Source organism: Crocodylus siamensis, chromosome 4 (genome assembly GCF_052110815.1).
Source record: "Crocodylus siamensis isolate JL-2025a chromosome 4, ASM5211081v1, whole genome shotgun sequence".
In the NCBI taxonomy this organism is placed as follows: domain Eukaryota; kingdom Metazoa; phylum Chordata; order Crocodylia; family Crocodylidae; genus Crocodylus; species Crocodylus siamensis.
In genome coordinates, this window is record NC_143398.1 from 146,717,005 (window position 1) to 146,789,093 (window position 72,089).

The window sequence follows — 72,089 nt, forward strand, 5'->3', positions numbered from 1 at the left end:
ACGTACCACAGTGTTCTCTGAAAACCCATAACACGAGATAAGGACAGTGACCAGCTGCAGAGCCCCTGGGATTTCTGGTTTTGTTGAATGAAGCAAAATAGGAGTTTGGGCATGCCCAAACTAAGGTACTAGTAAATGACAAAATTAAGATGTATGTATGTGATATGGTTGAGAAACAAATGGATATGCTAACAGAATAGAATGTGGACCGTATAATGACCACAGGGAAACCAATCAGTGGTACCTGGAAATAAAGAGTCATCAGTAGAAAAAGAATACCGAAGTGGGGATCCCAGGAGGGGGATCCCAAGGCTACCATGGGTAGAGGGTACACCACTGGCCCATCTCACCCACCCAGTTGTGGTGGGGAGGGGCAGGGGGAGGTGGTGGGCATCAACTCTTACCTCCAGGCTGCTGACATCTGACATTCAAGCCGAGCACACTGCTCTCTTTGTGAACCCCCTGGGATGGGGAATAATTGATATTGTATTCTGTAATCATCTTGCTTGCATTACTTTTATTTTCTATCACTGTGTATCAATAAAATTTGCCTATTATTAAATGGAAGAAGTCGCTGTCTGCCTGAGGGTTTGGGTCCTCCCAGAAGGCATCAGGAATGGGTCATAAATCAAGGCCAACACATGACAGCTTACAAAAGAGAACAAAAAAGCTTGTAAAACAAATAAGCAAGAAAAAAGCAGATATAAAATTTCTTCTTCTTGTTGTTTCATAAACTAGATGTTTTTTCAGAATCATGCAGAAGCGATGGCTCTTTCTGTTGCTGCAATGAGGTCCTCCTTTGTACAGGTCTCACCAAGGAGTTAGCAAAGGAGCAGGTGCTCCATGGTCTGCACTTCACTGTGCTTGCATATATTTGTATCATTAGAGTTACCTCACTTGATCATGCTTGTTTTTGATTTTCCAGGTTGCATGTGCAGGCAATTCAGGTATCACTATGTTGGCCAGTCTAGGTTAACCAATCTGGGAAGGTTCTTCTAGGGTTCCAGGTCCATTTCAGAGAACCTGACTGTGGATAATCTTTCCTTCCATAATCTAAGTTGAATATCAGCCATTGTGTCCAGCAGTGAAACACTGGTCACACAACTCTTTTGTGCTTTAAGCCATTTAATTACTTCTGTGTGACCACAGAGTGGATGCCAGGGGTCTTCTACTGCCATGACCTTTCTTTTTGGCTCACTACCTTTCTCCTGATATCAGGTGGTGCAATGCCAGCCAGTAACTACAGACTATCCTTTTGGTGTTGGCCATAGACATTCTGTTATTTCACAGCTGTTATTTAGAACTAGCTCTAGTTTCTTGGCATGAACTGATCATTCCCATACTGGACATGCATACTCTGGAGTAATACAAGGCAACAGCAGAGGTTCTTAATGTAGATGGGTTCACTCCCCACTGAGGTGACCAATTTTTGAAGTATGTTGTTGTGGGTGTTGACTTTCTGTTTCATCTTCTCTACATGTGCTTTGAAGAAAACTTGTAAAAACCTAAAATTCTAAAGTATGTAGTATAGAAACCTAAAATACTAGATAAGTAAAATAAGTTACTATATTTACTTGAATCCAAGGTGAGGTTTTCCCCCTTGGCCAACATGGGGGAGATGGAGGGGGAGGGAACCCTTGTCTTAGACTTGAGTACTGCCCCAGGGCAGGCGATAGCTCAGTTCCAGCTTTGGCCCTGGGCAACATGGACACCATTGATGACCCCAATGCATTTTGGAGCGCCTATGCAGGTGAATCCAGTTATTACCTCCTGTGGCTTGAAGAGATAGAGGAAGGATAGTGCTATCACTTTCTGGATGGTTTGGCACATCTGGACTGAGAATCCAGCTGCAAACTTGACCATGTTGAAGTGGTTGACCACAGACTGGAGGTTGTTATAAACTGTCAGCTTCCAGATTGACTTCCATCTCCTTCTCAATGGACACAGGTACTTTTATGCTGGTGTCTTGCTGCTGGAACAATGGGGCCTGCTCAACACAAATCCCCATGAAGGTGAGCCTGCCCCTCTTGAAGCCCTGTTGCCACTGTCTGTCTTTCTAGGTCCCCATGGCTAAACTACGAGTCATGGCTCATCTCCTGGCCCAGAAGCACATGGTTTGTAGGTGGTCTCAGCAAAGACTGTAGTCTATGGCATCCCAGGTCTTTTCATCCTCAGGCATGTTGCAGCTGGATATGCAGGGCATGATTTGAGGAAGTGCCTTTTGTGTGCCTGGGTCATGGTGTGGTAAGCTGCCATGCTGTATGTAACCCAGTGCTGCCCAACCTTTTTCCTCCATGGGATGAATCAGCAGTGCCAGGTTGGCCCATGGGCCTGATCTCATCCATGGGTCTGATCTGGCATGAGGTGCTGGCCCAGCTGGGATCTGATGCAGCTATGCACAGACATCTCAGCTGGCCCCCAATCCAGCCATGTAGGGCTGGGGCCCATTCCAGCTACACACAGTTGGCCTGGCTGTGATCTAGTCCAGCTGTGTGGGATTAGCATGATCAGAACCTCATCCAGCTGCAGAAGATCAGTGCACCCCTGGGGCCTGATCCAGTCACAGGACCCCTGTGCCTGCTTTGAGTCATCCCCAGGAAGAACCCATCAGCTCCTCCAGATGCGTGGCATGGGGGTCCAAGTGGGGGGTCATTAGGGCTGTGCAAAGCTTCTGTCCTTGATCCAATTCAGCGGAAATTAGGCCCAATTCGGTGGCTGAATCTCTGAATTTGAATTGAATCAGAGGACCCTTTAATCTCTCTGAATCGAATCAGAACCCTTTGAATCAATTTGGAGAGATTTGGAAAGATTTGGAGATTCAGACATAGACGCAGCTTTAAATGTTTTTTCTACATTCTTCTAGGTAGCAGGCAGCTCATGAATGTTGCAATGCTGGGGTGCATGAAGTGTTCTACAGAAGTGTGGGGGGCTCCCCAGCTTGCTCGCCAGCAGACCTGGAAGTGGATCAGAAGCACTTCTCATCCACTTCTGGATCTGCCAGGGAGCACACAGGAGGGGCCCTCCCCATGCCCTCCTGGCTCAGCGACTGGTGCCTCCTGGGTCTTGGGAGGCACCCGGGGTCCCCCCGTGGCCAATTGCTGAGCCGGGGGGGGAGGCCACAGCCCCCCCGCCACCCCATGTGCTTCCCGGCAGACACGGAAGTGGATTTAGAACTTCCAGTCCACTTCCGGGTTCACCACTAAGCATGTGAAGGCTCCCACTGCACTCCTGTGAGATGCTCCATCCAGCCCAGCATCTCAGCATTCACAAGCCATGCTTGTACCTTGAGGTATGTAGAAAAAACATTTAAAGCTGTGTCTATGTCTGAATCACTGATTCTCTGAATCAGCATCAAATCTTCAGATTCGGATTCAGCCGAATTGAATCAGGGACATTGATCTGAATCAACAAATTGAATCACTGTCCCTGATTCAGGCTGAATCTGAATCGAATAGGGCCCACTTCACACATCCCTAGAGGACATGTGCCCCCACCCCAATTTTTGTGTGGGGCAAGGGCAGGCTGCAGATGAGGGCTGGGCTCAGCTTCTGTTCTGTGCCTCTATGCCTCGCTGCTACTGCTTGGATCCCTGGTGCTACACCTCAAATAAGCTGCTGGGCTCCAATTTCTGCCCGATATGGCCCAGCCAGTGCCGGATTCACTGTGAATGGGGCCCTGGCTGGGCCAGGTTGTGGGGCAATCAGAGTCTGGCAGCTCAACTAGGGGCATGGGTAGGCAGCTCCCACTGCTGCGCACACTGTGGGGACACAAAAGAGGGGGGAAAGTTCCCCGCCTTGTCTCCCCCGTGCCAGGCTGCTGGACAAGCCCCTGGGCTCTGATTGTCCCATGACCCGGCCTGGCCTTGGCCACACTGGGTCATTAGACAATGGCAAGGCAGGCCACAGCTGCAAGCTGGGCTCAGCCTCTGCTCCCTGCCTCTGCGTCTCACTTCTGCCACTGAAGGACATGGTGCCACACCATGCCACTTTCAAAGCAGCAGCAGCAGTGAGACACAGAGGCACAGAACAGAGGCTGAGCCCAGCCCTCATCTGCAGTCCACCCTTGCCCCACACAAAAATCATGGGGGGGGTCATTTTCATTTTCAGCAGAATGATTTGCTCTGCCCCTTCCCCACCCTCTACTACGCTGTGGGGGGTCTCGATCTGCCTTCTCCACCCAGCCCAAGCAGTGCTAAAAAAAAAGATTGAAAGAAACTTACTTGCTTGAGGCTGGGCTGGCTGCGATAACACCGGGTATCTGAGTGTGCCCACATTTCTGCCCCCCGCTGCAGCAGGCTGCCCTACAGCTCTACCTGCTGCCCTGCTTGGGGGGCTGAGCGCACTTAGCTCTGAAGAAGCCTGGGAGATCAGTGTTGGCTCCAGCACTGTTTTACTTTCTTCAGCTGGTTAGAGCCTGTACAGCTGTAAAATGCTGAAGCACTTCAAGGGCAGGATTTGAAGTGTTTCACATTCAGTCTATACCTTGTGTTATGGAGCAAAAATTTCCTCCTTTATCTGGTTGTTTTTTACAACTTCATTCTAGTGATGCTGTTCCAAATTTGTTTTGGTTTTCAGCCAAATTGTGGCTCGTTCAGTTACCACCTTGAAATTAAGGCTGCATGGGAGAAAAACTGTGATGGTGGCACGGGGCTTGGCTAAGAGAGTGTGGGTAGTATGAGATCAGTGACTATTTGCAGCAACACCCAGAAGGATCTATGCTCTTTTTTCTGCTTGAGATTGGCCCAGAGTGGGGCCAGCAATTTCCAGAGTGAGAAATAATGTGTTTTGCTAGCTGATCAGTCTGAGCTAGTGAGTAGCCAGTGAGTCTCAGATGAAGTTGGCCACAAGCTAAAGTGAAGGGGCCAGCCATCCTGTGATCATGAGGGCTTGGAAACTGAGCAGAACAAATTTACTGTGCAGAAGTCTGGTCACAATGGCCTTAAAAGCTCTGAATCTGGGGAAAATGTTCTTTCTGCTTCTTTCAGCACTTTTAAAACAGACCTGTAATGTTATGGGGCTACAGCATGTATAACCAAGCTTGAACAGAGATCTGCATCCCCCCTGGATTCTTTGCACAGGTCTTATATGGGAAGAAAGTCTTATTTCCCTGCCTGCGTGCAGTTCCTGTGGAAGTATGTGAACACCATTCTCAGGCCTGCCAGATTCTTCCTGTGGTATGTGGGTGACTACGCACAGAATATTTATTGAGAATCAGGCTCGAGAAGCATTGCCAAACTTCCCCAGATATTTCACTTCCTTTCTGTTAAGAGAATAAAACCTGATGTATATTTCTGAGAAAAATAATTACAGGTCAGAGATTTTGCTCCCCAATGACTGACTTTGCCTGAAAGATTCTTGGCACCAAAGGTTCAAGGGTCAAATGCTTTCATGTCAGAAGTTAAATGCTCCTTCACAAAACACTAAAATTTTAGAATGAGCAGATGGTTTCATATGAAAATTCCAGCATCAAGTGGACTCTCAGGTGACTTGCACCTTATTTCTCAAGAGCCAGTCCTATTTTAAGAGCTGTGATTATGGGCACGAATTGAGATCCTGTTGACTTGCTTTCAAGTGCTGTAAACTGGAACCTGACCTACTGCTGTGGGCGTCTTTGTTGCAAAGGAAGATTTATTACCCCTTTTTCTGGGTGAGGAGTCAGTCTGAGCTGCTCTTTCGTTTACCCTACTCTGTTGGTCATCAAGGGGCTAGCAAATTTCAGCCCTTGCAGCCTTTCTTTCAAAGCAATTTCCCAAATGTGGTTGGGGGTAGATGCACACAACACAACTGACTTGAGTTCTTATGCCAAAACGAGCAACAGAGAAGGCAAACTAAAATAGATTTTTTTTTTCTCAGACTGAGTACTGCTTGTCTGGTGTAGCTGTTGAGTGAAGTAATTTAACACATTGATATATACTGTGGGCGTTATTCTTGTTGAGGCACTAGTGTCACCTGGAAGCAAAGGGGCTTTTACAGAAGAACTCTTTTTTTCAAGTGTTTGTTGGGGGTTTGACTTAATTGGATTATAACTAAAAAACACAGGGCTCCTATACATGAGCGTGGAGGCTGGAATTCCAGCACATCAGAGCAGACTCAATTAATTACTGAGCTGCAGCAACCTCCTGCATCTCATGTACTCAGCGTTTCTGCACTTAAACATGGTGGCAGGGGCACTTGAACTAAAGTTCATCAAACTCTAACTAAAGCGCTGTCCTCTTTCACCTCCAGAGCATGTGTAAAAGCGCCTACAAAGTTTAACCCAAACAGAAAATGTAAAGACCGCCCTTAGGATACAACAACTTCAGTCTTTCATTGTGTTTCATTTCAGCAAGAGTCTGACACAGGGTTTGGATGGGGTAAACAGTGCTGATGCTTACTGAGTTTTTAAATGGTGCTTGGGAGTGGGAGTGCATGTAGGCTAACATATTCATGAATACCCCGTGAAAATCTTTTTGAAGTAAATTCAGTGATTATTTAAATTTGTGGAGGGAAGGCACAAGAGGGTTCTGGAGAGAATTCCAGATAGCATGGTCCAAAAATGTGTTGGTTCCAATTGAACGTCTGACCACCTGACTGGGAAGTAACATGGAAGGCACCTCTGAAATAAAAGGTGCTTTGCATATGTTTGGTAAAGATTTAAGGTACCTGATCACATCAGAGTTCAGAGCAATGGAACTGGTCTCTGAAGCTTTACTTTTGCATTAGCTACCTTTGGTCAGAGAGCATAGCAATTATGCTCACGTGACAAAATGGACCAAAAAGAGAACCGCAGGGATCCATCTGCAGCAGTTGTCTTGCAGAGCAAAATTCTCCTCTGTGTAGAGAACCAGCTTGAAAGTTTGGTACTCCTTGTTAGGAATAAAGAGTGGAATAGGGAGATAAAGTGACTGTGGCTAACACTTGAAAGGGCTCCTTAAAGCCCATTATTTCCTATTGTCTGAACTTCTCCCAAGATGTCTTGAAGTTTCAGGATTGACCTCAGCACTGGTATTCACTAACATAAAAAAAGCAAACAAATGGAAAAAGCCCAGTGTAAACAGGAAACTACAGAACAAGAAATCATTAAAGAATTAGACTGGGTTAAGTATGGTTTAAACAGGGATATAGATTATCTCATTGCCTCAATTAGCTTTTGTGACCCTTTTGTTCCTGCGGGTGCTGACAGATATGCAGGGCCCCTCTCTAATTCAAGATGCGTACATAAAGCACCATGAGTTAGAGTCTGTGTCCCCGCCCCCCCCCACTCCCCCGGCAACTCAACAGACATTCACCTGTTGGGTCACGGAGGAGGAGCCAAAAGAGGTTGCTTGCAGTTGAGGAGCTGTCCCCTGTCCATTAGGCCTGTGTGAAGCGGCTAGTATTCACTTTGGATTCGGCTAATTAGGGGGACAGTGACTCGATTTGGTAATTTGAATCACTGTTCTGTCTTGATTTGGCTGAATTTGATTCAGAGAATCAGCAGCAGCTGAAGCGCCAAATCTCTGAATCAGGCAGGCCAGGCCAGTCCCCCGCCCCTCTCCCAGCCCAGCAATGGCCGCCCCACCTTCCCCAGCTCCCGGCACTTTGGGAAAAAAAAGGCCCAGCTCAGCAGGTGCTGCTGGGCACGGGGTGATCCCCACTGCCCCCCACTGCATGGAGGGCTCTGCATGAGCCCCTGAACCCCCCCCGCCTTCCCCCAGGCCCCGCATGGCTGCCCGCACAGGCCAGCTCTGGCCCTTTAAGAAAAAAAAAACCTGAAGAAACCCCAGGACTCACCACTCCTGCTGATGGGGAGTGATCCCCACTGCCTCACGCCACATGGGGGCTCTGCAGGAGCCCCCAAGCCCTGAGGCTGCACAAGGAGTGGTGAGACCTAGGGCTTTTCTCTGCTTTTTTTTTTTTAAAGGGCCAGAGCCCCGGCAGGCAGGACAGTCATGGGGGCTGCTGGGGGAGCAGGGCAGGGGTCTAGGGGGCTCATGCAGAGCCCCCAATGCAGTGTGGGGCAGTAGGGATCACTCCCCACCCAACAGAACCCGGTAAACACTGGGGCTTTTCTTTAAATTAATGACCAGGGGCAGCCATAGGGTCCCCCATGGTCCCCTCCCCCCTCTTCCGCCCCTAGTACTTACCATCTTGCAATGGCTGTAGCTCTCTGCTGCAGGCAGTGGGGACTGCCCGAATCATCAAAGCTCTCTGAACCTTTGCCAAAGCTTTGGAGAGCTTTGAATCAATTCACACCTTTAAATTGGTCCCCTGTTTTGATTCAGATTCAGGCCGAATCACCTCTGAATTGAATCACCACCTGAAGCTTCTCATAGCCCTACTGCCCATCTCCCCAGCTCTGGGGATATAAGCAGGAAGGGAGGGGGGAGGGGGAACAAGGTGCTGGCTGGGGTCTCCCCAGCCTGAACAGGAGGGTGGGGTGGGGGAGGGGGCTACAGGGTTGGGGGGCTCCAATCCACCACCCCCTTCTAGCTCAGGCTGGGCAAACTCCAGCTGGTAGCCTGCTTCCCCTCCCCCCCTTGGCCCTACTTTCCTGCTGACAGTCCCAGGGTTGGGGCTGGCCTGAATCAGCTCAGCCCCATCACACAACAAATGAACATTAGGGAACACAAGTTCTCTAGGGCTCTCTAAAGTGCAGCACCTTCATCTGATACCTCATTTGATGAGGGTTAACTTGTGCGATTGGTCATACACGTGTGTCATGGCACAGCCGTAGAGTGCTTTCAGGGGGCTGAGCACATAAGAAATGTAACTTCTGTCTATGGCCTATGGGTTCTTTGCTTGTATGCCTCTCACAGCATTTTTCCTCCTCCCCCACCCTCCGGCTCTCTCCCTCTTGCTTTCCTACCTAATATATTCTAATCACTTATTCCACTTCATGTTCTGCTTTCTGTATGTAAGTCCTTTCACAGTATCTGACAAAGTGAACTTTAGTTCTAGAAAGTTTGTGGTCTCTCTATTATATCTCTATGAAGGCTGAAGTTTCATTGTCATGGTGGAATGTTGACACAGTTACCAATCTTCATTTTTCAAACACACAACAGAACTATAAATAATTTAATAGATTTCATAGACATTAGGGCTGGAAGGGACTTTGGAAGATCAATGACTCTAGCCTCCTGCTCCAGGGGCAGGAAGTCAGCAGGGATCATAGGATCCCAGCAAGATGAACATCCAAATGTCTCTTGAAGGTGTTCAAAGTGGGTGCTTGAACCACCTCCAGCAGCAGTCTATTCCAAACCTTGGGGGCTCAGACAGTAAAGAAGTTCTTTCTTATGTCCAGCCTGAAATGGTCGTGGAGGAGTTTGTGACCGTTCCACCTTGTCATCCCTTGGGGCGCTCTGGTGAAGAGACGTTCCCCTGGATCCTGGTGATCACCCTGATAAACTTATAGGTGGTCACCAGATCACCCCTGAGCCTGCGCTTTTCCAGGCTGAAGAGTCCCATGGCTCTCAGCATCTCATCATATAGTCTGTTTTCCTGACCTCTAATCATCTATGTGGCTCTCCTCTGCACTCACTCAAGCTTCTCCACATCCTTTTTGAATTGTGGAGCCCAAAACTGGATGCGGTACTCCAGCTCCAGCCTCACCAAGGCTGAGTACAATGGGAGAACGATGTCCTGGGATTTGCTTGAGAAGCATCTATGGATGCAAGCCAGCATTTTGCTCGCTTTACTAGCCACAGCATCACATTGAAGGCTCATGTTCATCTTGTGGTTAATCATGATCCCCAAGTACTTTTTGCCCATAGCGCTAGCTAGCGTAGCACTGCCTCCCCTATAAGGAAGCTGCAGGTTTTTCTTCCCCAGCTGGAGAGCCTTGCATTTTTTGGTGTTAAACACCATCAGGTTCTTGTCCACCCATTTCATGAGGTCATCCTGGATTACGCCCTCCTGTCCTCAGGTGTGGACACTTTACCCCAGAGTTTGGTGTTGTTGGCAAACTTGGCCAGTCTGCTTCTGATACCAATGTCCACATCATTGAAGAAGATGTTGAATAGTGTAGGCCCAAGAACAGAGCCTTGAGGGACCCCACTGGTCACAGCGCACCATGATGACTGGCTTCCATCAACCACCACCCTCTGACCATGGAGCCAGTTCCCCAGCCAGCAGATTGTGGTGAGGCCAAGGCCGCAGTTAGCCAGCTTTCCTAAGAGGTGATCATGGGATGCCAGATCAAAGGCTTTTTTAAAGTCAAGATAAATGATATAATGAAAAAAGTAAATCTTGGAAGCTTTAAATTTTTAACATGAAAATACAAGTTCCCTATTTTTTTAATTCCCTTCATGCTTTATTGTTTAAATAAAGAAATAGCTTTTCCCTATCTGAGTTACTTTATTTTTAAGCCATTATATGCAAATATGCATTTTAGCTTTCTTTGTTTTCACAAGCCTCACAAAAAATTGGATATTTCAAAGGAAAGGAAGTAATCATGATGGATGAACACAACATTTTTAATTTTTGAAAAGGATCCTGTATTCTTGGTTACATTAATTTTTGTATATTTTTTTTTTAAATCTTTTACAAAGTGTAACAACTATATTATTAAATTGGTCATCCAGATATGAAAGCAGGTGTCCAAACATACCTGCAATGCTTATGAATTGGGTATAAAGAAGCAGAGATCAGTGTTTGGTACAGCATGTTGGATCTGTCTGGGTTAAAACTCATTAACAGTGTATAAGAGTAAAATCAAAATGCAATACTATGATACTGGCTTCCAGGAATGTGCAAACAGGATGAAATCATCTGATAGCAAATACCTTGAAATGTTTATATACGATCTTCAGTACTTTAAAAGTCAACATTTCATATATTGTTCTCAGAATGTTAAGAGTGATGCTTTGTTATGATATGGAAATATTACATTAGAAAATACAAAATAAAGAGACAAAAGGAATTAGATTTTATGGAAGCTAACATTATTTTTCCCTAAAACTATTCATACAGTAATTTGATATAAAACAAACTTTTGAGAAAAGAGGCCAATTTCAGGTAACGCTGTTGAAACATCTGGGTCTGCCAGGGCCTTTTAAAGATCCTGAGATAAAATCAAAATGATGTACTGGCAATTTTCTTATTTATTTAACTACAAAAAAGAGCACCATGTCTCAGTATTAGGGATTCACTTAAAGATTTTGGTAAAATGCCAACTTATCTCTCCCAAATGAAGAGATAACCAAACACTGAGAAATGCCTCCAGCCTGTGCTAAAGGGAAGAACAGAACTGCACAGTTCTGAATCACACTAGTATCCATAGCACACATTTGCAAAAACTCTTGCATTGGATACCTTATAACTCACACCAGTGGCAATGCACAGAGGGTGCACGTACATGCCCTGAGAATGCTGGTGCACCCCGTCAGCCAGCGTTCTTGGAGGGGGGGGGGCGCAGGGGGTGGCCTGAGAGTGCCTGCTGGGGAGGGTGCCAGGAGAAGTGGTCCCCTCACGGCTGATCCCACTGACCCAGAAGTGCCAGCAGTGCACCACTGCCAGTTGTAGGTAGGCAGGATTGACTGTGAGGGGACCCCCCCAACCTGTGGGATCGGCCACTGGGGGACCCCTCTCAGTTGCTGACTGTCCATCTGGGAGGGGGTAAGTGTCCCCCCCGACTCAGGAGGCACTAGTCGCCCATGCCTCACACAAACTAATTCCTTACTGTTTCTGTTTACAAGACTTGGATTTCCTGGACTGCTACAAAACTTCTTTAAAAAAAAAAACTTGGGGTAACTAATCTACATGAGAAGTCTCAAGTTAAAACTCTTAGCTGGCAAGGGTTTATCATGAGGTCAACTTGTGGGTAAAGGTTGACCTTGATCAGTTTATTCTGTGGTAAAACTAATTTGCCTGTACACGCTCCTTTTTTTTATCTTAGGATAGCTTCATACATTAGTCTCCTCAAGGTGCAAATGCACTTTTGTAAGTTGGCACAATTCCTTTGTGTTGTCGCTCTTTCACCTTCTATCAAAAGATCTTGCAGAAATCTCCTAGTTAATGTATCGCCTCCACTGAGCTAAACAACCCTAGTTATCGTTTGTGGCAGTCCCATGATACGAGAATGACTGATGATGATGATGCCCCCACCTGTGTGTGTCTGTGTTTTGTCACATTGATGTTTTCAAATGTTGTTCTTCATACTAGCACCCATATTTCAATACTGAAATGGATGTACACACATAAGAGAATTAGTTATTAAATGCCTCCTTGCCTTCATTTACTGTTCACTAGTCTCCTTTTTTAAAAAGTCTGATGGGAATCAAAAACCAATTTCATGTGGCATGGACAGCCAATCACAAACTACAAACAGTTAAAAATGAACAGTATGCAAACAATTCATAGGCAAAAATCTGTTTGCATCAGCTATCCAAACAGCTGCAAATGGTGAATCAATTCACAAAAATCAAACTCTTCACAGAAAGTTTCCAGGTAGAAAAAATAACTAAATTGTTCAGATAATGAATCACTAATTTGATCAGCTCAGCACTTGAGAAGAGTGCATGTGTAGTAAATATTTATCCACACAACACACAGCATTATGGGCAAATATTTATACATAATTCACACACACAGACATACACACATGCTTATTTGAAGAAAGTTCTTTCACCAAAAGGAAAAGAAACAAGAATTTAAGACAAATTAATTCAACTAAGTCATCTCACAGGACACTGTTTCCTGTTTGCCCAAACAGTCCTGAGCTCTAACCAAAGACACAGCAGGTAAATACCGAGAGGAGTTCCACAGGCAACTATGAGTAACACAACAGAAAGGAACAGCTTTCTTTTAGAAGATATACCAAAACACATTTCACCTTCTGGTCCAGAAGAGTGATGATTCTTGACATGCTCAAGGAACTTTAAAGGTATCCAGTAAGAGTAATTAAACAAACTTTTGGAATCAGCAAGGCACCTGTCATCTTGGCTCTCTAATGGAAATCCATGTCTTTCTGGACATGATCTCTTCCACAAATAGCAGGCACAGGCCTGTATATAAGTTGGGGCTGCACTTTTTTTAAAGATTATAAAATGGGAAGCTGTATAACTACTTTGCTTGATCATAAAATGCTGCCTTGAAACATGCATTTTCTGAGGATTTACAGCTAAGTTCTTAGAAAGCCAGCTTTAGGCAGCTTTATTTCTACTTCATATTCAGTGGTTTTAGTTAGCATTGTATATACACTGGCATTGTTCAGACAGTGCTGGACATCTTGGTTCATTCAGACAAAAATCAAAGCCAGACCTTTCTCTTATCACTCCCCTGGGCCTTGCACAGTCACACCTCTGAGTGGCGAGACATCACAGATCTTAGAACGGTGTAGGAGGACAAGGAGAGGTGTCTGAAAATCATGCAGCTGCTTCTGAACTGTATGGCATCAATGTTCTGATCAATAGTCCTTCCCATATTCAGTGTACTACTGCTGCAGAGGGACTAGTCAGAGCTTGGGGAGGCAGCAGAGTCCATGTCTTCTGGGTCATGCTCATGAGGGGACACTGGCTGCCCACCTTTAACACGCTTCCACTTCATTCTTCGGTTTTGAAACCACACTTTAACCTGAATTAGAAAGGGAAAGAATTGATGATCAGTTTCCTTACCTCTATATCTGTCTGGGCATCATATTTCTAATGGGCCTTTCTCTGCATCGGCTAAGCACAAAAGGCCAGCTTTTTATAGGTGTTTAGGTGTCTCATTCCAACAAAATCAATTCTTTAAAGTTCTGTAATTCTTTTTCTTCACTTGATTGATTCCTTTATTGGACATTTATTAAGCTCTGATGTAAGGCCCCTTGTTAAGAGTACACCATAAGGATGAAAGCATGCTGACCTCCTTAATTCGCTACACTCTTATCCTCTCAAGTGATTGCTCAACAACTTTCTAGCCTATAGGCTAAGTACAGACAGTCAAAAGCCTGAGGCTGCATCAATTCAATCTTCTCAAGTTAGTCTAAGCTGTGTTGATTGAACTACTAAACAAGTGAACAGACATTCACTTTTGATTCCAGAAATGCAGCCACATGCCCGCAGTGGCCCAGACCCAAAGCCGGGTGACGCTAGAGCACGCCTCCCTACTCAGTTGGAGCAGACAGCTTGGGCCAACACTAGACCACCCACCCTGTGAGAGCAGGGTTTTGTGGGGGATATGCAAAGCAAAGCATCCTGGGATGCTGGGGGACCGTAAGTTAACTTGATTCTGGAGGGGATCTGGGACAGAATTTCAATAAGCTAATTAACCTAAATCAGTTAATAAATACATCCAGTTTTATCTTAAACCAGTTCTAGCCATTTTGAAAGTGGTTTATGTGCACTGAATTTACGTTGTGTTACAGACTTGAACCAGTTTCCTATTACTTATACCAGTTTCTGTGTAATTTCTGTCCCTAGCCATAAGGAGGTTAACTTGTCAAATAACAATCTAATGTCCTCTCATGCCCATGCCCATTATCACTGAGCCAGGAAGCTTCCTGGGATTCTACAGGATTTGGGAACTTCAGAGGATTGCCTCAGCTCAGTCATGCTCATCAAAGTCTGCAAAGTATCACCAGATCCTCCTTCAGTTATGAGCCTGTTGGTGTGTGCCAGTGAATGTTGAGAAGTAATTAAGACGTGTCAAGGCTCTGGGCACTAGTCATCTATTAATTCGTTTTCTGCAGCTTACATGAAAATAAAACAATTTAACCAAATACCAAAAATGAGTTTCTTGGTTATGTCATAGTTAAAATACAGTTGCCATATATGTTACAACATTTTTAGGGTATGTGCATATATTTATGCACATTTGCAAAGGTAGAAATAGGTGTCACATGAATATATATCATTCACCTTCTTGTGTAGGCAGACATAACTCTGTAAAATCACAGTTGAAGAGGCAGGGATTCAGGAAGTACCTGTCTCTCAGTGAGGTCCAGGTTCACTGCTATCTCATATCTCCTGAGCCTTGTCAAATAGTTATGGTGAGCAAATTCTGTTTCTAATTCCCGCAGCTGCTCCTTGGTGAAAGCTGTCCTCTCCTTCCGTGCTTTGCTGCTGGCTTCTGGCTTGCTACTGGAGTCCTGGTTTTCTAAGAGGCAAATGCATATTTTGTGTGAACTGTATTCATGGCAGCTTACCCAGCTATATGATTAAAGAACTAAATCTTGCTTTACGTTACAAGTGGAAGTGAGTATAATGGATTCATTCTAGCCCTCTTTATGACAGCAGTTGCACAACTTGACATTAGTGTCAGTTTCTAGATCAACAGGCAAAAAAGTGGGACACCAGGGTGGTGGGCTGCATGTGAAGATAAGGGGTTCAGTAGCAGAGGCTGTGAAAACAAGGGCTAGAAGGACAATGAGTTATAGGTTAGAACTGAAAAGCCCTTCAGAGACATGTGAAAGAATCCTAGGCACCCATGCTTGTCTCCATCAAGCACAACTTGTCACTCCCATTCATTTGCATATTTTTATATATCTGCATTTGCACCTAATATCTTCTGTGCTGCCTCAGACCTTAGTCTCAAAGCCTATGCTCTTAATGAGGTGTATGGTGACCTCTACTGGTGCATGTGAGAGTAGTGAAAGTCATTTTGCAAATATCTAGGGCTATTTATTTATTTATTTGATTTATATGCTGCCCCCCCCAATATATAAAAAGCTCAAGGAAGCATGTATAAGTTATTTTCCTCTTTTCTAAAACAAGTGAACAAGAGAACAAAACAGGAGAAACAAAGTAACATATCAAAGCCAGTAGTTGATTAAAACAAACTGGGTGCATCTACACATTCATTAATGCACAGTGGTTACTGTGCATTTAATTTACTACTTGTATAGTCAAGTGCTAAATAAATGCACAGTGACTGGAGTTACTGTGTAGTAGCACTGGTGAATGCCTTTTAAGTGACCTGACTGCACAATAGCCTAATAATAATGTGCAGTAGTGTATTAGCACTGTTTATTCTGTGATGCGCTACTGTGCAGTATTATTAGGTTACTGCACTGTTAGTGTCTCATATAGACATGCCCACTATGTAGGAAAAAACACCAAAATAGTATCCCAGCTCAGCCTTGCCTGATAAATGCCTGCCCAGGAAGGAAAGTATTACAGTGCTTCCAATAAATGTCCAGGCTCAGGTTTAGTGGGTCTCAAGGGGAAGAGTACTAGAGCTAAGGGATGAGTATCAAAAATGACCTCCAATGTGCTTTTTCCAAGGAAACTTGATGCATTGATGATACTTGCAGGTTGCTCTTGGGGATTGCAATGGGGCATAAGGGACAAGGCAGTCCCCCCAGTATATAGTGCTCGGGCTATAAGGCCATATGGTTTGATACCAAGACCTTGGATTGCTCCCAGAAAGCCATTGGGAGCCAGTGCAGACTCTGGCACTGGAGTTAACGTGCTCCCAGTGATTCACCCTGTTAGATGGTGGGCCACCACGTTCGGTAACAGCTGAAACTTCCAGATGGCTTTCAAACCCTGAAGAGCCAACCTCAGTGTGGATGTGGAAGTCACATAGAACAATTGGATCTGGCTTTGGAATATGAAGAAGAAAAGAGGATGAGTTAACAATGAGCACTGAAAAATCAGTGGCCTTGAGCTTAGTGCATGGTTATGATAAGGGTTTATAATACACAGTCCACTCCACTCTTGTGCCTGTAGATACCCTGGAAATGTGTCTGGAACTTAAACCTAACCACAGAAAAACTCTCACTGGAGTGAAAACATAAAATATACTGGCATCAGTAACTTCATGGCCGTCTCTATTATTTAGGCACTTAACTTTATTTCATGCTTACCTTAACTCTCTTTTTGTGGACGGTGTAGTTGGTGGCAAAATAGCCCTAGGAAGGACATATTTCCAAAGCTTGCCTTTTAACTCTGGTCCAGAGAATTGCCATCCAAACAACAATTTTAAAAACTCTGATGATGCTGCAGCCTCAGGTAAATGGACAGCTTGTAAAGCAATGATTATTGGACATTTCCAAGCAGCGTAGGGACAGAACTCCCCTACTTCAGAGAACAAAGCCAAAGCTTATGCCTTCATGATGGAGGCATGTGTTTCCAAGTGCCTGAATTCATAAGTGAGTTCTGGGTTTCAATGAAATTGAAGATTTGTGTTGGCACATGAAAGCTAGCTTAAAAAAATATGTATCTGTAATTGCTTAATAATGCGATTGTCCATTGATTCCATTGCTGACTGAAATGAAGACCTCTGCACTCCTGATTTGCAGTTTGGAGCATTTGGTTACTTCATTGGAAAGAGAGAAACTTTGGACATTTGAGATTTGAAGATGAAGCAGAGAAGAGTAAGAGACAATGGGAAGGCAATGTGCATCTTGCCAAACTGCTCAGAATGTCTGGACTATGCTGAATTTTGGGTTTTGCAGCACTACCGTCCCTGCGGGGCTCTACTTTGTTCTTTAGCCAACTTCCAACTCTGTCTTATATAAATATTTTCATCATTTAGTAAAGTCAGCAGGAATACAAAGTGATGTCAGGGCTGGAAAACCCCTCACTGTGCCATTTTGAACCTCACTGAAAAGTGTCATTAAATAAGATGCAGCAACTCCAGAAAACAAGTATTCATTTGTATATTTTTTCTGAAGTCTTTCTTTAAGCGCATGCTAAGAATTACCCATCCTTCTCCACTATTTAAAACCTTCTGATTTCAGTTTTCCACAAGGCAAGCATACTGGTAACTTCTAGAAAAGAGATTAATAGAACTCAGAGATCCCATGTAGCCAACATCTTGAAAAAAAATGGAGGAATCCATTAGGTAATTTTCCTATGTCTTCAGAGTATTTTAAGTGCTTATTTTTTTTAAGGAACGGCACAAAAGAATGTTGGAGAAGGAACAGAAATAGAAATAGAAATCAATATATCATATATACGCAAGCCCAACATGACTTTGAATTTAAGATGACTTCCCAATAATTAAATTCTAGAAATGGAAAATTATACATTTATTATAATTTTCCATGTATACAAGCTAATTATTGGAGGGCTGTCTTAAATTTGCCCCCTCTGCCACTTGTGTCCCTCTAACCACTTGTGTCCCCTGCCGCTAATTATCCTGTGAATCATCTCTGGCTCTGGCTCCATTTCCAGCCACAGAAATGGAGCACGTGTTGGGTTTGGCCTTCTGCCTGCCACCATCTGGCACTAGTGGTAACAGAAGCTCTGATTCCAGCCCTGGCTCTACCCACATTGGGTGCATCTACACGACATGCCTAACTGTGCAGTAGCTTAGTTTACTGTGCAGTGAGCTTGTGCATCTACCTATGTGTGCACTTACTGTACAGTAAATCATGCTTGCAGGTAGCAAATTTAAATGTGATTTGTTATTGCATAGTTATGCATGTATAGATGCGACCTGGGAGCAAATTTGTCCCCACATCAGCTCTACTACTAGGGGACTGGCCTGAGGCTAGCCCCAGGGCTCCAGGTTGGGAGACTCTCCTGTCCCAGGGCTGGGCTGCCTCTATGGCAGCCTTGTCTCAGGCTTTAAAATCCTGCAGCCATTTTGAGTCCTGGGGTATACCAGCAGGGAGTCTGAGAGTACTGCAGGCCCCTGTGTCCCCCTGGACAGGCTGCATCCTAGCTGTGTGACCCCACCCACACCCCAGAGCTGCTGCCTGGCATTGCACTGACACACAGCTACCAGGGCAGCACAGTCTAGGCCTGCAGGGTGCTTCAGGGTGCTGAAGCCTCCGGGCAGGCCTGTCAGCCCCCAGGCCCAGCTGCAGGCAGCTTCTGGCCAGCAGGTCCAGCTCCACCCATCTGCAGGACACCCCCAGCAGCCTACCTGGAGCTTGCAGGTGCTATGGGGCATTGCCAGTGCTGTGTGGCTGCTAGTCACATGCCATGGCCCTGTGTTGGGTGCTGCAGGCAGCCTGCCTCCCCCACCTTATTCCCAGGGTGGGACAGGCCAGGCTTCTGGCAGTACCTGATTCCATGGCTCCAGATCCCACTCCCCTACTCTACTTCTGCAAGCCAGGTGGTTCCCTGTGCTGCTGTTCAGCCCACAACGGTCGGGCTTAGGGGCATAGGTCACTCAGATGACTGGGAGGAGGAGCCGCCCACCCTCCTGCCCTCCTTGCAGGGGACCTCTCCGGGAAGGTACCCTGGAGCAGCCCCCTGCCCCCTCCCCCCACTGCTGCATCTTACCGGCAGTGCAGGAGGAGCTGCTTGCTTGGACTGAGAGGTGCCCAACCTACTATGCCCTGCTGCCACTGACGGCCATGGTGCCCTGGGCACACCAGCACACCTGGTATAGGACCCTGAGCTATGATGGCACAGGAGAAAACCTGAGCTGCTCCACAACCTCCACTGCTACCTGGAGAGCTAGCTGTGGCTGCACTACATGTCCCTGCTCCCTACAGCCAAGGAGGCCCTCGTTACCAGCATCAATGCATTCCTCAGAGTGTGAGAGGCCCATGCCCATGTAGCTGCGGCTCAATAAAGTTTTGCAGTGTTTCCCTCCTCTCTATATGCTGTGAGGGGGCAACCTGGAGCCAGGGAGTGCAGCCAGGCTGGGTAGGGATGGGGGGCAGGGGCAGAGGCCAGGGTGGGGAGGCCCCCAGTGGGGACTTAGCAAGTGGCCAGGGCTGGCATAGCTAGCAGATATGCCCTCTGCAGCCCACTGGCCTCTGGGGAGCACGGGGATGGGAGGTTTGGCTGGTGGCCACCTGGGCCTGCCTGGCTGTCTTACTTTGGTCCCTGAGTACCTGTGCATACCTGATCCCCGATCTCAGGCTGGGCAGCACACGGCCCCTGGTACAGAGAAACTAATCTCTGAAATGTTGCAAACTCTCACAAACAGCTTCTGTCTCATGGCTCTACAGGTCCAGCAGCTGCACACAGGGGAGAGGCCACCCTTGGCAGCCAAGATGTGGCCTCAGAGTCACTGTCACCCACAGCTAGGGCCCTGTGGATGCGCTGGCTGTGCCAGAGGAGAACCCTGGATAGAATCCTCCTCCTGAACTGCCTGGTCATAGCATCGGAGCACCAGCTGGCGGATGCTCAGGCCTGGCAGGCAGAGGATGTCACCTGACAGGACACGTGAGACCAGGCAGACCAGGATTCCTGGAGTTTGAGCGGCTCAATTTGCTGCAAGAGCAGAACACAGTTCTGGCCCATGCATGCCATGAACAATGACCACTGGGTGCTGGACACTGTTTAGGCCCTGGTGGTCACCATAATGCTGCCTGATACCTGGTCGCTGACCCTAGCCCTTCCTACTGCCTGGCTCCAACTGGCCCTCCCACCTGGGCCCATCCCTGCCATTCACCCCAGGTCCATGTGGGTTCAGAGCTGGAGCTTCCTGCAGTGGGGCCAGGACTGCACACCAGCCCTGTTACCCCTGGACACTGGCTGCCAGAGGGGGAGCCACCCACACCAGGGTACTAGCAGCTGCTGTCCTCCCAGGGCAAGCCCCCTGCTGGCTGCACTCACCATGGCATGCACACGCACAGGGAAACAGCCAGAGGCCCCGATGCTGGGCATCTGTCCCTGGGTTCTACTCCCTAGTCACCCGCACCCCACTGCTCCCCATCCCAGGACACCACATAAAGGACACTAGACACAGTTTTCATGAGGAAGAGGGTGTTTTATTGTTGGTGGGTGGGGTGGGTGGTGGAGGGCCTCTGTTTGTTGGGGAGGGAGGAGACTCTGTTTACTGGAGAGGGGCACTCTTTGTGATTTGTGGGGAATACAAACCCATTCTTCTGACAAGTGTCTGCAGTGAGTGTGGTGCTGGGGGTGGATGGCGGAAGGGGGGGTCCATGGACAGCAATCTAGGAGGGCTACAGTTGGGAGTTCAGGAGGAGGTGGTAGGCCACGGTCTCCTGAACCTGGTACTTTGGTCCCTGCTGGCGGGTGTGTCACTTGCCTGAGGCCTCGGTGGTGGGGCCTGCTCCTGTCACTGCTGCTGCAGGTGGCAGCCCAGATGCCAGTTGCCCTCCACCCACCATGCCTCTTCCCCACACAAAAGACCTCTTTCTGGACCTCGCAGCTGTTATGCAGCATGCAGGCTGTTACAATGTCCCAGGGGAGGTTGTCCTTGGTGAACTCGAGGCAAGTGGTGAGGGAGCACCAGCATCCCCTGAGACTGCCAAAGGTGCACTATGCCAACGTGTGAATCTGGCTTAGGAAGCAGTTAAAGTGGGCCTGATGGGGATCCAGCTGGTTGGTGTAGGGCTGCATGAACCAAGCGAGGAGAGGGTAGGCAAGGTCCCTGATGAGGAGAGGTGGGACCACCACAGTACCCAGATGCAGGTCTGACACCTGTGGTGTGAAGTACCCTCTCTCTATCAGGCCTAGCACACTGGAGTTTCAGAAGATGTGGGCATTGCCTGACCATCTGGCACTCATACATGAAGGCATCTCAGTGGTCCAAGACAGCCTGGAACACCACAAGTGAAAGCCCCTCAGCTGTAGTAGGGGAGGTCTCCGGGAGGTGGGAGGGGGACAGGTGATGGGGATGCGGGTCCCGTCCAGGGTCCTGATGCACTGGTGGCTAATGTACCACAGCTAGTGGGCATGGCCAGGTTGAGCAGGGTGAGGCCAGCCAGGTGTCCACAGGGAGAGGCAGCCACATGTCTGTGTTCTGGTGCTTCAAGTGGGGCCACAGCTGCTCCACAAGGTCCTAAAAGGTGCCCTGGGTCATGTGGAAGACCTGCAGCCACTGCTTGTTATCCCATGTGTGCTGGACAACATGCAGCCACTAGTACTGGCTGACCCAGTGGGCCCAGAGAAGGTGGGGCTGGAGGCCTAGGAGGGTGACAGCAGTCCTGGTGGTGGTGTCCAGAAGCCCCTTGTTGGTGTCTTTGCTGACAGCAGCTATGTGGTGGCAGCAGCAGCCCTGGGATGGCATGTTGTGGTCAGGCAGGCGGCCACTATGTGGGTCGGGGAGTCTGGGCTTGCAGCATAGGTGGTGGAAGGCCAGGACTAACGAGGCTTAGTGCCCCCAGATGCCAGGCAGTGGGTAGGGCTGCAGGGTATCCTAGACATAGGCTCCAGGCAGCTGCAGCATGGGGGAAGGGCATGCACAGATACAGATACAGATACTCAGCTGTGCCTTGCAGCATACCGGTGGCATGTGGAGCACTGCCCACCACAGTAGGTAAGTCTGTTGTGGGGAAGGGGTGGAGGAGGGGAGTGAGGCAGATCAAGGACCCTGTGGTGAGGGAGGGAGTGTGGCAGAGGCAGGGGCAGGAGGGAATGGAGTCCTGGGGCTGGGTCGGGTCATGGGATGCTCAGAGCCTGGGTGGCTCATCCAGGGGCATGTGGGGGGCGGTGTCCACACACAGTGGGGAGATGTCTGTGCACAGGGTGCTGCTGTGGGCTACTCTCTGTGTCCTGCTGCTGCTGCCTAGGAGCGGTGTAATGCCATGGGACTGCCACACGCCAATTACGCCATGTCCCCATGCTGCTTGGTGGTGGCAGGCATATGGCATTGCACCACTCACAAGGCAGCTGCAGAGGGGCACAGAGCCCAGCTTGCAGCGGCAACCTGCCTTCACCTCACACACAAATCCAGGGGGCACGTGACTCTTGTGCCTCCACCGGGGTGCATGCAGCGGCAGAAGCCCCCCATGCCTCTGGATGAGCTGCCCGGGCTCTGAGTGTCTCATGATCTGCCCTGGTCCTGGAGCCCCACTCACCCCACTGCTCTGTTCCACTCCCTCCCTCACTGTGGGGGCATCGATTTGCCCCTCCCCTCCATGGCCCTTCCCCACAATAGTTAGGTGTAAATGCGCCCCACGTGAGGCAGGGAGCAGCTGTCTGGCATTGAGCCTGGGTTAAGCCTGGAGCCCCAGCAGTTCCCTTGCCACTGCATGGTTCCTCCTCATGCTGTCCCCTTGCACCATGTGGTCTCCCCCATGCTTCCCCTGCCATGTGCCCCTTCCCACATGCTCACCCTGGGCTGCTCATTGCATGGTCTCCTCCATACTTTACCCCATTATGCAATCTCCCCTACATTTCCCTGATGTACGAACCACCCTAGGCCCAGCCTGGGGCAGGTGGTGGCTCTGGCTTTGAACCTGGGGCCAGAGCTACAGCTGTAACCTGCCCCAGCCTGGTACTTAAATCAAACACAAGTATGAGTTTTTCAGTTATCTCATTGTTACAAAGCAGTTGTTAAATTTGCAGTTGATATATATATATTATACATGTGTGGGCATTTGTGTGTGTAAATAAAAAGCAATGTCTATACATTGCAACATCATCTACCAATAGCTTACTTTTTTTCACCAAAGCAAACCAATTAAAATAATCCAATAAGTTTAAAATATAGGATTCATAATGGAATCATTCTTGGTGCTTTCCATCAGAAACAGAGAAATAAAATATCAGTGACCTCTTTTAAACGGAACTGACTGTGTCACCTGCTAATATAGTCCTTTCCCACATTAGACAAATTCTTTTCCAGTTTGTAACCATATGTTCCCTGCTGCTAGAACTTTAACCGCCCCGCAAGCAAATTACAAATAAATAACAAGGTGGGAAAACAAAACTCAACTCCAAATATCTCCCTTCTCCTTCATGCCCACAGTGCGAGTTGTCCCTTTACTCAGACCCCTCCTGAATAAACAGACTAGATTCATATTATTCCCCAAAAGTCAACAAATCAGGGGTTGGGCAAAGCAACAAGAGAAAAAAATCTCAGACCTGAGACCCTCCTACTGAGCACCTACCATAAGCTCCTGAGACCTTCCAACTAAGAAGTCTCCCAGCTGACCTCTGCTCTATTGGGTCACCATCAAAAGAGCGCTGTGGTCTGAAAGGCCCCAGATCATGCAAGGTTATAGGCAGAGGCATAACTGGGTGTTTGAGCATCCTGGGTGGCAGTCCCGCATGGATAGCATCAGTAGCTATTTTGCCAGTGTTGCAGCAGTCTTTTTGCATCACCACAGGGTTGGTACCCAAGGTTGCCCCTGTCTTTGTTATGCTACTGGCTGCAGGGATCAAGGCCAACATTAATTGAGTCTGGAAGCAAATTATTAGGCAGTGCAATCTAAACAATCAGGCGGCAACAATCAACATTACCAGAAGCTTGTAAGCTAGCCTATGTGAGTTGTTTGCTTCTGAAGAAGGTAATTTCACTAGTCTTTTTCAGGTAAGAGACTATTCTTGTCATTTTAAAAGCAAATAGAGCTGTCTTTCTGGACAAATATCTATGGCAAAGAAAAGGCTGTGTAACTTGGAACATGTGCCACATGGAGTTACTAGAGAGACTGGCAGGTTATTTATGATGTGGGAGTTTGTGCCATTCCGAAAATGGAAACTGGCTTTAATCTGCTTTGGAGCTTTTGGCCATAGAATATGGAAAATGCAGAATGCACATAAAATATGACAGCCTTCAGGAAGGCTTTTTCTTTAGCACAGTCCATAAAAACCCCAGAGCAGAAAGATCTTCGTTAGTTCTTTGGGGAAACCCAGTGGTATTTACTACACTTTGTGACCAATTTCAGATTTTCATGCCTTCCCTGAATCTCACTTCTCCTCCAGCTTCATTTTTGTGGCTTAATCACACAGCAGACTTTTCTCCAGGGAGCATGCAGTAAAACCAAGATTCATACAGGAATCAAAAAGATCTTGTGTCTCTGTGCCAAAATGTTTCTAAGATGAGACTGCATAACTATTTTGCATACAAAGGGCAAGAAATGAGCAGTTATTTCTGAAAGGTTGGTGGGCTAGAATGTAAATCAGAAATCAATTCATTTAAGTTGGTGGGGGTTGCTTTGGATTTATACCAGCAAAGCTGAAAACAGAATCTGGCCCCAGGAAAGGAAGGGTGAGTGAGCAGATATGTGACAGCAACATCCCAATGGCAGGGCTTACCCTTCATCTCCCTCCCCACTCCTGAGACATGCCCATCAGTGTTAGACCCAAAGGAGTTTCTCAGCGACCTGTTTCCAGTGAGCATGAATCAAGTCGTTTCTAAGGCTGCGTTTCCATGAGTGGGAACATGCGCTTTGTGGCGCCTCAGAGGCTTTTGAGGTGCCACAAAATGCACGTGGTGCATGTGAATAGGTTCTCTGTGCTGCATATTTGCAGTACGGAGGCAAAATTAGATATCAGGAAATCCCCATATCTAAAAAATGTGGAGAAAAACGAGGGTGTGGCTCAAGTGGCAGCAGCGTGTGCCCCCTGCAACCGGAGCCTGGCTGTCCAGAGCCACTCTCCAGCTGCCAGCCAGGCTCTGTGCACCCCGATCACTGCTGCTGCAACCCTGAAAGGCCCCCAGGACCGGAGGTAAGCCTGCCCTAACTCACCCAGGGCAATTTGCTGCATGCCAGAGCATGCATGCAGGGGCCTTCCCCTGGGACAACTAGCAGCAGCACAACTATGTGCTGCTGTTGGTTGTTCCAGGGGAACACATGTACACACTTGTGGGGATGTGTCCTAAGGTGCCACCCTGTTATGCGTTCTGCTGGACTTCAGACTAACATAGCTAACCACCTTCTTTACTCATGATAACTAACTGGTCCCTCCCTCTGCTATTGTTCTGCCCTGATTTCTGTGCAGCATTTTGGGGTATAGCTAACATGAACAATTCTCTATCTACACAAAAAAAGGAAAACTTTGTGTTTGTAACCTCTAAGCCTGCAGTTGCAGTTCACTCCACAGCTTTTGGACAAGCTGACTTTAAATTTGAGGTTGAGAAACTTGCTCAGGTCATCATAAGCATCCTGTTGAAGCAGGGTCTAATTCAGAACCCTCTGTTTGACAGTGGTCAGCACCAGATGGTTCACAAAATGTTGAAAGACCTTACAAGATGCAGATGTGGGATAATTACACTTCCAGAAGGGGCCCATTTTAATCCCTAATAGTTCGAAGTTGTCTTAAACACTGAAGCATGAAAGTCACTATGCAGCGTGAATACAGTGACACTGTCCATGCAAGCTTGCAGGCAGTCTGTATGCACCTGGAGTTTATTATACTATTAACTATTGACATCTTGTTAATTTCTGCATTTTTTTCTTCCCAGCTAGAAAAAAACTTTATTAAAAAAATTGGAGCAGCTGCACTATGTCTTCAAAGTTACAGTTTCACACAGTGAAAGCTTTAAGGGTATATTTATTCTAGCTAGTTAAATAAAATAAAAAGATACTAAGGGTTGGGGGTTTTTTTGCTGTTATTGAACATATAATATATCCAAGTAACAGGTTTATTTGTGGTGCCCATTCATGTTGCCGAGTAAAATGGTTACATAGATAGCCGATATGATTCACAGCTGATCCTAAAGTAACCAGCCCATTTTATGTAAAAGAGAGTGAGCCTAACTGGTGCTTTACCAGTCAAGCTATATCACATGAAGTTCTGCCTATGGACAGATAAAGACCATGTGATAAAGATCATGTAATCTAGGGAACCTGTTTTCTTTTGCTCTTTTTGAGGTCAGCAAGAGGGCGAGGAAAGTTTATGCAGCTGTTTTACTACACTCTAGTTTATCATAACTTTCAAGCTTTCAGTCATAACGTTAAGTCTTTTTGGACTTTGAAAACACTTAGTTGTGTTGCTTAATGAAACATTATCACAGCCGGTGCAGGTTAGAACACAACTTTATTGGCAAATTGATTGATATAAATGAATAACTCAAGTCAGCATAGGGCTGGCCCAATTAAGAATGCCTAATGGCTTTTGAAATGATTTTTTTTCTGTCTTAAGTGTTACTGTGTTTGCACACTGCTGCCTGAAAATAAATACAGTTAAACTCAGCTTGCAAGCTAACTTCGAACATTTTCCTATCCAAAATAAATGAAATGGAAATGATTAGACAGTAGTAGCAGTAACACGAATATTACACAACCCAGTTCTGTATGGTATCAGGAACTAAACAAGCGGATAAATTGTACAGAAAGATTGCTAGGGGCCCTGATGTTACAGGTTAGTCATTTTTTTTCCTTTCCTAACTTGGGTTCAATGCTACTCTTGCAAGTGCAGGCAGGATGGGCAAAACAGAACTGCCTGATATATGACAGAAAGTAAGAAAAATCAGACAGACTTCTGGAGCTGCTGCATGAAGGTTATTAGGAACAAAGCAGGGTGGATTCTTTGGACAGCTTTCTTATTATTATTAGGGACCTACTGGTGCATTCACATAGTCTACATCACTATATCAGCTGCTCAGTAGCTCTAATTCAAATCGCTTGCTCTGTGGCTGCAGTGATTGCTGCACTTCCTTTGTATTCCAGTAAACATTTTTTTGGAGACAAGTTTGCAGAAAATTGTAGCCAATACCATTTTTTGTGGCTATCACAAAAATTGCTGTTTTTCACAGTTTCTGGGCAAATCACAAAACTGTGATTTAAGTAGTTCTCTAATTATTATCTAGCTCCAGTAAATGCAAGTTACCTTTAAAAAAACTGAAACAAAAAAGATACCTGCCTGAAAGACTAAAAAAAGACATTTGTGCAGGTTGTTTGCAAGAGCAGGAGGGATTGGAGGTATGAAATAAGCAATGAGAGTCAATTCAGCAGGATTGAGAGTCAATACAGCAGTGCACAGGCAATCTAGGAAGGTTTTGAAGAGTGTTGGGAACAACTTCCTGGTGCAAGTATTGGAGAGGCCAACTAGGGGCCACGCTGGTCTTGACCTGCTGCTCAAAAACAAGGAAGAATTGGTGGGAAATATAGTAGTGGATGGTAACTTTGACAGCAGCTACCACGAGATGATTAAATTCAGGATCCTGAGGAAAAGAAGGAAGGAGAGAAGCAGAGTAAGGACCTTGGACTTCAGAAAAGCAGACTTTGACTCATTCAGGGAACTGATAGGCAGGATCCTCTTAGAGGCCCATCTGAGAGGGAAAGGAATCCTGGAAAGCTAGTTATATGTTAAAGAAACCTTACTGAGAGTGCAGGAACAAACCATCCTGATGCGCAGGAAGACTAGCAAGTACGACAGAAGACCAGCTTGGCTTAGCAGGGAACACCTCAATGAGCTAAAACGCAAAAAGGAAGCTTACAAGAAGTGGAAACTTAGACAAACACAGTGAGGAGTATAGGAGCATTGCTCAGGGATGCAGAGATGAAATCAGGGAGGCCAAAGCGTAAATGAAGTTGCAGCTAGCAAGAGAGGTGAAAGGTAACAAGAAGGGTTTCTACAAGTATGTCAGAAACAAGAGGTAATCAGGAAAGGTGTGGGTCCTTTACTAAATGGGGGAGGCAACCTAATGAGAAATGATTCAGAAAAGGATGAAGTACTCAACGCCCTTTTTCGCCTCAGTCTTCACAGGCAAGGTCAGCTCTCAGTCTACTGTACCTGGCTGCACAGTATGGGGAGGAGGTGAGTAGTTTGCCAACAGTGGCAAAAGAACAGGTTAAGAACTATTTAGAAAAGCTGGACATATACAAGTCCATGGGACCAGATGCAATGCACCCATGGGTGCTGAGGGAATTGACCAATATGATTATAGACCCAGTGGCGATTATCTTTGAAAACTCATAGCAATTGGGAGTAGTCCCTGATATTGGAAAAGGGAAAATATAGTGCCTCTCTCTAAGAAAAGAAAGGAGGATCCAGGGAACTACAGAGTCAGTCTCAACTCAGTCCCTGGGAAGATCATGGAGGAGGTCGCAGGTCCTCAAGGAATTCATTTCTAAGCACTTGGAGGAGAAGAAAGCAAGCAGGAACAGTCAGGAACACTCAGCATGGATTTACCAATCTGATTATCTTCTATGACAAGATGACTGGCTCTGTGGATGTGAGGAGAGCAGTGGACATTATATACTTTGACTTTTGATACAGTTTCCCACAACTTCCTTGCAAGCAAGCTAAGGAAGTCCAGGTTGGATGAATGGACTGTACGGACTATAAGGTGGATAGAAAACTGACAGATCGTCGGGCTTGATGTCTACTTGGTAGCCAGTATCAAGTGGAGTGCTCAAGGGGTCGGTTCTGGGGCTGGTTTTGTTCAATATCTTTATCCATGACCTGGAAGAGGGGATAGAGTGTACCCTCAGGAGGTTTTCAGATGAGACCATGTTGGGGGGAGTAGTAGATACACTGGATGGTAGGGCTAGGATTCAGAGTGACCCAGACAAACTGGAGGATTGGGCTTTAAAAAAATCTCATGAGATTCAGTAAGGACAAGTGCAAAGGCCTGCACTTAGGACAGAATGACCCCATGCACTGGTACAGGCTGGGGAGTATAAGTGGCAGCTCTGCAAAAAAGGACCTGGGGATTACAGTGTACAATAATTTGAATATGAGCAATAGTGTGCCCTTTTTGTGAAGAAGTCCAGCCACATACTGGACTGAATTAGTAGGAGCGTAGCCAGCAGATTGAGGGAAGTGATTACTCCCCTCTATTTGGCACTGGTGAGGTCACATCTGGAGTAGTGCATCAAGTTTTGGGCCCCTCACTACAGAAAGGGTGTAGACAAATTGGAGAGAGTCCAGCAGAGGGCAATTTAGGAGGCTGAGAGAACTGAGTTTATTTAGTCTGGAGAAGAGAAGACAGATGGGCTTCAATAGCAGCCTTCAGCTACCTGAAAGGGGGTTCCAATGAGGATGAAGCTGGACTGTTCTCAGTGGTGGCAGATCACAGAACAAGGAGCAGTGGTCTCAAATTGCAGCAAGAGAAGTTTAGATTAGATATTAGGAATAACTTTCTCCCTAGAAGGGTAGTAAAGCACTGGAACAGGTTACCCAGATCAGTTGTGAAATCTCCATCCTTAGAGGTTTTTAATACCTGGCTAGACAAAGCCTTGGCAGGGGTGATCTAGTTGGGGATGCTCCTGCTTTAGAAGCAGTTGGATTGGATGACCTCCTGAGGTCCCTTCCAACACTAATAATCTGTGATTCTGTGAATTCTCCTCTTATTCTTACAACTAATTCTTTCATAGCAAGTGCAAGATGTGTTTGTGGGTGAAGCATGCTCTGCTGCCACCCATGCTGCATTTGTGCCAGAGTTAGAGGGGTCCTGTTCTCTCTATCTGTTAAGCAGTCATCAATTCTCATTTCAAAGCAAAACTCCAACAAACCAAACATATCCTGGGCTAAGCAGTACAGTGGAAATTGCCTATTGAACTGCTTTTCCCTGCTGGAGGATAGACTACTTTATTTTCATATGTTCAGATTGTGCAGGATTTATGTGATCCCCCTTAAAAGGACTGATGTGATCCCCTTTATATTTTTCTCTCCATATCAGGAGGGGAACAAGGGTGAGAGGATGCACTAGGGAGCTGGCTACTCTTTGAGATTCTCCTTCTTAGTACTGTAGTGTCTTGCTGAACAGCAGAATCATGCAAGATCCATGGAGTGCAGTGCGGGGACAAGATCCATGAAAGCACAGAGCAGTGAGTTTCAAGATTCATGAAAGCAATGAGTCACAGAACAGAGCTCTGAACCACAAGCACTCTAGGTCTGGGATTATGGTTTAGGTTTGAATGGAAGAAGTCAGAAACTGTCTTCATAGCACTTAACAATTTTATTATGTATGATTTTTTATAGATCATGATAAATGAGCAAAAGTAGTTTTTCAAATAAAATAAATCTCATTCATTAATCCACAGCTAATAGACTGGAACACAGCCTGAAATCCTGTCACTGTGGAAAGAGTCAGGTTCTAGACCAAGTGCAGGGAGAGGGCGTGGTTCTGGTAGGGAGCACAGCAGTAAAATATGAAGGGAGGTGGAGAGTCATAACAGGTATATCCAGGGCACCCTGGGACATTAGGCAGGGGGTAACTCAGCTAAAGCTGTCTCCCAGGCAGCTTAGACACAGGCAGTACCTCAGCACAGCACAGCCCACTATATTCTCTTATTAATGTGCTCCTTTATCCTTGCCAACTCATACTCCCTTTGTGGCATAAATGGCACACAGTGGACACATCTGCACAAGATGCTTTGATGTGCAGTACAGCAAATTACTATATAGTAAACATCACCGTCTACACTTGCAGACCCTTACTGCAAAGTAATTTGCTCTACTTCACAGTTAACTTGCTACTTGCAAATGCAAGTAGCAAATTAACTGCTGAGCAATTACTGCACAGTAAGGCACATGTAGACGACCAACCAGGAGCAAATTTGCTCCTGGTCAACCAGGCAGCAGGGGGTGGAAGATTGCTCTCTGCCCCTGGAAGCTGCCTGCTGCTGGGGTGGTTCCAAAGAGGATGGTGCTAAACTGTTCTCAGTGGTGGCAGATGACAGAACAGTGGTCTCAAGTTGCAGCAAGGGAAGCTTAGGTTAGATTAGGACAAACTTGCTCACTAGGGGCATTTATACACATACTTTTTCATCCCAGAATGCGCTGGAGATTCGCCACTTTGGAACAGACTCGATTAATCGAGTCTGCTCTGCATGCAAACTGAAGCGCACTGTGCTGCTCCTCATGCGGCTGTTTAAGTGGCAAAATGCGGGTTAGTGTGCAGAAAATGGCAGCGGTGTACTTTTAAACTAAAGCACCTCTGATGTGTTTTAGTTCAAAAACACACTACCACCATTTTCTCAGTGCTGACGCACATTTCACTGCTTATGCAACTGTAAGTGTTGCCTGGCACTGTGGCACTTGCATGTGTAAAAATGCCCTGGAGGATAGTAAAGCACTGGAACAGGTTACCTAGAAAGAAGTTGTAGAATCTCCCTTCTTGGTGGTTTTTAAAACCCAAAAGACAAAGCCTTGGATGGGGTGATTCATTTGGGAATGGTTCTACTTTGAGCAGACAGCTGGATAGATGACCTCCTGAGGTCCTTTCCAACCCTAATTTTCTGTGATTCTTTTATTGTGTTAATTCCATCCTTTTTCCCCACCTTGTGTGTTGGAGAAAAACTTGATGAATTTCTGTTGTTCAGTGGGTCTTTTAAGCATATCTGAATGATTACTGAGGAATGAGAGGTTTCTGTAGGCAAATAGGAAGAGATATTTCACAAAAGAACTCATTGCTTTATGTAGTCAAAATTAAAAAAATGCTATGAGATTGTTGATTAAATGGACTCTAAGATATGTAATGTGTTTGCCTTTACTGGTAACTGCAAAATGTTTTGCATCCAGTGAAATCTCTTTGTGGTTTCCCACTGTATGGCTTCTTTGCTTAGCGAGCAAGGATTCTTGACTGTTCTTCCTTCTAAAGTACTATTTGATTAGGATTTTACTTAACCACAAATATGGAAGCATAACACCTGCTACTAATTTGCTGAGTGTTCAGTTCCCCTTGTACTTACTGTTTTTATTTGCATCTAAAACTATGGACTAATTCTGAAACATCTACTAACAATACCACAGAACCTGCCTACTATTTTACAGCACCCTATTTTAGGGCACCATGACTGTAAATGAAAGGTTTAGTATAGGAAATCCTCCGTATTTTTCGACATTAACTCACATGATTAGTGAAAGGTGGTATGAGAGATTCTGTTAGAAATTTGATTGAGCCATGTAAATAGGGCTGATTTTACAAAGGCAAAAAGTCCAGTTAGCATATAGTTGTTCAAATGTAAAAAATTCAATGGGAAAGAACCACATATTTAATCTTTTTGTAGATAGCTTGTATATTGCATGATACTTACTATTTTTATTGCTGTAGCATCTAGATGTCCTAACCAAAGTCAAGGCAGGATTGTAGTAGGTTTGTATATACATGAACTGACATACATATACTATGTTATTACACAGTAATGGCACAGTGTATGTTATGACATGTGTATACGATGCCTACAACAATAGGACACAAAGAGGTAAATCAGATTTCCTTATTAGAGCCATTAGTATTTCCCAACATCATTGACAGGGATGAAATTTAAAACAAATTCTCACTATTTCTGCTGGTCTTTTATGTTTTGCAAACTTGGTGCAGTTTGTAAAAGAAACCAGATTGGTGAGGTTTGGTCTTGCTTATAGACTCTTTCTGATCCTTTTCATTTTCTGGTTCTAATGTACATTGTTATACTGTCTAGGGTGAAGAAACTATAAAAGTGGTCATTTAAATCCAGAACTATTTTAATATTAAAAAGAAATATTGGACTATTTCTGCCGATGCCTGGAATTGATAACAAAACAAGAAAACCTTATGCCACTGTACAAATCCATGGTGCAACCACATCTTGAATGCTATGAGCAGTTGTGATCTTTGCATTTCAGAAAGGTGCAGTAGAATGAGAAAAGGCATAGATAAGGGCAACCAAAATGATCTGGGGTATAGAATTATGAAATCATGCAGAGGTTTTAGCAGCAGCAGGTAGTATTCATAGATGATAGATCTATTAATAGCTATTGAACGGAAGTGTCAGAGATGCATCATCAATGATGGTGGATACCAGGGTGGGTAACAAATAGGGGATAGATCACTGTAAATATTCCTGGTTCAATGTTCTCTCTCTAAAGCATCTGTTCCTGTCACTGTCAGAGACAGGCTACTGAGGTAAATGGATCATTTGTCTGACCCAGTATTCTTATCTTCTTAAGGTTTTTGAAACCTTGTGTTTTGTATCTGCATTAGTCTGATACTTTGCTTTGAACATACTGGCCACATCTACACGAGATGCTGACTACAGTTGTTAGTGTGCAGTCATTTAGCACTTGCATATACAAATATTAATGATTACACAGTAACGAGAGCATCCCTGCACGTTTTCTTGGTGACACTGACTGCGCAGTAACTTATTACTGCTACACAGTAGCTCATTGTTACTATGCAGTAATGTCATGTCATGCTTTGTGCCCTGCGACTCTACTGCACAGTAGTAATTAACTACTACTCAGCCACTGTCTCATGTAGACATGGGCTCTGTGAAGTATTTTAGGAACCTACAGGGGAGGGGAGCCAGGTGTCCAAGAAGAGTGGTTGCTCCTTGAGGAGACAATCCTCCAAGCCCAAAGGGAGGTAATCCCAACACAGATCAAAGGGAGCAGGAGGGCGCAAAAGCCCCCATGGCTCACCAAAAGTGTCCGGGAATGTCTCCTAGCAAAAAGGGAGGCGTACACCCAATGGCAGGGAGGGGCCATCACTAGGGAGGACTATACTGCAGTTGCTCGGGGATGTAGGGGGGTGCTCAGGAAAGCCAAGGTGGAGATGAAACTGGGACTGGCTTCCGGGATCAAGGACAACAAGAAGTCCTTTTTTAAATACACAGGGGGCAAAAAGAAGGTTCCAGGTAACATGGGACCCCTGCAAGACATGCTGGGAAATTTGGTTGTCATACCAGATGGCAAAGCTAACCTATTTAACAACTTCTTTGCCTCCATTTTCCTGAGCAGGGACCGGATCAGCCCCCTCTGGGCCCCCCTCAGGCCCCAGGGGAGGTGCACCTACATCAAGGGTCAGTGAGGCTCTAGTCAGGGAACTTCTGGAGGGACTGGACATATTTAAATCAGCTGGTCCGGACGATCTCCACCCCAGAGTGCTGAGGGAATTAGCTGACCCTGGGCGGGACCCCTGGCATGGCTGTACGAGCACTTGTGGTGCTCTGGTGTGGTGCCAGGGGACTGGAAGAGGGCCAGTGTGGTTCCCATCTTCAAAAAAGGGAAGACCCAGGAAACTATAGACTCCTTAGTATTACCCCAGTCCTGGGTAAGCTTTTTGAGAGAATTATTCTGGCACATGTCCATGAGGGGAGGTTATGCTTAGGGGCAACCAACACAGGTTCATTAGAGGCAGGTCCTGTCACACCAACCTGGTGGCCTTCTACAACCAGGTCACCAAATACTTAGACGCAGGGGTAGCAGTGGACATAGTCTTTCTGGACTTTCGGAAGGCTTTCGACACTGTCTCTCACCCCGTTCTCATTAAGAAACTGGGGGACTGTGGTGTAGACACCCACACAGTCAAATGGGTCGTCAACTGGCTGGAGGGCCGCACCCAGAGAGTGGTGTTGCATGGGTCATTTTCGACCTGGAGGGATGTGGGCAGTGGGGTCCCCCAGGGCTTGGTCCTCGGGCCTGCACTGTTCAACATCTTCCTCAGTGACTTGGACGAGGGGGTAAGTAGCACCCTGTTCAAATTTGCTGATGACACTAAGATGTGGGGGGATGTGGGCACACTAGAAGGGAGGAATAGGCTACAATTGGACCTAGACAGGTTACAGGGGTGGGCGGACGAGAATAGGATGGGTTTCAACACTGACAAGTGCAAGGTGCTGCACCTGGGGAGGAACAACCGGCACCATTCCTACAGGTTGGGGAACTCCCTTCTCGTCAGTGCAGAGGCAGAAAAGGATCTTGGAGTCATCACTGATGCCAAGATGAACATGGGCCGGCAGTGTGGGGACGCAGTCAGGAAGGCCAACTGCACCTTGTCATGCATCCACAGATGCATCTCGAGCAGGTCCAAGGAGGTGATCCTCCCCCTCTATGCGGCACTGGTCAGGCTGCAGCTGGAGTACTGCGTCCAGTTCTGGGTGCCGCACTTCAAGAGGGATGTCGACAGCATGGAGAGGGTCCAGAGGAGGGCCACCCGCATGATTGGGGGGCAGCAGGGCAGGCCCTATGAGGAAAGGCTACGGGACCTGAACCTGTTCAGCCTCCACAAGAGAAGGCTGAGGGGGGATCTAGTGACCTGTTACAAACTAGTCAGAGGGGACTAGCAGGCATTGGGGGAGTCCCTGTTCCCCTGAGCACCGCCAGGAGTGACCAGGAATAACGGTCACAAGCTGGCAGGGGGTAGGTTTAGGCTAGATATCAGGAGGCGCTACTTCACGGTCAAGGTGGCTAGGATCTGGAACCAACTTCCAAGAGAAGTGGTGCTGGCTCCTACCCTGGGGGTCTTTAAGAGGAGGCTAGAGGTACACCTTGCCGGGGTTGTTTGACCCCAGTACTCTTTCCTGCCATGGCAGGGGGTCGGACTTGATGATCTGCTCAGGTCCCTTCTGACCCTACTAACTATGAAACTAGGGTGAAGGACACTATGTGAATAGAAAGTGTTATTAATCTTTACATGCTATAGTCTGTATCTCATTCCCACCATATTTCCCTTTAATTACTACATGGTTTCACTTATGTAAATTAATGGATCAGATGTTTTGTTCAGTTATATATTTACTGGTGGATGCTCCAGTCATAGATATTTTGTATTTATTCATAGATGCATAGAAGGACCAAATTTGACCTAATGTGACTGGTTTTCACTCCTCAGTTCTTTAGCTTATTAAATGGTAGAAAAACTGAACTATTCAAGACTATTTGAATGAATTGGGCTTCTTCTGGGATTCCTAGTTAGGCTTGTAAATGTTTGTGTAAATGGAGAAAAAAATGCAGCTGGAGGTGTCTTCTGCTATGCTTTCATTTATAAAATGTTTCACCTAGAAAGTCCAAAAGATTACAAAAGCTTGTTCAAACTTGCTTGGGTGCTGATGGCATGTAACCTGTCCAGGTCATTTATAGCCTGTGCCTGCCGGGTCTTTGAACTCCTTGACATCATACCATTTCTCATTTTATTTTAGAGGTTGTTTCACTGCTGTGGAGTTATTTCCTTAATGCTAATGGTTACTTGATCATATGTAAAAATCAAAATAAATACGTTACAAGTCATTATGAATTCCTTTTGTGTTTGTAATGCTAGTAATTGCAAGACATTGTGTTAGTGCCAGTTTTTTTATGTGATTTATAAGGCTGCACAATACTGAGTATCTGCAAAAATGTATGAAAACAAACTGAAAATATTGATGAGCTTGAGAACAGATGCAGCAGTAGCTGTGAAAACAAACAGTAGCTCAACTTCCGTCTTGAGTTAATAATAGGTCCATCTGGGATGTCAGTCCAGGGCCAGTCATAGCCCTCAGTAATGAGAGTCTGTAGAAAAGAAGTGTGTGTGTGTGTGTGTGTGTGTGTGTGTGTGTGGTGTGTGTGTGAGTGAAGTACACAAGTATTTGCACACATTACTGTTCTGTAACGATTATGTTAATAGGCATTTATATAAACAAGTTTAAATATTACAGCACATTAATGAAGAATTCAGTGATTAAGCAAAAGTCTTTCTCTTACACTGACAAGGCTTTATAGAACTCCCGGTTGATCACAGAAGTATATTACTTTTAGACTCTTCTTGGGGTACCATATTAACAAACAGCCTCATACTGAATATTGCATATTCTTTGAGGAATATGGGCTGAGAATAAACTACAATATTTGATACCAAAATAAGTCATTGTAATACTTTGACTGGGCTATAGTTCAGCAACAACAGCATCTGGTAAGACACCGGCATATAGCTCTTTGGAACGGGACTTTGTCTTCCAGAACTGTCTGAAAGCAATAGATAATTTGCGGCTTCATTTTACTAACAACTATTAACCTCTCTGAAGAGAGCAGTTTTTTAGCTGCTTAGACTTGCTAAAGCAACCTAGAGCCAATTCTCAGGAGGAGTCAGAGGAAGTGTGTTCCACTTACAACAAGCTACTGATGTGCATCTGGTTGCATTTTCAAGGAACTGGAGAAAGGTTTCAGGAAATCAGAATGGTTGAAGCCATGCAATTTTTTTTGTTTGTTCTCTTTTATTTGCGGGTGAGAACTGTTGCAGGAGTGATACTGTGCAATTCTGTTATATTATTAGCAGACAAATGAGTGAAATGAAAGAAATATTGGGATCACATTTTGGGACACAGTCTGTGCAAATGTTAAACTAGAGAAAGCAGACTAATGAAAGTAACAGTTGGTCGGGAAGCAGGAAATCAATTTGTATTTCAGTGATATCATGTACGGCATTGTTGTTTATAGTTCCCCTGTAATGACAGGTGTGCAGGCAGCAAGTGGGAGAAGAGAGTGTCAAGGCTGCTCACAGCAGTAAGCAAGTAAAAGGTGCCAAGGACCATTTGTTTTCCATTTAACACATGGGCACATGCTTTGGAATATTCTCAATTTGCTAACTGTGCCCTGTTAATGTGATTGGAGTGAGATCTCCCACCAGCTCATGAATTGCTAAGAACTTAATAACGTAAAATTTTATTGCTCTGTAGGGAAGCAAAGATTTTGGAGTGTGATATCTATCATTGAACAAACTGCGTGGTCGGGATGGTTTTTACCCAAAATACCTTCATTTGAAAGCTTGTCTAAAACTAACGCAGTCATGTAGCTGGGGTATCCTTGCCTCTCACATATTTCCTGGACACCTACAACATCACCCCAACACTACAATAACATTGTTCTGTAAGGATTCTTCTGTAAGGGTTATTTTTTTTTGGTGAGGGTGGGGGGCGGTTTTGGGAGGAAGAGGGAGACGGAGAGGGAGTGCAGCTGTGGATGGTCATAAATTCTACCTGGGTTTCAAGAGATCATAAATGCATGAAAGGGAGTAACTTGGACTCTGGAACAAAGAAAGGGTTGCATTACTAGATGTTTCAGATATGCACCGACAGCCTGTCAGTGTCTAGGGGGAAACAGAAATGGGAGACAAGCATAATCAGTTATTAGGGCTAATATTGGAGAGAGAGAGAGAGAGAGAGAGAGAGAATATTCACTTGTTTAATTGCAAGGCAGACACTCAGGAGATCTGGACTGAATTTGTAGCTCTGCTATGAATAACATATGGGAGCTTGGAGAAATCATTTCATTTTTTGTGCTTCAGTTGTCTCTTATATGCATGCTCTGAAGATAAATCAGTCGCAGTTTGTGAGGTGTACAGATCCTATAGTTAGGAAAAGCTGCATAAAAACCCCTCAACTGACAGCTTCCTTACAAAACCCCACACCTTTATCTTAATTTCTGTATTTAACACTGCTGAACAAGCAAGATAACAGCAACTCAGCAGCTAAGTGGCTGTGAGATTCTAGGGTGTAGAAATAATTTGGTTTTCCTAGGTAAAACAGTGCAATTCAACCGTATGTATCATACAGCTGAGGACAAAGCATGCTGGTGACTTGTCTGATAGGTGAGTTGCTAAAAGAAGCTTTGATTTTGGATTTGAGTTGAGTGTATTAAAACTCAGTCAGATCAACACAGAGAGTGGGATTAGACACTACACGGGGGACAGGAGTAGACATCTCATATGTTAGAAAGTTGAAAGCTACTTTACATGCATCTGGCTACCTATAAACTGACGACAAAATGACACTGCAATAAGGAGTAGTGCCAACTGCTGAAGGGAACTAGAAGACAGAGCTTGTGATCTGTAGTGAATACAGATGCTATTCCCTTCTCAAACAGTTAGTAAAACTGGAATGTTTCCATCAGATGCTGGTACCTATCATCAAAGAACAAAATGAGTAACCCCCGAGAGCCTGTACTAAATGCTCGGGCACCTGCTACTCTAGAGGAATGCATTTAGGAAGCCAGTCATCTTTTGCCTTCCTAATTTCACCTCTTTAAAAGTCAGGGAGTGGGAACTGGCTGCTGTTTATTCCCAACTAAGTCTGAACTACTCTTGATTGCCTTGACCCTCTTCTAACTTCTTAATAGGTTAGTAATAGTAATTGCTAACTAGTTTAGAGTTGAGATTTGTGACACACTATCCCAGGCTGCTTTACCCTTTGACTCCCATCACTTCACACTGAGACAAATGGCAGCCGAGCCATAGATTATGTGTTGGAGAGCTGTGAGCTCCATGTGCAGAACACCATGTGATTCTTTCACACACAAAAAAAGGCTACATCATGAGTATGGAGGAAGTAGCTAGTTTTGGCAGCAAGATTTGGAAAAACACACCAGGAAGCATCAAACAGAAAACAATTTAGTTTCAGTGTTAGCGTCCCATATGGCCAGCTACACCTTTTCCCTAGACAGGAATTCTCAAACAAAATTCTCTCGGGTTTCTTTTTCTAATTTCTCTGCTGTGGAATGTAATGGGTGCTCTGGCCATGGAGATTTTGCTATCCCACATCCCCAGTGATATGTCACTTACCTGAGTTTTCCTTTTTCCTTCTGGAAGCCTTTTTCTCAGTTTCATTAGTATTGTTGCCTGGTACCCCATACTCTTCATTCACACTCCCCGCAGCACCCACCAGGTTTGGGCTGCCACCTTCTAGCTCCCCAGAACCCAAAGCCAGTCCAGGATTTAGTCGCCTTCTGGCCTCAGAGGCTGCGAAGTGCCAGTCGGAAGGCTGGAGGGAAGGGTGCTGCTCGGCAAACCCGCGCTCCTCTCGAGGGAAGCTGTGGGGCGCGGTGGCCAGACAGGAGGCTGAGAAATCGGAATATGTAGCAAAGTCTGGTTTTTGATGGAATGAGAAGGGTGCTTGAGGGTAATGATTCAGCCCGGATGCAGTGCTGACCTCCGTGGTGCCGTTCCGTAGACAGCCCCAAAGTGGGGCACTGGGACGGGGACTCCGCATGCAGCTGCTCATGGAAGGATCCATTTGCCAGCTCTATCTCTGTCCGCGCTCCAGAGGTTGTAGCTGGGGTTGTCTCAGTCTTCAAGAACACGAGAGAAGGGAAAAAACAACTTTGAACCTTTATGAAACCTACCCCCCCAGAACTGGATTTTCACCCCTGCTAAAATACAGCTAGCGTGTGGGTTTGCTCAGTAGCAAATTTGTTAGTTTGGGATCTCCACTAAACATCTTCATTGTTGTAGCTGGAAAACATTAATCAATTCTATACTGCAATTGGCCTGAATTGTTTCCCAGGGCCTGGAGTTGCCTCCCTGTGAAATGCTGGACATGGGTGAAACACTTTTTAAATACTGTGCTGGGGAGTGGGCAACAAGTTTGTGAAGTGAAATGTGAGAGAGAGGAGGGAGGGGTTAACTTGCATACACTCAGCCCCTCCAACCAAAGCAAAGCAGGCAACTATTAATCATCCGAAACCTTATATGCACATCTAATGGGATTTGCAGATGGAGACTTTTAAAGAAACATTGTCTGTATTTTTTTTTAAAAGGAAAAGAGCAGCACACAAAAAGGCTTTAATGTTTCCCTGTAACACTATGAAGTTATTTTTATTGCACTGCTAACAAAATTCCCCAAGTCTTGGATTTGGAAAAAGCCCTAAACCAGATCCAGAATGCAACAGATGCCAAATTCCAGGGACTATAACAGGAAATAAAAGGAAGAGAGAACTTCACTGATTGCAGTTGATTTAAGGGCCAATCATAAGTTAACAAAATAAACCTGATTTTTTTTTTTATCCAAGGTTTTATGAACAACTTTTGTTGACTCTTGTTTCAGGCAGATTTGCTGATATGAAGATTTTGTTGCCAGTGGCAAAGGATAATCCCTGCTGCATCTCTCATTGTGTTGTCTGAAAAGAAGACTCTTGTTTTCCTGGTAAAGAGACTTTTTTCATCTTTTATTCAAAGGGGGGTTGTTTTGTTTTCTTTGTTTTTTTATTCAGTTTGCGTTAATTGCATGGATTCTCTGCCTATATGGCAATTGTAGTCAGAAGGTTATTAACAGGGAAGATGTCTCCACCTTTTTCCTAGAAAGAAGTGTAGGTGGGGAATAATCAGAACATATCCCTCTCATGAGCTGTGCCAAAGCCACTCTGCAAATTGCCTCGAGGAAAGTACTGATATCTACACAACACCAGAATATAGTATATGTCCATCACATTTCCATCTCCTACCTGCCATCCCCTCCAGCACACATTCCTCAGGACCCTGCTACATTGTCAGGATTAAAAAGCAAGTGATTGCTAGGAAATACAACATTCACAGGTACTTCATTATTTAATTATAATGATCCTCTTGCTATCCAGGGATAGTGTTACCCAAAGTAAAATGGTGTTTCTAGAGAAAGACAAGCACCCCAATAGACAAGACATAATACCCTCCTTGTCGTATTGTTCCAGACAAGTATACCAAAATGAATCACATCACCAACAGGCTACAGATCAAGTGGCTTTGACAGTAGACTCACCTGATCCCACCTGCCAAGGTTTTGGGTTCTAAAACAAATCACGAGAGAGAGAACTTGTGAGAAAGGTGATGGCATATATTGCCTTTATCATACCACTCAGCAAAGAAGAAATCATGTTACGTGTCCTTATCACCTCCCTGATAGACCACAAAATGCTGCAGTCCCTCATGATTTGAAGTAAGCTCTTGTGGTGAATGCTTGAAACTCTTCTTATTTCAGTTCTGCCACAGATTTCCAGCGTGACTTTAAGCAAGTCACTTAGGGCTAAATCCAATCTCACCTTTACATTCCTAAGTAGCGTCTATATAGCTCTGTAACCACAGTTTTTGATGCGTATGCACAATTTGGATTCTGTTTCCATCTGTGGTAGAATAGGATTGTTCATGTATCTGCTCAAAGTAAAACAGAGGCCAGCCCTTCCCCCTTTTCAGCCTACATTTAGGGTGCTTGCCCAGGAAGGAGGAGATCCAGGATGTAGGCCCTCCCTAGCCAGAGTGAGTTTGCACTTTTTTCTCCCATGTTTCAGCCAAGTGCTGGAACCACAAAACCTTGCACTAGGCAGTACTCAGAATATACCAGCTCTCTTCTTGAAGCTGCCCCACTGGGCTTCCAGGAGGTGAAGTTACTTGGGACCACCAGGGGGATGTGAAGTAAGCCAGAGAGGGTAAGAGAAACACCTCCCCAGAAGGGAAAGGTCTCTTGTTTATTGTCCTGGATTCTGCCCCGAGTGGGACAGAAGCTATCCCAAAGCTATTTTAGTCAATGCATATTAAATATAAGGTGAAGGGAAGTCTTTAGGTGCAGAACCTACAACATCAACTATTTGCTAGTCATGGTTTTTCCGTGACAAAAGTTTTCAGAAGTACACAATATTATGTGTGTGCCCAGGCGGTTCTATCCTACCTTGGAGCCTACATGAACAGAGTGCAGAAGACTGAGCATTTGCAGAAGAGGAGCGCAGGGCAAGAATAACTACAAAAGCGCAAATAGAAACCACCCTGTGCATAAGGCCCACAAATTGCACTAACCCAGCTATGCCACTTAAGTGAAGGTGAAATAGGATTTAGCCCTTAGCCTATCTGGGCCTCAGTTCTCTACTTGTAATGTGAGTATAATAATGCATCCTTTCCCCACCCCTTGTCTGACTTATATGTAAACTCATCAGTGTAGTGACTGTCTCTTATTTTTTGTGGTTACAAGGCCCTGAGTTTCAATGGGTCTTCCTTGTACTTTGTGATACCAGTAATAATAGTTGAAGATCTGTGAGATACACCAAAGCAGACAGTACAAACTATGCTTAATTGCCATTGGAAGTGGCGGGTGATTTTTTGGTTATGCTGTCTAAAGCAAGGAAGTGGGTTAGAACTGCTGGTAACAAAAGAAATCATCATTTTATCTCTACCCCAACAGCTTGGAACAAACTGGCTGATTCCAAAAACAACAAATCCATCTTTTCCCTTCTATAGCGTATCCCATCCCCACTCTGTTGCTTGTGTCTTCTACATTTAGATTATCTGCCCCTCCAGAGACAGAGAACCTGTCATTGTGTTGTTCAGTAAAGATCCTTTAACAAAAGTGGTGCTACATGAAAACAAGTAACCCTTCTCTGAGGAAGCGAACTCTACTAATACAGGGGTGCGCAATTATTTTGGCTGGAGGGCCGCTTAATGAGTTTTGGGGAACTGTCGAGGGCTGCAAGGGTAGCCCTTCCCCTTGACAAGTGCCCCCACCCCCTGGTCACCAGCTTGGGACCAGAAGTCCTGGCCCCTAACCCCTGACCTTTGCTGCCAGAAGTCCCTCCCCTTGCCTCAGTAGTACTCCTTTTGGGGGCGGAGGTTTGCCATCTTGACACTGGAAAAAAACCAAATCATATACTAAAAAAATCAAACATACTATAACTTATTTTAATTTTATTTAAAAAAATATTTTTCTCTTGATTTATGTGTGTTTGCATAGTGTATATTGAGGTGATTGCATGATAGCTCAAACTACAGTCTTACTCTTGTATGTTGTGTGTGGTGCAATGTGGGTATGGTGGGTGGGTGTGGAAGGTTGTGGATGTGGGTTATCTGGTTGGGATGGGGTGTATGGGAGGGTGGGTGTGTGTGTGTGTGTTGGGGGTGGGAAAGTCCTCAGAGTCCCTGGCCGTGGCGAAACATAGGGGGTGCATGGGGTGCACATGCACCCCCTGAGAGCGCTGGTGCAACCCGTGACAGGCTGCACTCCCTGCTTAGGTGACAGGCGGGGGGAGCAGGTGGGAGCACTGCAGCCACTTCTGGGAGCACTGTGGCCACTTCCCGCTCAGTGAAATTGGCTGTGAGGACCCCCCCACCGCCACCACCACCGACCTCCAGTCGGCGAGATTGACCGGTTGGTGAGATTGGCCACAGGGGACTCCCATCCAGTCACTGACTGGTCGCTGGGGAGGTATGTGCCCCCCCTGACAAAGGTGGCACCAATTGCCCATAGTCCCTGGAGTGTGTGAATCCCTGAAGCTGCATGTGCCCTGAGTCCTTATGCACCCAGCCCCACAGCACATAGCTCCCCATGCCCCCAGCCCAGTCCCCAGCTGCAAGTGGCAGCAGCATGCAGGGCTGGCCCCACCGCACCCAATAGCTCTCCTGCCCAAGTCCCCGGCTGCACATGGTGGCAGGGTGCAGGGCCAGACCCACCCAGCCCCATAGCGTGCAGCTCCCATGCTCTGACCCCAGTCCCTGGCCACAGGTGGTGGCAGCCCCACCCAGCCCCATAACACACAACTCTTGCCCAAGTCTCTATTTGCACATCTGCAGTGTGTGGGGCTAGCCCCACTAGCCCCAAAAGCACTATGTCTACCAGCTTGACATTGAGTTTATTCAGAAATGAGAGTCTTGGGTTGGATTGTTTCTCTGCTTTGAGACTCTTCACATTTTAGGTTATGTACTGCATTTTTTAAGGTAGTATTTGTAGCTTATTCCTGGGATCCCTCCATAAGTCATATCTCACTAACTGGAATAAGTGAAATTTCACCATCTATTAGCCCATTCTGAACTATCTTTCAAAAACTGGCAGTATGTGATGGCAGACCCAATATTTGATGGGCAGCTATTTGCATATGGAAAAATGTCAGCGAACAAGTTGCTGTTGTTTTATGAAACCTGAGACCTGTATGGACTCCTATTAAAGACATGTTCTTGTACTGAAGTGTTTTTTTTTCAAAGGATCTTATAACTTCTTGGCTACATAGCTTTTGAACACATGGAAAGCAGATTCCATTCTTGGCAATGCAGAACTTGAGGGCTGGTGACATCTGGAGTATTTTCATGAATCTAGGTTACAGTTGAGATGTCCACAAAACAAGAAAAGACGACACATCCCTCACCTTAGCTCATTCAGAGCCAATAATGCTGAAAACCTGGTGAGAGGATTTATGCCTTCATTGCCTGGGAATCCAGCATCATTCATAAGATTTAAAATAGACATCAGGGAAACTGTAAATGTGGTTTGAAAAAACCCACGATCATATGGTGTCTGTGGTCTGAGTGCACTGGTCTGGAGTCAGGACCAAATGGGAAAGCTGAAACTGAATGATTGCAAGACACAGCCAACATGCTGACATGCATAGGTTCACAGTTTAACAAGTTTGTTGTAGTGCTGGTTCTTGCAAAGGCTTAATATGGTGCTTAGACTTTTCATGAGCCCTTTGTGTATAGGTGCAATGCACCTGAGGAAAATCATTTTCAGGAGTCAGATTAAAAAGGAAAATGTGCATTCACTCTGCTTGTTCCCAGTTGTTTACTGGGGAACTAAGCTGGTCTAATGCCTTGCTGTTCAGCCAGTAAGGCATTACATCCTACTCTCTTTTCATGTGACTCTCAACCTGCAAGATACTAAATATCTGGTTTCTGATTCATTCTCTGGGAAGAGCTATTCTTACTAATGAAAACTCCTGCTCTCCTGTAGCCCAGTTCTAGCTGAGTATTACATCATACTTTTTCCTCCTGTCACTGAGTTCAAAGCAAAATTGCTTCTAGACTTGGAAAGTCATGGCTATGTTGAATTTATGAATCTCTAACTGGAAAACAAACAGGATGATCACGGATTTTGCAGAGTTCTCAAGGAGTGCTGTATACCAGGCAACACAAATGCAAAAAGCCTATGCAAAGGTTCTCATAGCTTTCCTGTCCAGAGGGGATCAGAGAGGGTTCTTGTGTGAGTGTGACTTGAAATTCATTTAAGACTCTCCTGTATCTAAGATATATGTGTGACCCTCATCACTATGGTATGAGAGCATCATACAGTCTTTAATGTATGTAACTTCACAACTTCCCTGAAGTAGAGAAGTAGCATGCCCATTTTACAGATGAGAAGCTAAGGCACAGAAAGGACAAGATTTGAAAGTCATGGAGTAAGGCTGGGATAGCACAGGGGATAGAACCTGAAGTTTCCAGAGTTCAGGCTAGTGCCCGAATCATTAGATCATCTTTTCGTTCTCAGAATAAATAGATGCAGGCATGAAATGAACTTGGGTTCATGAAAGCCTGTGCTCTCTCTCTATATCTTATTTAGTTAATCTGGAAAGGTGCATATTTACCCTGCCTTTTTATAAATGATGCAGGCATAGAAGCTCCACTCGGAACAATAACGTTGTCCCTGGCAAAGCGCTATTGACAATGTTATAATCACGAAGAAAGAAGCAATGAGAGTTGCAGTCACATTAGAAGAGCAGTCTCCCATGGTAGTCCAAAGAGGTTATGCCTCCAGTCCTATTGGTTTAGTAATCATGTCGCAGTTATGCTTGGTTTCATGAGTGGATCTAGGACTTTGAAAAGGGGGGGTACAGATGATATAGTGCATCAAAACAACATATACATTTGTCCACTTAAAGAAAAATTAGAAGGTTTTCTAATATGTTAGGGGCCCAGAGCTATATTATTCATTTTAAGATCAAAGCAAAGCACAACTTTATTGGAAAGTGCACTGATTTGCTAGATTATATGCTAAATTTAAGAAACCACTATGACCTAGACAAAAATAGTTTCAAGATACTGTTTTATTTGTCCTATAGTAATTATAGGTAAGTGCACATCTCTTATTTAGATTCATAATACAAAATCTACCCTTCCTGAGCATCTTTACAGTGTATCCAGCACTTTACTGCAAGTCATTTACACAACTTTACTGCAAGTCATATTACCAGACCTGAGTTAAGGTTTTTAGTTAGAACTAAAACCAGTATTCAGGGCTGTGAAATAAGAGAGAGAGATTACTAGGAATTGCTAATAGATGGCAAAATTGCCAAAGAAAGGATCACTTAATTAATGGAACATCAAGACTACTAAAAAGGAGACAGGGATTAGCAGGGAACTGGTAGATTATAATGAGCCATGAAATCAATTGATTGACTGAACATAGACTGAGTAGAAATGCTGCTGCCCCTCCCAGGCAGTTGGTTTTAAAGTTTGGAGGGAGCAAGAATGAAAGTGGGGTGCAATTGTCCACTGCACCTACCCCACTCCCCTGGAACCACTGCCTCCCTGCTTCCAGAGAAAGGAAAAGAAAAAAGTATTTGGAACTGAAATTCCCACCCATCTGGATACATGGATCAGCTACTATGGCCATATGAAGTGTTATCTAGTTAGCTGGATTGATTTAGCAAACTAAGCATGGGACCAACAGTCAGGAGGCCTAGACAAAATGTGCCCTTGCCATCTTGTGTGACCTCGAGTAAGTATCTTAAATTTTCTGTGAGTGTCCACATCCGCATAATGCTGTCATTTTTTTTGTGAAGCTATTTGAAATGTACAGGTGGAAGGGACTCTGTCAATGCCCAACACTTAGATAGTGGCCAGATTCAATTATCTGTGGATGACCAATTTCAGGATCCACAGGATTTAGATTGTTGTTCTGAAGCTCACATGAAGCTGAGTTTAGGGGCTACCTACAGGGTGAAACTGTTCCTGCAAGTCATACAATACTGAGAGCTAAATCCCTTGGATTCAGTTTTCCCAAGGAAGCCTGCCTTACTACTCCTCTAGCTTTAGATGGAGGAAAGAGGGGCAGCTTGCATTTCCCAGTGGTGAGAACCTGCTGGTCTTGTGTCACCCCAGCACCTTCTGCAGCTGGTACTGTCAGTCAGCTACTCAGCAGGGGCTCTGTTTGCCCTCTACATCTTCCTGACACTTGGCTCCTGTGAAATGAGAAAAACAACAGTCTTTTTCTTCTGCAAGAGCCCATTTGCTAGATGGGGCAGCCACCTTTAACCTTGTTTAAGTCAACATCTCTCTTGTCATGCTCCAGGCTGGGCAAAAAGGCTGAGATGGATGGAAATGCTTGTTTGTAACAGAAGCTCCTATAACAGTTTGACACACAGAGAGGGATTTTTCTTAAGCTTTATCTGTTTTTGGTTTGTTGTCCCTAGAGATAAGGGGTGTCCCCAGGAAATATTTTCTAAAGTCCCTGAAATAAAAAGTGGAGAGAGATTGTATGATGAACATGGCTGTGGACACTCTTAACTTTTACAGCAGTGCTTATCCAGATAATTTTGCAAAGGTGAGACGTTGGTAATTTGTGCCCTTTCCTGTTGGGTTTAGTAAAGCTCAGTACAATCTTTGGTCTCCTTATAAGTAACAGCCTGAGTCATTTCTTTTGCACAAACTCAGCCCTGGTGATTCCTTCAGATTCATGGTAGCATTCAAGATACAGACAATATCCACAAGTGTAAAAGGGAGGCTCTTTGGGGCAGAAGCCAAGGCATTCACTGTTGTTATGCTGAACCTGGTAAAACTGGGGCCTGGTCCTGACAAAAGCTACTGGGTAGCTTTCCACTACCAATAATAATGCTAAGAGAGCCTGCAGGCTTGCTATGTTCTCATTGGCCTCCAAGAACAAGTCAGGGTGTTCAGATCCAACAGAGACATCAATAGGGCAAAATCAGCAACCTGAAGGATGCAATACAGAGGCCATGCTAAGGATATGTGTTCTGCAGCAGGTGGGACAGAAGCACCTCTTGGTGAGGAGCTAGGGGACCTTGTTTCTGTCTCCAAGGTAGTTATATCAGCCTGGGTGGGGTTGGCTGGGCTACTCATTAAGGCATCAGTGAGGTGCCTATCTCATTTCATTCATTGCTAATGGTGCAGAGAATGTTTCCTCTGCCTCATCAGTTTGCTTTGATGTTCCTAGCTTGGACGCGGGCAGGGGGGAGACGGGGTGACCTCTAGCAACAGGTGCTTTTCGACTATAGTACAAGATTCCACTTAAGATCATATCAGAGGTCTGTGATTTCTGCTTGGAGTCAGTGGGGAGTTGCTCACAAGGGCTCACTTGGGACTAATCCCATTGTCATAGTGCAATCAGGATGGAGTAGTGCAGCTGGCCAGAGAAATATTAGAGAGCTTTCTTTTTTCACTTTCCAGCTCCATGGTTCAGGCACTTTTTGCAGAAAATACAAAAATGTCAAGTGATTAAATATAGTGTTTGGGGGGCTAATTGTTTCCTAGGCTGGCAAAACTCCATAGCAATATATTTTGAAGTTGGAGGCTTCCATAGGAATGCATTTTGAAGCTGGAGTTCAAGTCATTTGGGGCCAGATTCTATCCCATCTATTAGGTGCCTAAATATTATTCTATTCTATCCTGCTTTAACCTCAGAAAAAAAAGGTAATGCAAGGTGGGTGAGTTCTCCTCTACCTCAATGCTTTTTCGTGACTCAGTTTTAGGGATAGGATGACAGTGGGTATGTTTACATGTGCATTAATGTGCCTTTTCTAATGCACATTAAATTTAGTACCTCCCATGTAAGAGCACTTTTATATGTGCTCCATGTGCAGGCAGGGGGGTGGAGAGGCTTTAGTTAGTGGCTCCAAGAGTCGCTCTAACTAAAGTGCTACATCATTTCATGTATCACAATGGTGGCAGGGGTGCTTGAACTAAAGCTCATTCAACGAGTTTTAGTTCAAGTGCTCCTGCTGGCATTTTGAATCATGGGGGTGCTGATACATAAGACAAAGGAGGGTGCTGGAGCATGGTAATTAGCATGCTGAAGAAAACTCAATTAATTAATTACAGCACATTAGAGAAGCCTCCCTGCCCATGTACAGGCACTCTGAAGTACTGAATTAATACACACTAGATTCATAGATTGTAAGCCCAGAAGGGACCTTGGAAGATCATTGGGTCCAGCCCCCTGCACCAAGCAGGAAAGATAAGTGGGGGTCAGGTGACCCCAGCAAGGTGACTGTCTATCTTGCTCTTGAAGATTTCCAGGGTAGGTGATTGCACCACCTCTGGAGGGAGCTTATTCCACAGTCTGGACACCCTGACTGTGAAGAAGTTTTTCTTAATGTTGAGCCTGAATCGATCCTCCAGGAGTTTGTCACCATTACTCCTAGTTTTCCCCTCAGGTGCCGTGGGGAACAGTTGCTCACCAAGCACTTGATGTACTCCCTTAGTGTAGTGGTAAGCTGCTACCAGGTCCCCTCTCAGCCTTCTTTTCTTCAAGCTGAAGAGTCCCAGGTCCCTCAGCTGTTCTTCATATGGCTTACTGTATAAGACTCTGATCATACAGGTGGCTCTTCTTTGACTCTCTTAAGTTTGTCCATGTCCTTGTTAAAGTGTGGTGCCCAGACCTGGACACAGTACTCAAGCTGCAGTCTCACCAGTGCTGAGTAGAGTGGAAGAATCACCTCCTTGGCTTTGCTGGAGATGCATCGATTGATGCATGCCAGAGTATTATTTGCCCTACTGGCTACTAGGGCTATGCAAAGCTTCTGTCCCTGATTCAATTCAGTGGAAATTCAGCCTCATTCACTGGCCAAATCTCTGAATCCGAATCTTTAACCTCTCTGAATTGAATTGGAACCCTCTGAATCAATTCGGAGAGATTCAGAAAGATTCGGCGATTCAGACATAGACACAACTTTAAGTGTTTTTTCTACATACCTCTAGGTAGCAGGGGCTTGTGAGTACTGTGATGCTGGGGCACATGGAGTACCCCACAGAAGCATGGGGGGTTCCCCAGGGTGCTCAGCAGCAGACTTGGAAGTGGACCAGAAGCACTCTTCAAGTGTGACTGCACTCCCCCATAACTTGCTGTCATCTGCAAACTTGGCCAGTGAGCTCTTCCCCCACCACATCCAAATCGTTAATAAAGATGTTGAAAAGTACAGGACCAAGCACCAACCCCTGTGGGACACTGCTGCCCACTTCTTCCTAGGATGACTATGACTCTCTGGGTCCTATCCTGCAGCCAGTTTCTTACCCACCTGACTGTCTTGGAGTTAAGCCCACAATCCTCCAATTTTCTCATGAGGAGATCATGGGATACTAGGTCAAAGGCCTTTTGGAAGCCTAAGCAAGCAATGTCAACCTGCTCTCTCATGTCCAGGTGATGAGTTACTTGGTCATAGAAGGAGATGAGGTTGGTAAGGCAAGACCTGCCTGTGCCACAGTGATGCTGGCTGTCATTCAGAATCTTACCTTCTGCAAGCTTATTGCAAATAGATTCCTTGATGAACTTTTCTAAGATTTTCCCTAGGGTGGAGGTTAGGCTGATTGGTCTATAGTCACCCAGGTCCTCCCTCCTGCCCCTCTTGTGGATGGGCACAACACTGGCCCTCTTTCAGTCCTCAGGGACTTCTCCAGAGTGCCACAAGGTGTGGAAGAGTTTTGCCAGGAGTTCTGTGATGACTCTGGCCAGCTCCTTCAGCACTCTTGGATGAAGATCATCCGGTCTTGCTGACTTGTATATGTGTATTTTTTTTAATTGGTCATACACCAATTAAAATACCTTCAAGTCAGCCGGCCCTGACAATCTGCACCCCAGGGTACTCAAGAAGCTGGCGAGCGTCATAGCCCAGCCCCTGGCACGGATCTTTGAAAACTCCTGGAGCTCTGGTATAGTGCCCAAAGACTGGAAGAAGGCCAATGTGGTGCCGATCCTCAAAAAAGGGAGGAGAGTGGATCAGGCTAACTACAGGCCCATTAGCCTGACTTCTATCCTGGGGAAGATCTTAGAAAAGTTTATTAAGGAGGCCATCCTTGATGGACTGGCCCAGGCTAACATCCTAAGGGATAGCCAGCATGGGTTTGTTGTGGGTAGGTCTTGTTTGACCAATCTCATTTCCTTCTATGACCAGGTGACCTATCACCTGGACAAGGGAGAAGAGATTGATGTCATATATCTTGACATCAAAAAAGCTTTTGATCTGGTATCCCATGATCACCTCTTGGCCAAACTGGCCAGTTGTGGCCTTGGCTCCACCACGATCCGCTGGCTGGGAAACTGGCTCCGTGGTCGGACCCAGAGGGTTGTAATTGATGGCAGTGACTCATTGTGGTGCCCTGTGACCAGTGGGGTCCCTCAAGGCTCTGTCCTGGGACCCATACTGTTCAACATCTTCATTAATGATGTGGACATTGGAGTCAGGAGTGGACTGGCCAAGTTCGCCGATGACACCAAACTTTGGGGCAAAACATCCACGCCAGAAGATAGGCGGGTGATCCAGGCTGACCTGGACAAGCTCAGCAAATGGGCAGACGAGAACCTCATGGTGTTTAACACCGAAAAATGCAAGGTTCTCCACCTTGGGAGGAAAAACCTGCAGCACCCTTATAGGCTTGGCAGTGCTACGTTGGATAGCACTACAGAAGAAAGAGACTTGGGGGTCATCATTGACCACAAGATGAACATGAGCCTGCAATGCGGTGCTGCGGCTAGTAAAGCAACCAAAATGCTGGCGTGCATCCATAGATGCTTCTCGAGCAAATCCCGGGACGTCATTCTCCCCTTGTACTCGGCCTTGGTGAGGCCGCAGCTGGAGTACTGCGTCCAGTTTTGGGCTCCACAATTCAAAAAGGATGTGGAGAAGCTTGAGAGAGTCCAGAGGAGAGCCACGCGCATGACCAGAAGTCAGGAAAACAGATCTTACGATGATAGGCTGAGAGATATGGGACTCTTTAGCCTGGAAAAGCGCAGACTCGGGGTGATCTGATGGCCACCTATAAGTTTATCAGGGGTGACCACCAGGATCTGGGGAAACGTTTGTTCACCAGAGTGCCCCAAGGGATGACGAGGTCGAACGGTCACAAACTCCTGCAAGACTGTTTCAGGCTGGACATAAGGAAGAATTTCTTTACTGTCCGAGCCCCCAAGGTCTGGAACAGTCTGCCATCGGAGGTGGTTCAAGCACCTACATTGAACACCTTCAAGACTAAATTGGATGCTTATCTTGGTGGGATCCTATGACCCCAGCTGACTTCCTGCCCTTTGGGCAGGGGGCTGGACTCAATGATCTCCCGACGTCCCTTCCAGCCATGATGTCTATGAAATCTATGAAATTCTATGGCAATAATAGGAAGGCAATTATTCCTACTATGCTCATCCTGTACTCTACCTGGTGTTGTTTTCCCCTTGGTCTGGTGAAAGACCGAGGCAAAGTAGTCATTCAGGAGTTCAGCTTTCTCCTGGGTGCCGGTAACCAGCTCTCCTGAGTTGCTGTTAGGCTGCTGTTATTAGGCAGTTGTTGTTAGGCTGCACTAATGTGCAGCAGTGCATTTCCATGCTTTTTTAGTGATGCTTAATGAGTAGACTATTTTACTGTGTATTAGTGCAGTGTCATGGTTTTTATGTGATGCTTTAATGCACAGTAAAATAATGTACATTAAATCGCACATGTAGACATGCCCCCCTGTGTTACAAAAGTAGATGCATTAATGGATTTTCAAGGTTGAAGAAAGTAGAACAAAATCACACTCAGGTGCCTAAGTCCACTTAGATGCCCAATAGGTGGAACAGAATGTAGCCTGTACCCCAGTACATGCATGAAAACTTGACTGCGCAATAGTAAAATTAAGAAATTATAAAGTATCACTTGAAAATGTTATCATAAGACAGGTAGAAAGGGCTATCCTGAGCATAAGGAGATAATTCTCTTAGACTATTAGCCTGTGAGGAGAAGAGAACCCACAATTCTTTCCTTTGTAAATGGGGTAGTGGGGGAAACACCTGGAAGGAACAGTTCACTGAAACTTCCAAGGAGTACTTAGAATCTACACTGGAAGAAGTGAGATTATGTGACAGTAAAGAATTTCTTTCTAATATAAAACTTCCTGTGTTCTGCAATCAAGACAGAGAAGCTCTGGCTAAAGATTTATTTCATGTAGAGTCAAAGAAAAAAAATTATAAGCTTGGCATGGAGAAAACTCTAGGCATACAAGGTTAATCTGTTAAATTTTATGAGCTATTAAGTTGCAAGTTAATAGGCCCCTTTATGAAAAAGCTCTGACTTGATCTGCCATTAAAGTAACTGGAGTGATGTCTGCATGGCTTATTCACCAAGGCTGGGGGTTTTGCGTATTGAGAAGGACCTTAGTTACTGGCACCTCCCCTTACTTAAACAAGGGTAAATTATTAACTTCTGTTACCCCCATTGCTGTCTATGATGCTCCTGCTCCACAAGCAGAGAGTGACAGAAATTAAAGCCAGAAAACCATATAGGTCAGGGGTTGGCAACTCCCAACACATGTGCCAGTGTGGCATGCAAAGGCATTTTGCTTGACCCACTGTGCACCCAAACACGTGCATGTACTCGCTGCCAGCAGTTTGCAGCCTCCCTGCTGCCTGCAGTGAGCAGTCTGGACTCTGTAGCAGGTGGATGGCTATGGCAGGTGGTGAGAAGGCTACAAGCCACTGCACTGAGGTCTGCGGAGCCCCAGCCCAGCTCGTTTCTGGCAGCGGGTGCACGTACACCTCCAGGCAGATGGCAGGGAAGGGGCTGGGGCTGTGCTGCCACAAGAAGGATCAGGCCCCTTGTAGTTCCCCTGCCATCCACCCCTGGCATGCCAACATCTTACAAGTGGAGGTTGGGGTGTTTTTGGTGCACTGCCCAAAAACACCGCTGACCCCTGCTATAGGTCATTTAGTCCCCACAGGCAATTGCTGAATTGCTCCCTACAAAACATTTTCTAGTGTTTTTCCAGTTTCATTTAAAGTTCCCTAAGCAATAAGGCTTCCCGCCCTACTTTTGAAATGACAGTTCTACACTGTCAGTTTTTCATGTTATTTAGGTTCAGTTTTTCCTTTACTCGTTTTGTCCTATCACTCCTGAGTCTCACACTTTGGTACTTGCCTGAAAAATTGCTCACTGCTTGTGGTTCTGAAGCATGTGGCAGTTATCCTACCCACCTCTTCAGTTTACAGCCAAGCCAAGATGTTCTTAGCTCTTTTAATCTTCCCTTTTAAATTAATCCCTGCAGTTTCTTAATCCTATTTGTGCTACTCTCAACTCTGTTCAAGTTTCAGTGCAGGGAATGAAGATTCTCTGGTGCCAGCCTACTATTGCTACAGTTTCCTCCCATGGAGAACACTCTCACTTGAAAACAGCAGCCCAGCAGGGACATGAGGAACAGCTGTAAGCAGCTGCCACAACAAGTCCTGCATGCCTCTTGTGCCTACCATCTTTATCATGGTAGTGAATTATTTATGGTGCTCCCAGAACTCACTCAGCTACACTGATTATCCTAGGGATTATCCCAGGCAAATAGGTGAGCTTTGAACTGAAGCCCATTAGAGTAAGAGATCATAAGAACATAAGAAGTGCCATGCTGGGTCAGACCAGTGGTCCATTTAGCCCAGCATCCCATTTCTGACAGTGGCAGAAGTGTATGCTATACAGGGAAAGCACTGACCAACTGTCTCTAGAGTGATCTATACCCTCCCTGGTATCCACTATTTATTGTTTAGAGAAGCATCTCCAGCCATTCTCTTCAATAACCGTTAAAAGGTCTATCATTCATGAATTTATTCAATCCCTTTTTGAACCTGGAACTATATGCTATCTACTTCTAAATTAGATCTCAAACTGCCTGGTTAAAGGATGCATCTACACAAGACGCATAAATGCACATTAGCCTAGTTTACTGTGCAGTAGGGGCACATGTCTACATGTGCGTACCCTTACTGCAAAGTAAACATGGCTAATCATGACTAATTTGATACCTGCAAATGTAGGTATCAAATTTAGTCATGATTAGTTAATGCACAGTAGTGCACATGTAAACATGACCCAGCACTAACTTTAGTCCCAGGTCTGTCCAGCCACTAGGGGCTAGCCTGATATAAAGTCATTAATGACATTACGTCATGTGATGAAACCTCTTGGAATATATTCAAACAGAGTTGGCAACCCTAGCACTAGGGCATAGTGGCTCAGGCACCCCTAAGCCTGCATGAACAGCTCATTGGGCACATGCAGCAGGGGCATATTTGGGGCTCAGCAGTGGTGCAAGGTAGGGGGTGCAGCCCTGTGCCACCATCCTGGAGGGCAGGCGTGTGGCCAGCCCCTTGCTGCAGTTGTCCAGGAGACCCACACACCCCGAGCCTGCCCACCATGGATTGGGTGGCAGAGTGGTTGGCCTGCAGGGAGAAAGGGTAGCAGCAGGGTCTAGAGCTGCAGCAGCAGGTGCTGGCAGCAGCCTGGCTGGTTTGCCCTGGGAAGGGGGTCGGGAAGGCAGGCTGCCTGTGGCCAGCACCCAGTGGGCTGCCAGCCCCAGGGGAGCAAGGGGGAACAGGGGTCTCAGGTGGCAGCTGCCTGGGCCTGGGTCTGCCTGGCTGGCTTACCATGGTCCCTGGGTACCTGTGCATGGCCGACCCCCGATCGGAGGCTGGGCAGTGCGTGGCTTCTGGTGGAGAGCATTTTATCTCTGAAATGTTGCAAGCTCTCACAAAAGACTTCTGTTTCTTGCATTTGCAAGGCCAACATCTGGACATTGGGGAGAGCCCACCAGCCCCAGGAGGGATGCGGTCTCTAGGTCACTGCCACCACCACTGACGCTGTCCAGATGCACTGACTGCACCAGTGGCACACTCTGGATTGGCCTGTTCTGCTCCAGCAGCTGGTGGTGGTGGTGAAGGAGCAGGAGGCATGGCAGCATACCTGGTGGGAGGTGGATGTTGCCCAGATGGAAGTGTGGGACCAGGCACAGGGGACCACTGGGCCCGAATGAAGGCCTGGGAGTGGGAGAACCTAGAGCTGCTCTGGGAGCAGAGGGACACTGACTGCCAGGCCCTGGACACCCTCCTGAGCCTGGTGGCTGCATCCATGCCTCCCACAGCCCAGCCCCCACTGACAGCCCTGCAGGGCTCCTGCATCCTACCCACCTTCCTGCAGCAGAACGCCACCTGGGCCTGAGAGAAGGCCCTTGGGTACCTCCTTCCAACCAGAGCCGTTGGCCCAGCCCCTGCCCCTGATCTGCTGCCACCCACCTGGGCCTAGCTCCACTGGTCTCCCCTGCAGCATGCACCTGGAGACCTGCTCACGCATGAGGCCACCACCTGCTGGAGTCACCATGGCCTCTGGACCCATAGGGGAACATCCCGAGGCTGGGGTGCTGGTTCCAGGGCACTGCCTCCTAAATCCCCTCCATGCCCCACCCCCGGGCTTAAAGACCTGAAATATTGTAAATCGTTTTCCAGTTGTATATAGTTTTCCATTTGTAAGAAGTTTTTTAAATTGTTGGTGAGTGGGGAGGGTGGTGGAGGGGCGCTGTTTGTTGAGGGGGGAAGGGAGGAGGTTCTATTTGTTGAAGGAATAGGTATTGGGGTAGGTGTTGTGAGAGTAATAAAATGTTTTTGTTTCACCCATGTGTGTGTCCTGAGAGTGGTGCTGGGGATGGGTAGGGGATAGGGGGTATGTGGATAGTGGGGCAGATGGGCTGAAGCAGGGAGTGCAGGAAGATGGCCCTTCTGCACCCAGTGTCCTGGTTCCCTCTGGCAGGTGTGCAGCTGTCCTGGGACCTGGGCAGAGTGGGGGTCATGCTAGGGCCAGCAGGGCCAGCATCATAGCCATCAGGAGCATGGGGTGCTGGTCATTGCTGGCAGGGGCAGGGCTGGAGCAGCGGGGCACTGGGCATCACTGGCAGGGGCAAAGGGAGGGGCTGGAACAGCAATGGTGCAGGAGGCAGGGTAGGCAAGGAGGGAGCTGCCATGTCTTGCCCCTGCCCTGGGCATGCAGCTCCTTGGAATCAGAGTTTCCAAGATGGCTACCAAGTGCTGGCAGCTGGCTATGGCTTCAACATGGCCACCAAGTGCTAGCAGCCATGTGGCTAGAGGCTGGAACTCCCCCTGGTAGCCACAGGTGCACATGGCAGTGCTGGAGAGACTTGGTACTAGATTTAGTGACAAAGTCACTGTATGTGTAGACACCTGCCAAAAATCACTTAATGCGCATTAAACATTTAGTTGTGCTAAATGCATGTATAGACACGCCCGAAGTGAAGTAATGGCTCCCAGGTACCAATTGCACCACTCACTACTCTGCCTTCTCTCATAAGGTTCATTTTTCCCCTACATTTCTTCCAAGGAACTCTTCTCATTAGCCCTTTCTGCATGGTGAGAGGTTGTGCTAGTTTGAAGTTAGTCAGAAGGCAGGATAGATAGCACCTTTATAGACTAAATAATAAGATATATATAGAGAGCCCATGCTTTTGTGACCTGAAGTGCACTTCATCAGATGTGTGGCTCCATCTTTGCATTAAGTGGGGCATTATCTACATCACAATTTTTCCAAACATAACTAAATCAGATAGGTGTATGAAAAAAAAATCACACCACTGAAGTTACATCACTAACAAAACTCTTGATGCAGAAAAACTACATGGACAGAAATTGTTTGTCAGCTTAACTAACGTCAACTTGGGAGGTAGTGTAACTAACCAGCAAGAAATAGTTCTTCTGTGGGCATATGCTGTCCCCTACTCTAAGGATCTGTTGGCACAGCAAAATGGAAAGAAGTTGTGTAGCATAGACAAGTTCTACCGTGACATTACAGATACTATGTTTCCTGAAAACTGAATCCCAGTCCTGTCAGGGTCTAATGTAGAATCTTCTCATTAGTCTAGCTTGGCTTTAATCAAGTAAAATTGTAAAACATAAGAAAGAAATATAACTGGATTGCACTGACAGACCAAAACAGAGTCTGAAAATTCACTCTCCATTGTGCATAGTCTGCACACAAAAACAATTGGGACCCTTCTAATCAAGGTGTTTTCCCACCAGGTAAACCTGGAGTCCCAGCTATGGCATTTTCCTTCACTGAAAAACCCAGGAGGAGGTGAATTGACATTGCCCATTGGGAGCAGCCATGAAATATGCTGCATCAGATTGTTGTGTAGCAAAGGGAAGTGTTGACTGAGGGCTCGTTGACAACATGGCAGCAGCCGTGTCCCAGCACTGAGGTGGGGGAAAGAAACCTTCAAAGCATACTAGGGATTTGGAGATTAAATTAACTGGAGTTGTATTTCTAAATGGCTTTGAAAATGAGGAACAAACTCTCCCAACCCTGCACAGCATTGCGGGGGTCAGTGCAAGCTTCAGTACTCACAACATTTGGAGAGTTCCACTGTGTGGGCTGGGCAGACACATCACTCTGTATGGCCCATTCAGTAGTTGGCCTGTGTGCTGAGACTGTCAATGAGGGGTCAGCAGTCTGGTGGTTTTGTGACTGAACCTTTGGAAACTGGACTGTGCGCCACAGCTTCATTTCCCAAAGGCTACACAGGAGCTATTAGAGGGCAAGGGGCTGTTTTCAGGCATTACATGCTTGGGACCTGATCCAAGTCCAGGACTTAGCAGGGAAAGGCTCCATATTTCATTACTGCTACTTCAAGCATTCCAGCCTTGAACACTCTTGATCACTAATTCTGTGCTGCTTTCAAAAGAATATGAAACTGAAATGCCGATCAGACTCTACCCATAAATTGGCAAGATTGAAAGAAAATTGCAAGTGAAGGCTGGTGGCTTTAGAGTGGAAATTAAAGTATGTCATTACCTCATCCCTCAGGGCATTTATTTGACATGTGATACAGGCTTGCTATAGTGCTGTACACCTTAGTGCAACTTAACAGGCACTTCAGGTAGGGAACTGCTTGTGATTCCCACCTGGCAGAGGCAGAGATTGTAACCAGTGTTCAAAAGGTTGTAAATGCAGAGCCATGATAGATATTAGGCTAGATGACAGGAGGTGCTACTTCACGGTCAGGATGGCTAGGATCTGGAACCAACTTCCAAGAAAAGTGGTGCTGGCTTCTACCTTGGGGGTCTTTAAGAGGAGGCTGGATGTACACCTTGCTGGGGTCGTTTGACCCCAGTACTCTTTCCTGCCATGGCAGGGGGTCGGACTTGATCTGCTCAGGTCCCTTCCGACCCTAGAAACTATGAAACTATGATCAGAAATTTGGAGTCCCTGCTTCCAGCTAATGGGAGCTGTGTGTATAAGGGAAACAGGCTTTGCAGGAAGGAAAATTTGGATTGGTTTTAGGCACCATGTTTCACAATTTTTATGGAAAAATTCATTCTTTTTGGACTTTCACAATTGACTTAAATGGGAAATAATTGAGCCCCACTGCATGCCCTTTTGGGTGCTATAGTCACTGCTGATGAGGGTACGGGTCAATCTTTGTATTATAAAATGAAAGGTGTTCTTCCAAGTGAGGCAGCTTCACAGTTAGAAACCAAGTTTCTCATAACTGTAAAGGCCAGAAATGGGATACAGGAGTGCTGGGTGATGCCATTAATCTTAATCTTGAGGGAATGGTGTCTTCCCTGAGCTACGTGGAACTAATTCATACAGTCTGGGTGCCACAGAACCATAGGAAAGGAGTCTTTCAAATCTGTTTGTTAAGGCTGGGCAGAAGCAGGCACACATTCTCATGGGGACTAGTCACCCCTGTGAATTGGCCTTTTTGCACTTTGGATAAAAGGGGCAGGGAGAAGAGAAGAATAAATTTGATCCAAAGAGAAGTTCTTCACAACCCCATCAAATATGGTTTTATGATGTGTTTGCCAGAGAGAAAGTTTGTTCTGCATGGCTCTGCTGATAATGTTAATCTGAACACATGCTCAGGTAGTGGCACTTGCAAAGCCAGGGAAAAATCCATCCGACCTAAAGAGCTTCAGACCTAAATCTCTGCTATGCCACACAAACAAATTGTACAAATGACTGAAAGTGAACCAGCTTGCCTCATACATGGATGAGCACCTAATCCCCAAATAGGGTGGCTCTCACCCTGGAAAATCAAGTCTGCTGCTCAGTTTAATTCAACATATTTGAAAGAAGCCAAATCACTGGAGCTGTGTTGATAAACCCAACAGCCACCTACGATACGGGTTCCACCAACGAGTCCTCCACGAGAGCCTGGAAATGACAAAAGATCTACACCTTACAGAGGAGACATGAACCCTGCTTGAACACAGACTTTTTGTCAAACTGGATGGGATGTGAAGCAGAATGGGGGCGAAAGTTTAATGGTCTCCCCTAAGGAAGCGTACTTCCACCGCTATTATATAGTATCTATACGAATGACCAACCAAGTGATTTGGAAACAAAATATTCCATCTCTGCAGATGACCTGTGCATAACAGACCAAAACACTTGCTTTGACCATGTTGCAAAATCTCTAAGCAAGGAAAGATTGGCCTAACCTTATACTACATTGAAAACCAATTATGTGCCAACCCAGTGAATGCACAAGTACATGCCTCCCACCTGAAAAACCATGAGGCCAACCACCAGCTCAACATTACATGGTCCAGGACCCTACTATTGCACTGTCCAAATCCAGTTTCCCTGGGAGTCACCCTGGATCAAACCCTCTCATACAAAAAACACATGAAGACAAAAGCAAAGGTGAGCACTCATAACAACTTTCTATATAAGCTCGCAAACTCAAAATGGGGAATTAGCCCATCAACCATCTGAACCACTGCTCTGGCTCTCAGCATTTCTTCTGCCAAATATGCATGCCCTGTCTGGGGGAAAACCGTACACACTAAGGCCCTTCGTCCCATTCTGAATGATAGCTGCTGATGCATCACAGGGTGTTTGAAGCCTGCCAGCCTAAACAGTGTGCACCTGCAGGCTGGCATTGCTCCACCTGACATGAGAAGAGCAGTGGCCAGCAAGACAGAACAATCGAGACAAATTGAAGATGCAAGACACCCACTGTACAACCATCCCACATCGCACAAACATCTGAAGTTACGCAGGAGCTTCCACACCAGCACCCAATCTTTCGATACCACACCCAAGGACACATGACTACAAATGTGGAATAAGAGACTGAAGAAAATATCTGACAGGAAAAATGGATGTTCCAGCAGCCAACTCCTTAGCACCAGGGGCTGATGAACCATGGCAAAGGTGGCAATGTCTCAGCCACCTACACGTAAGAGTCAGACACCCCAAGGAAGCAATGAAGAAGTGGGGCTATACCATTGGTTCAGCCACCTGTAACTGTGGAACAGAGCCTCAGACTATAGCACATCTGCTGCAGTGCCCATTGCTTGAAGGCACATGTACAATGAAAGACTTCACTAAATACAATAAATGAGCACAAGGAAGTTTAACAAAATAGTCAAATGTGGTGCAGAGACATGAGAAGGTCTGATACAGCATACCATACTCACAGGTTCAAGCACTCTTGGAACTTTACAGCAAGACACAAAAGAGTTAAATATTCATTGAATACATTGAAACTGAATCCCGGGCATTTTTAATCCACATCTGGACCCTGTGTGAAGACAGCTGGGCCTCTTGCCTCCGTTGTCTGGTTCCATTCTATTCAATAGGAATGGGATTTTATAAAAAAAAAAAGTAAATTTCCATGTTTGCAGCAATTTTTTTTCTAGTAAAAAGAAATTACTTTAGCATATACTGTGAAAAGGACTTGAATAAAATGAGTTCCAGCAGGGACATCCTGTGGTAGGAAACAAAACTGCGAGAAATGGTTTCCAATAGGTATAACAGCTTGGAACAATGCCTGTGTTGTCCCATCAGAGACATGGAATCCAGTGATGAGGCTGACTCTTGCTGCAGTTTGCTTACCCCTAAAACATTTTTCCTGTCAAAGAAGGATGCTTTAATTATCACAGATGGCCTTGAGACCTCACAGCTTGTCTGACATACTTTGCTCATGCTACAAGATTCCCCCCACCCAATTTTTTTTTATCAATTAGGATAAACCTGCTCTTTCACCAAACTAGTCTCTCCTCAAGTTTAACTTGTCTTCTCTAAGGCAATCATCATGTTATCTTACATGGATAATGGAAAAGTCCAGAATGATAAGAGAAGCAAGGATTTTTCCTGGACTATCATGGCTACAGCAACATTTCAAATCTACTACAGAAAGATAGGGCTATTTTGAACATTGAAGGTAAAGTAGTCTTGTTACCTTACGGACTAGATAAATCAAAGATTTAGATTTATTTTAAAGCTTGAATTTGAATATGGTATACAGTGCATACCATATTTATTTGAATAGATGATGACCCTGCTTATAAGACAACCCCCAGATAATTAGATTCTCTATCTGGAAACACTATAAATTTGTTATAATCTTCCAGGTATAGAATTATTGGAGATTTGCCTTGAATTTGTCCCCTTCCCACTGCTATAGCAGGGAAAACAAAGCTGGGGGGGCAGGTAGCCCTTTACTCTCTGCTTCCCCACAACTTTTTCCCCTGGCAGCCCCTTCATCCTTGCCTTACTGTGAGATTTTACATGGAAGTGAGGAGCAAATTTGAAAACAATAACCTTGAAATTAAATATGGCTGTAGCAATTTGCATATAATACTCATTCACTTAAATCTATCCAGAATTGATACATTACCTTTTTTTGAAACTGTTGCAGGTTTTAGCATAGGCACTCTATAAACTACTTATATGTAATAATAAGCTTAGTTCTTTCTTCTTTCTCCCTCCCCTTCCCCTTTAAAAAACAGTTAAGTATGTATCCTGTTCTAGAATCACAAACTCTGACTTACTCTCTCATTTAGCTCACTAAAACTCGCTAAGTGGCTCTCCTCCATGCTCAGCTGGGCAACTGGGATGGGGTTGTGGGTAGGTAGGGAGCAGTATCTGGGAGTAGGGTGAGTGGGGCCAGGGCTGGGGTCACAGGTTGGTGACAGCATGGGGCCAGGGCCCAGGGTTCCATTCCCCATGCGTCCCTGCAATGGACACTGTTTCCATGGGCAGAGATATGCAGGGAGCAGATCATAGCTCTGCCCTGGGTACTGAGTCTGCAATGTCGACCCCCCAAGATCCCAGCCCCAGCTCTGCCTGTCCTACTCCTGGATGCAACTCCCTGCCTGGCTGCAGATCATGGCTCTGCCCATGCAGGTGCTGGCTGGTCTTCATGGAGGGTGTTAACAACATGGGGCTGGGGCCCAGCCAGGGCAGAACCACAATCTGCTCCCTGCACACCCCTGCCTGTGGGACCAGTGTCTGTCGCAGGGGGGTTGTGGCTCTGCTCCAGGCCCCAGCCCCACCCTGTCACTGCCCTGTAATCCCTGCCTCAGTCCTGTCTGCCCATCCTGTTTCCAGACACTGCTCCCTGATGGCCTGTGGCCCCCTCCCAGACACACAGCCATGCACTCTGCTCATGCAGGTCCCACTCTTGGTGGTGGGTCGTGGGCAGAGACACAGGGGTGCCTGAGCAATGAAGCTGGGTCAGGCAGCCATGGCAGCCAGAAGGAGCTGCCACTGCTGGAGCTGCCAGAAAGCAAATCCAGCAGCTGTGCCACCCCAGCCCTGCTGCATTCCTGGGGATGGCAGGACCATCTGCACATGCTACAGCCAGGGTGGGGCCAAGGGACACATCACTGGCTAGACAAAATCCCTTGCAGGCTGGATCTGGTCCATGGGCTGTATTTTGCCCACCCCTGTATTAGGTTCGAATCTCCCCTCACCCTCTTTGCTCCTCCCTCCCTTCCACCTGCCCTGGGGATGTCATAGCAATTAATTGTTTAACTGTTGTAATTACAAGAGCTTAAATGGGTATTTTTTTAAATTGATATTTACCTCCCTACTCCATAGGTACCTTTTCATCCCACATGGGCCCAGCTTTAAGCACGGTTTGACAGGCCACTCTACATTTTTTAAGACCAGAAAGTTTCTTACAGTCCATGAGGTGGACAAGGTTCTTTGGGTAAATCCAATATTTTTTATTAGACCAACTCAAATAGTTGGAACAATTCTTCTTTGCAAGCTTTTGGGTAAAAAAATCCTTTGTCAGGCTGAAGAAGTATCTGCAGCTTGTCAGTGCTCTTCCTGAATGGAATAGTAAAGAAGCCAGAGTCCAGTCTGCATGCAAGAAAGCCAGACAGTGAAAATGTAAATTGAGGTACTCAATGGGTGAGAGACAGGTATGGGAGGGAGGCGGATGAATATAGCTTGTAAACAGTAGAGAGGTTACCTAGGGAATCAGATGTTAGGCAGGTTATAATGTGTCATAAGTCTAATGTCTATATTTAGTCCGTGATTTTTTCTATCTAGTAGGTTGATAAAGTGAAGTTCATAGGCTCTTCCGTGAAAGGTGTTTTGTAAATTCTCTTTGAGGATTAGAACTGAGAGATTGGAGAGAGAGTGGTTTTCTTGTGAGAAATGTGTCCCCACAGGTAATTGGGTATTCTTGTCTTTGATAGATTTTTGGTGTGTGTTCATTCTGGTACGCAGTCCACGGCACATTTTTGAAACTGATTACCACCTTCTGACCTCTGTGCACTTAATTTTGTTCCATGTTTGGTGTTTCTTCCCTGCACCACTTCAGCTGTCAGCTTGGTGCCTGTTATTAGCTGGTGTAATCACTCCATCCTTCCCCACATCCTTTGTGCAAAGGCACATTCACACAACAAGTGCTTATGTTTTTTTCCTGGTACATGTCCCCTGGGCACAGGGTTGCTAATCTGTTGGAATTTATTCTGGGAGCTTTCATCACATGATGTAATGGCATTAATGACTTTACATCAGGAAGGCATATACATGTTACTATTACATTTTAAAAACCCACTGGACAACTATATAAATCAGATTCAACATTTAATATTTATTTTAATGAATGCCCTATCATTTATCTCCCAGATGACTCTGAGCAGTCTCCTGAAGTTGTATCTCTAATTCCTGGAGACTCCAGGGCAATCCTGGAAGGTTGACGATGTTGCAGCTCATGAACTTGCAGTATTCTGTGCACCAAAATCCACCTTAGCTCTCGGTGCTCTTTTAAAAAGTCTTTTTCACATGCCTCCTTCCAGATGGTATATACTTTTTCTGTAAAGAGTTTCCCTATCAGTCCTGTTCTCTTTCACAAGCACTTTTTGCTGTATCTTGCAATGGCCTTTCATTTCTCCTGTTTTGTCTGCTGTAAATTATACCAGTTTGGAAAGTTTCTATTACCAAATAGCATTTAAGGGGCTGCCTTGCCCACAGATATATGGATAGGCAGTCTCCTATTCTCCATTTCCCCCATAGTCTTCCTCCATAGTATCTGACAAAGCATGACACTTTGGACTCCCTTCTCACCATTATATTACAACACAGGGTTCAGTACTTGGCCATTATAAACAAAAACAAATCTGGAAAGTCTCTCCCTCAAGTTTCTTTTATCTGTATATGTCCTGTGCTAGTCTTTCTCATTGTGACCCCCAGAAGTACACACATATGTTCCTCTGTACTGCACAGGCTGTGTTCCATTTTGGGGAGGAACACCAATTCTGTATATAAAATATTGGGCAAGATTGTAGCTTTTAGCAGCCTCACCTTTCCCTCTAGGGTTAGCTTTCAGCCACTCCAAAGTTCCAGCTTCTTCTTGACCCTCGCAGTAGTTTTCTGCCATGCCTCTTTCCCTTTAAGCACTGCATCAAAATGTACTCCCAGTACCTGTATCCCTTCTCTTACTACCATGAACCCTATTCCTGACAGTCCCCCATCTCTCCATGTACCATACAAGTACTCTTCACAATGTTGAGTTTTGCCCCCATGTGTTCTTGTAAAGATCTATCATTTCCCAGAGGACCACTGGTCCCCACATACCACTTTTATGTCATCCACTTACATGATGCACTTGTGTGCCAAAGTGGGGTCCCTGACTAGTCACAGAGCTAGTTTCCCACCTGCCTCTGGGCATGCTGCCCACCTGTCTCACTTGCCACACCAAATAAAGTCTTCTGTGTGGATTTGTGCTTCTTGCTCATTGACTATGACATGTGCTTCTGTTGTTGCCATTCCCGTTATGATAGTGCCCTGTGCTTGTGTGCACTGTCTGCTTTTGGTGAGTAGCTCATTACTACTGCACAGTAGCATCGCATGTCAAGAAGCATGATGTGATGATACAGTGCAGTAGTAATGAGCTACTGTGCAGTCAGTGTCACCTAAAAGCTGGCCATGTGCCCCCCCCCCCAGCACAGCTTCCCTGTAGCTGAGGGCATGCTCTAGTGCCCTCCAGCTTCTGGCCTGAGCCACTGCAGGCATGTGCCTGCATGTCCTGAGTCAAGAGGAAATGTCTATTCACTGACAAATTGGTTCAATCTAGGCTGGTTAGACTAATCTGCAAAGATTGAATCAATTCAGGCTCCAGCTTTTTTAATGTCTGTCCCTAGCCCTGAGGGATGTAGTCCTATTTACAATCAGCACAGCTCTGCAGACTGTGCTCTCTGCTGTCACACACAGCACATTCACATTACATTACACTGGCATGCTCTGCTGATGTATAGTCTTTGTAGTTTTTATTGCAATTGCACGCTTTGGGCTTCTTTCCTTTTTGCTTATTCTTTTCCTGCTCTTATAAAGTAGTCCTTTGTACACTCTTTTACCCACTTCCACCTGTTAGATATGGTTTCAAAACACCATTTTTGTGCTTTCCAACCTATGTAGTTTTTCATACCCTTCTCTGGTCTTATTTCCTTCCAGTAGCTTGGTGTTTAAAGCTTCCAGTTTCCTATCCCTTTCTGCCTGTGTTTCCCTTCTTCCAGCCCTGCTATAAGCATGCAGTGGTCTGAAAAGAAAAGTGGTATTGTTTCTGCTTCTTACTTTGTCCACTGCTTCAATATCAGGTTAAGAACCTGATCACTTTTTCCCTGCTGTGTCTCCTTTTGTGAAGGCAACTCCCTCTGCCCCCTCCACTTCCTCTTTCTCCTGTATTTTTCAGGTCATTGTGTGTGATTATTCTGTTTAGGATCTTTGATGACTTGTCCATGGTTCCTGCTTGCCCCTCACCCTTTCTGTCCTGTGCTTGTTGAATTCAGTCGAAATTGGCAACTAGTATACAAGGTGATCCTCCACTCATGCTGATTTCCAGTTTTTCCAGGAATCTGCACCTGTCCTCTTGATCCACTGGTGCATAAATACTTATGAGCTCAAATATTTTCTCATTCATTTCACACATTACTCACAACATTCCCCTCCCCCGCCCTGGCTTCCCCAGTGTCTTTTCTTCTCCTGATCTTGATGCTTGGGTTCTGTTATACCTGTTGCTCTGTTAATGTTCAAGCCAGACCAGTTAGATGGTCCCCACTTCTACCATCTTTCATATTCTCTGTAATTTTTTGCTGCTGGCTTTGCATATTCTTGTATACAGATAATAGCTGCCTTTCTCTGGGGTAGACATACTTCATTCATATTCCACTGCCCTTATTTAGTATAGATTCTACATTTAGAGAAGCTGTAATTAACATTTTGTTTTAAGATTTTGGTTTGCCTTCATGTGTCTGATGTTAATGTCTTTCTTTAAAGTCTTACTCTGTCTTCTCCTCCTCCTGTACTCCTTCCTCATGCATTCCCATATTTGCTGCTTTCACAAACACTTCCGCATCTAACTCTTCTAGGAACTTGTCCACCCATTCCTCCTGACTAGCAAAAATCTATTCTGGGAAGTCAGGGCTTTGTAGTGAGGAGAAAACCAAGGAGCAGACACTGCTGGCAGAGGTGCTAGGCCAGGGCTCTGTTTCTTAATAGTAGCCTTAGTAGCAGCTTCTTAATGGTTTCTTAATGGCAGCCTTCAAGTAACTAAAGGGTTGTTACAAAGAGGATGGAGCTAGACTGTTCTCAGTGGTGGCAGATGACAAAACAAGGAGCAATAGTCTCAAGTTGCAGCAAGGGAAGTTTAGGTTAGATATTAGGAAAAACTATCTCATGGGGAGGGCAATGTAACATTGGAACAGGCTATCCAGTAAGGTGGTAGAACCACCATCCTTGGAGATTTTTAAGCCCCGGATAGACAAAGCCTTGGCTGGGATGTTATAGTTGGTGATGGTCCTACTTTAGGCAGGGGGTTGAACTATATGATTTCCTGAGGTCCCTTCTCAGGGGGCAGCCAGCTTGGGACCCATGCAGGGAAGTATGGGGCAAGTGGCTGGAATAAAGGGAGCACCCTGAACAGGGACCCACTAACCAGGAAATTAGAACTGTTGGGAGTAAAGGCCTAGAACAGCCTGGTGTAGCAAACATCTGGTGTAGATAGGGCAGGGTATGGGCATGGCGGTGCCCTGCAAAGATGAGCTGACCTCCTGAATCATTAACAGCTTTCTTGCCTGCTAGGATTGTTCCTATGTTTTCCTCCTTAACACCAAAGTTGTGGCAAGCGAGTCTAAAACAGAACACCCCATCCTAGCAAGGTGATGAACCAGCTCCAGGCAGCTCAGCATCAACCTTCACAGGCTCTTTTATATTAAGTGCAACTCCTCCCCTTCTTTTCCCCTGCCTGCCCTTCCTGAACAGTTTATATCCATCCATGACAGTTATCCCGTCGTTATTCCAATGACATCATAGTTCCTTAATTGTGCAAGGACTTCCAATACTTCCTGCTTTTTTCCCAGACTCTGTGCATTTGTGTACAGACACCTGAGGTAACTAGTCAATTGCCCTGGTTTCTCACAAAGTATGAGAACACCTCCCCTGTCACCTCCTTCTGCTTGCCCTTCCTTCAGGTCACCTACTTCCCCACTTACCTCAGGACTTTGGTCTCCACCCCACTGCGAACCTCCTCACTAGGTTAGCAAGCCTGTCTGCAAAGATGCTTTTCTCTCTCTTCATCAGGTGAATCCCACCTCTTCCCAGCAATCTTTGCACAGGTGCATTTCATTGCATTTCCTCCTGCTCTTTGTTCTCCTCCTTTCTTTGATGCCTTGCTCAGTTTGCAGGGGACTGGGGGCAGGAGCAAAACACATGCCCTTCTTCTTGACAGAGGATGCAGCACCTGTTCTCCTTACAATCCATTGCCATGTGGCTCGTCTTCCTACATATTGAGCATATGGTGTTGGGGTAGATCAAAGCTAAGTGTCCCTCTTCACCACATTTCCTACACAGATTTGGCTGGCCATGGTAAATCATGAATCCCCTTTTCACCCTCAGGGCTATTGCTGGTGGGAGATGTCTCACTCCTGCAGTTTTCTGGGTCCCCCCATAACAGGGCATAAGCCCACCAAACCCTGGTCCAGATCCTGTCAGGGTCCTGTACCTTTTTGATCTTGCCTACCTTTTCACAGTACTTGATGACCCAGCTCTTTGTACTTTCCTCCTTCGTTGTCTGGTTAAACATCTTCACAAACACTATATGTTCCTGGTTCCCTTCCAGATCTCCAAAGTCAAAAAACCAAAGCCCTGGGTCGTCTGTCTTTGTCTTGTACATCTCCCAGAAATCCTTAAAGCTGCAGTGGTTCTGAAACACAAAGTCCTAGTCTCACCTTTCATGCAAAGCCACCAGCCCAAGCAGATCTCTAGGCTTTAACTTCAAGATGTTCTTCAGCATCAGCTGGCTAAAATCCAGTCGGATCATGACCAGCTTTGAAGGTCTGGTATTAACGGAGGATACAAATGCTTGCAAGGATCTTTCTTTGTTTTGCTGTGGTCCTTTCTCAGCCACTGTTCTTCTCCTTCCTTGTGCCAGCACTCTGTTCACAGGTGATCTGTCTTCATGTTATCCACTCTGTCCTTTCCAGTCCCTTCCTCAGCCTTTCTGGCTTTGACCCCAGCTGGCAAAACTGCACTTGATCTTAGCCAAATAGACTATGCATGATACTAATACCAAATATATTAGTCCAAAACCAATAGGCTCATAATTTACAACATAGGGCATTGGGTTGGGACCCACCAGAGTCAACAGTATTTCAATCTACAGTGACCCCACAGCTCAGTACTGGGGTGTGTGTGTGTACTCCAGTTACCCCCCACAAAGAACCCATGTGCTAATTAGCCCTCACTCATGACTGGAACTGCGCGTTCTTGTCCTAAGCCCTGGGATACTCCAAACATTTATGTGCAGATGAGGTGCAGGGCAACCTGGTCCAACTTTATCTCACGATGTGTGGGGCCACATTAATAACATGTGCCAGGCTGAGAGAGGGGGCAACAGATGGATTCTGGGTGAACTGTATGCAATGTCGTGGCTCACCATGACTTTAAAAAGAGTCAGCAGTGAGGGGGGCTGAACTTAATGGGCACTACCATATGTCTTATTTAGATACGCTACTGGTTCTTGTGATAGGTTCCCACCAGCATATTTGCCCCATGTGGGCCATGGTGTTTTATTATCATGCTCAGTGTTAGCTGAGTTTAATCAACTTCATAGTTGGTTACCATTGCTGAGCACTTGCCAGTTTTGGAAGCAATTTAATGATAGACAGTGTATTTAGTGAGATTTCCTTGTCTGTGATTGTAAGATGAGGGGAAAAAAAAAACATCTTGTGTTCAAGTAAATATATGATAAATGTGACATTTTAGAAGTTTGATGTAAATACCAAAGTGGAGAAGGATTCCCTCAGTTGACAAGGAACTGTCTGTCTATTGATGAACACAGGAAAAATCTTAGGCAGGATTTCCATAACCCCTTTATCTAAATGAAACCCCTTGTCTAATTCTATTCTCTCCTGGAATAGAACAATATGGCTCCCAACTTGGAATACAGCATTTTGCTTTTCTGCAAAATATTTTATATTGAATTACAGTGCTTTAGAAACAATGAATTAATGAATGCTTCAAATAATCCTATTAGGAATGGCAGGCCAGTATTTTACAGAGGCAAAGAAAGATCAAGTCACCTACTGAAGGTTTCACAAAATCTAGTATTGGTCATGTGATCACCAGTCCCATATTTTTCCAGTAGTCCAGACAGCATTTATTTTAGTAGTCAGCAGGGATCCTGGTTTGCTCTGATTAAAAAAATCTCCAATTTTTGGGTTTAAAAAAGTAATCCAAAATCCACATTTTTCCATGATTAAAATGAAATACCTCCAACACAGATGTATATATAGTGGTGTTTCATTTTGATCATGGAAAAATGTGGATTTTGGATTACTTTTTTAAACCCAAAAATTGGAGATTTTTTTAATCACAGAAAACCAGAATCTCTAGTGGAAGCAAACTTTGTTAAGTAGTCATGTCTAAAAAATAAGATTATGTCTACACTGTAATTACTGTAGTGACTGCAGCTCATGTAGACATTTCTGGCTCAAATACTGATAAAAATATAGATGCAGTAGTATGGAGTTCAGTGACGAGTTACTGACTGATTGGTGGATTTTGCTGCCTGCTCTTGCTGTGAACTGAGATATTTCTGCCATGGCTCCAGGAGCTACAGTTACAGCCATGGCTATAGCAAAGACCTACTCTGAGA

At 45.6% G+C, this 72,089-nt stretch overlaps 1 protein-coding gene across 2 annotated transcripts; it reads right to left on the reverse strand.

The window, feature by feature from the left end:
- Positions 1-12,510: 12,510 nt before the first annotated feature.
- On the reverse strand, positions 12,511-40,484 carry MEOX1 (mesenchyme homeobox 1). Of its 2 annotated transcripts, none has more exons than XM_090044092.1 (3): positions 39,726-40,484; positions 14,860-15,032; positions 12,511-13,529 (listed from the first exon to the last, which is right to left on the reverse strand). In XM_090044092.1, the coding sequence occupies exons 1-3, from the start codon at positions 40,174-40,176 to the stop codon at positions 13,407-13,409; spliced, it is 747 nt and encodes a 248-aa protein (XP_089900218.1). In that variant the 5' UTR covers positions 40,177-40,484; the 3' UTR covers positions 12,511-13,406. The 2 variants fall into 2 exon arrangements, with proteins under 2 accessions (XP_089900218.1, XP_089900219.1); XM_090044093.1 differs by having other exon boundaries at positions 13,395-13,529; positions 14,795-15,032.
- Between the last annotated feature and the right edge of the window lie 31,605 nt (positions 40,485-72,089).

Excerpts from the sequence above, each read along its gene's own strand:
- MEOX1 (XM_090044092.1), bottom strand. The coding sequence starts at position 40,176 with ATGGATCCTTCCATGAGCAGCTGCATGCGGAGTCCCCGTCCCAGTGCC. Across the intron at positions 15,033-39,725 it reads AAGGAAAAAGGAAAACTCAG|AAAACCAGGACTCCAGTAGC; the intron begins GTAAGTGACATA and ends TTTGCCTCTTAG. Across the intron at positions 13,530-14,859 it reads TGGACCTCACTGAGAGACAG|GTTAAAGTGTGGTTTCAAAA; the intron begins GTACTTCCTGAA and ends TTTCTAATTCAG.